Genomic DNA, 72,089 nt, shown 5'->3' with positions numbered 1-72,089 from the left:
GTGTAGATATATTTGTGAGTGAATATATGACATACAGTTATAACAGATCAGAAGTGTCGTACTCACGAAATTAGATCTTCCTAAGCCTTAAAGAGATTATATTGTGCAGTTTGCACTTACTGAATTAAATTTGGTAATTTAAAACGAACTGTCGTTTTGCTCTTTTACCCACTGCAATTGTATTGGATCGAAATATTGAAGTTACTATTTTCTGGAAATATTTTAGTTACTGTTTCGTTGGTTCTTTGAGTGATTTGCGAGGGCTGTTGTTTAAAGTGGAATTTGAACCATTACTAATGGTTGTAACGAGAAAGTATGTCTATTGGGAAGTGTGGACTTCCTTTTACACAGATGAGAAGTAGCCTGTGTTCAAGACAGCATTACGAAAACAAACGTTAGCACAACTAATTGAATCACTATTGCTCACACCAAGATTTATTTTAACTGTACCTGGGACTTTTTATTGATAAGTAAGTTAGTAAATTACATTTTAAAGCGGTGATGAGATTTATTTTGTATTAGGTTATCGACTACTGTTTGGATTATTTTTTAATTTTATGTTTTATATAACAACAAGGCTATAAAGAAATTTTCATAGTATATAGCATTTCTTTTATATTATCGTAACTGCAAGAGAACTGTATTCTAAGACTACCTAACACATACAATTAATAGCTAGAACTAAAATACTGAATTACTAGCAACTGAATTGTCAGTGAGAGTAATGTATTGTTTTCTTTTAAAAGAAATAAATTGATATTAGAAAAAATAATCTTAGGTGTTTTGCATGCTATATAAAGAAACTAGTGTTTAAGAAGTAGTGCATTAGAAGAAAATATAATTGTTTTCGAAGAATATGGTAAGAAACTGAAAATATTTAATACTTTATTTTAGGTTTCTACAGACATTACCAATGTAAGTGAATTATGAACTGTTGTCCGTTGAATGGGAGTCACTGAGGTTGATACATTGTGTTTAGTTCATGATATGAAGATTTAAAAATTCTTGTTTACACAGTTACTTTAAATGAAAAACAACATATAATCTTGTATGCAGAATGCATTGAATTAAGGGCACACCCAAACGAGGGATCCATCGGACGAGGACCGCATGTAAAAGTTCATAACCCAACAAACATTTCAACACTTTTAAAGAGAATTATGATTGCAGTACGAGCGAAATGCGTGAAATGCGTGATATACTTTAAAAAGTCGATGTTACAGTACCCTTGTACTCTTTCTTTTCTTGTAAAAAGATGTTAGTGTATTATGTTGCTGAGAATATAGATGAGAATATTGTAAAATTACGTGTCGTTTTATTGCAAGTAGAATAATGCTACTTCAATAATGCTTAAACTCAGTGACTGTTAGTGCTGGACCCACCCTTCAAAATATTTAAAGGTATGCAAACCCTTACTTAGTATATACTTAAAAGGAATAGGTCTTAGAGTTCAATACTTTGAGGTAAAAGGATAAAATGTCTATGAAATGCATAGGAGTATACAGTAAAACATTTTTTCTTATTAAGATGATAACGTGAAATACTAATTCCATTTTATATAGTAAAAGGACAAGATTGTATTGTTGTGAATAATTACCTTGGACTTGAAAATCAAACACAATCCTTTTGTTAGGCAACCACTAAAAAACCTACGTATAATGAATTGACTCACACTCCAGAGGCTTTACTTTTTTGATCCTGACAATAAACATTGTATGGTAACCTCTTGAAAACTTGTAGACGCACAGTGAGGTACAGTCGGATACAGGAAAAAAGATTCATGCTTATAGCAGATTGTTGTAATGTGTGGAAAAGCAGGAGAGCACAGTGACTCAGTGGCAGAACGACATCTTTGATGTTTGTGATTTAAAACCGACCAAGTGAACTTTGTGGTGAACAACATCCTTTTTCTCCTGGCACTTCCATTTCCTACAACATTCATTTATTGCCTTCGTTAGCCTTTTCCTTAACCTAAAGGACCTCGGGGAAGCTACCATGTTTCATATATTTAGTACAACAGGAATGATTATTGTTGTATATATTAAAATCTCTACTTCCTCGACATAATTTTAAAACGACAAAAGAATTGAATAATAATATTGTTTCTATGCTTTTTAGTTAAGATTTAATTTCTTCCTAAATATGATTTCGGTAGATTTATCGAAAGTATTATTTCATATGAAACGTATTCACTTTATCGAAAGTATTATTTGATATTTTAGAGCACTTTATATTGTAGCATTACGATTTGAAGAACTCTCACGTACTTATTAATAAACTCATGTCTCTGCAAGCGTTTTAATATGATGTGGCTGTCGAAAAAAATTAAATCCTTGGAACAGGTCTATTTATTCTTTTAAAAGATTGAATTGGTTTTACTTGTATATAAAGCATTTTAATTTGATCTTTCTTTCCCTCTTGTAGTAGAATCAATACAAGGCTATGATCATACCTTATAATTATTATTAAATAATGTTTATTGAAGGTTTAATTTACTTCGCGATTTCTTTGGAAACAATAAAAAAGTTTACTTGAGATGGATTGATATCTCAGGGAGGAAATGTCAGAATTCTGAGAAAACTAGCTTACATTCTGTGTACCAAACATAAGAACCCCTTGGCGGGCTAAGATCGAACCACGTACCCATCACGCGCCACAATGAACGATTTTGAAGGCGATGAAGAATATTTTATAATCCCACAGTAGCATCAATAACTCTTTGAAATTCTTATAATACTATGTGATACACAGGTTACATGAATTTTATTTTTTTTTTTGGACTAATATTTAAGAGGACCAGAAGGATAGATTTCAAGAACTCTATATTGTCCATGGATTACAGTTTTAATTTTACAGATTTATAAACTTGCTTTCGAAATTATAGGACCATAGGTAGTGCTCTCAAACGGGTCGGGTTACGGGTCGAGTCGGGTCAGGTCAGCTCGGGTCGGATTGTCGGGTCGGGTCAGTCGGGTCAGCTCGGGTCGGGTTATCGGGTCGGGTCACTCGGGTCAGGTTGTCGGGTCGGGTCAGTCGGGTCAGCTCGGGTCGGGTTATCGGGTCGGGTCACTCGGGTCGGGTTGTCGGGTCGGGTCAGTCGGGTCAGCTCGGGTCGGGTTGTCGGGTCGGGCTATTCGGGTCGGGTTGTCGGGTCGGGTCAATCGGGTCAGCTCGGGTCGGGTTGTCGGGTCGGGTTATTCGGGTCGGGTTGTCGGGTCGGGTCAATCGGGTCAGCTCGGGTCGGGTTATCGGGTCGGGTCAGTCGGGTCGGGTTATCGGGTCGGGTCAGTCGGGGTCGGGTTGTCGGGTCAGTCGGGTCGGGTTGTCGGGTCAGTCGGGTCGGGTTGTCGGGTCGGGTCAGTCGGGTCAGTTCACTTTGGTCAACTAAGTTTAGGTTGAGCTTAAACTCGGCTGGAGTCGAAAACTGCTGTTTTACACTAGCTGCCTAATTAAAAATAGCAATTTTCAATTGATTTTATAGAAGCCATAAATGTATTTTGAACACTTGCAGCTAGTGTTTTTATGGTAAATGCTTATTTTTGTACTTGTGTGTACTTTAATTTTTAAATGTGGAAGATTGATTTTACCAATCGACTGTAATATTAATATCTACGTCAATATGGAGTCTGGATTTAGAACAAAACTAGAAGTTGTTTAAGCAAGGCCAAAAGAAAGATTGGATATGGACAACCAAGCCCAAGCAGGGCCGCGGTAGCTCAGTGGTAGAGAATTCATCTCTGGTGCATGGTGTCCATGGTTCGATCCCAGCTTGTGTTAAGTAGGCTTTGTGGTGGAGAAACGCCATGTTGTGGGTTTTCTCTGGGTTCTCCTGTTTCCTCCCACTTTCTTCATTCCACCATTTCATTCATTTCTCATGGTCACCATATCCCTTAGCCTCGAAGCAGAATCGAGGAACCTTAAACTCAGGGGTGTAGCCAAGGGGGAACCATCGTGTCCAGGCCCCCCAAATGGTTTCCTGGCCCCCCCCCAAATGGCCAGCTTTAAAAACATCATAGTAAAATTATCTCGCTTCCTTCATTTAAAAGTAACAAAGTTATTGACAATTAATAATTTACGGTAAAATAATATGGAGAAATATTGTTTTTCCATACCGATCGAAAAATAGGATACATTTTTGTGACAGCAGATTACACAATTTACTGCGATTTATATTTGACAGTTTAAAGACAAACATTTTAACAAGGTATTATAAATACAGCCATAAAACAAAGGTACTAAACTGATTTGTAAGTACATTATATTTTTATATGCTTTAACAAGTATTTTAAAAGACAGAGAATGGAAAATTTGGTGAGAAACAATGTTTTTATTCAGTTTGGATTTCATTCGCTCTCTTTTATTTCTACTCAGTGTAATAAAATAATTGTTTTTTTTTTAGTCACGAATAATAAATAAATATTTTTGTCAGGAAACTATAAAGAAATTAAGTGAAATTTAAAGAAAATCAATCTCGTGTACATAGGTTCTGTATACAAGGTCTTAAATTTAAATAAAAAGGTAACCAAGAAAAGTTTTGTTGCTTTTTCACCCACCACATTCGAACATCGATACGTCACCTAACCTGGAAGATCAAAAATAGTCCCCATCAACTTCGACGACCTTCTGAAAACGTTCTGGAAGGCCATGGAATTCATCGCGGTAGAAGTTGGTGGGCCGTGAAACGAAGAAGGTATCAGGTGCATTTTGGACTTTTACTAGGGATTTGAATTGGCGGCCTCTAAGGTGATTGTCCAAAGAATGGAACAGGTAATAATCGGACGGTGCAATACCCGGGGAATATAGTGGTTGCAATATTGTTTCCCATCCAAGGCGGAGAATGGTGTCCTGAGTCATCCTAGCCACGTGGGATTTAGCGTTGTCCCGTAAACGAGGACCCATTTGCAATTCAGGAGTGATGGCTCCAGTTTTGAGTTTTTGTTGAGCACAGCTCAACTGCTGACACTACACAGTTGCATTGATACTCTGACCAGCTGGTAGCAGTTCCCGATGCACGATGCACCAAACACACAGAAGGACCTTCTTCTGGTACAGTGCTGGTTTCGGCTGTTTTGAAATCGTTTCATGGGATTGCTAACCAATGCTAACCAATGATGACGGCGCCGTGGAGCTTCGTATAGGACCCACTTTTTATCACATGTCAACGCCCTGTCCAGAAATGGCTCCGAAACAGTAAATAAACCCATGCGACTGCCGCGTTGCCTTCTGGCCCGGAGTCAAAACATGTGAGACCCAACTTGTAGTGCTTCCCAACTTGATGGATGTGCTGCCGAACGGTTTCTCCACACACTGAATTGTAGTCCCAGTTCCTCTTTGTACGTACATGTGTTGGTCTTCTGGCATGTGGTGTTTTCGGGTGTTTGGTCATCGTCCTTAAACTGGTTAAACCATCGCTGTACTGTCCGCGTCGTCACGACACCCTCAACAAAGGCTTTGCATATTTTCTGTCCCGCTACAGCGGCGTTTGACCTCCATTTGAACTCGTTCAGCATACATGCTCTTATGACGCTCTGTGGATGTCCCATGTTCCCTCTGTCTTTACGCAAGTTCACTGTGTATCTGAATTGCCACAACCAGGTAGTATGTTGGATATACCCACACCAACAACTGACGTTCGCCTTATCTCCACTCGCATTCAACTCACGGTGTGAGGTCCAATTGAACACAGACCTCCACGAAAAGGGACAGAACTTTCTGGTTATCTTTATAGTTATGCACAAAAGTATAGTGTTTGGTCCCGGGCAGTAGTTCTTGATTAAGCATAATAAAACTATCTTGAATATAATTTATGGATAATAATAATAATAATAATAATAATAATAATAATAATAATAATAATAATAATAATAATAATAATAATAATAATAATAATAATAATAATAAATAAGATAAAATAGTGTTTTTAGTTTTCCAGAAGGAAACCAAAATTTTCCTTTCTTTTAGGCCTGAAAAACACTAGCAGCAACACATTTTTTGCTTTGTACATTGTAGCCGCCCCCCCCCCCTCAAAAACGACGGGCCCTTCCTACACGAACCTGCTGGCTACACCCCTGCTTAAAGTGAATATTTCATTTTATTTCACCAAGCCCAAGGACATCGATACAAGAACAAGATAAAGATTGGATATGCAAGACGAATTACATAGTAATCTTGCTCTTGGCCTTGTTTTGATGATCACCAAATAGCGATGAGCGTATTTTCTAGCTTTCCGTATAGTATGAAATACCATAATCAAAATCACACTTGGTCTTCATTTGTACCGATGAGGTGAGCATTCTTGGCTCTTGTATAACATGAAAGATCACCAAGACTACGAAATGCAGGACCAAGACTTGACTGCAAGACAAAGAATAAGACGCAGTATTGATGACCAAGACCTAGGGAGCGAATTGTTTGAATTTCATTTGTTGGGCTGAAAGTGATGAAATAAAATTAGTACTTTATAATTAAATATCAACCTGTATTTTTAAATTCATATTATGTATCTTCTTACGTGCAACTATATATACTGTAAAATACGTTTTAATTACCGAGAAAGAAAAATCAAAGTGGTACGGGTCCAGGAATCATAAGAACCTATTTTGGAATGAAATTTGAAGAGTTGGAAAAAATCACAGGTGTTCTCCTGTTTCCTCAACCCTTATCATTGTAGTTAAACGATTTCCTTTTGTCTCCGCCAAGAGACTCTTGCTACTGCCTTCCGAGAAGACGCCCTGCCGTCCCAGCAGGTGAGAACACTGACCTTGAAGAAAAATTTCGTCACATAGAACTAAAGAAAAAAATAAAATAAAAATAAATAAATAAATAAATAAATAAAATAAAAATAAAAATAAAAATAAATTTCTCCCACGTCGGACATTGGTATCAGTTATAAAAAGAAATAACCAAACCTCAAAAGTGCCAAATATTCATTAAGATGCATATACAAATCCCCGCTTGATCTAGCTAGTGGTTAACGTGTAAGACTTCGGTACACATGGTCCGGGTTCATTTCCCAATGGGAGTGCATTTTGGTGTTCACTCAGTGTTGTGACCATAGTGCTCTCAAACGGATCGGGTTGACCCGACCCGGCCCGTGACCCGACCCGACCCGACTCGGATCGGGTCAGCTCGGGTCGGGTTACGGGTCGGGTCGGGTCAGGTCAACTCGGGTCGGGTTGTCGGGTCGGGTCAGTCGGGTCGGGTTATCGGGTCTGGTCACTCGGGTCGGGTTGTCGGGTCGGGTCAATCGGGTCAGCTCGGGTCGGGTTATTCGGGTCGGGTCAATCGGGTCAGCTCGGGTGGGTTGTCGGGTCGGGTTATTCGGGTCGGGTTGTCGGGTCGGGTCAATCGGGTCAGCTCGGGTCGGGTTATCGGGTCGGGTCAATCGGGTCGGGTTATCGGGTCGGGTCAGTCGGGTCAGCTCGGGTCGGGTTGTCGGGTCGGGTCAATCAGGTCGGATCACGGTTCGGGTCAGTCGGGTCGGGTCGGGTCATCGGGTCGGGTCAGTCAATTCGGGTCACGGGTCGGGTCGGGTCAGTCTTCAACCCGACCCGACCCGACCCGTTGAGAGCACTAACCATAGGTGTATAAGACTCTTGTTGGAATAAATGTTTTCGCTGGAACCTTTTTTAGAATTCAATGTAAGACTTTAAACATAATGAAGAAAATAAGAACATGATGAGTTGAAATAAACTTGAGAAAGCACACGGTTGAAAAGAATTAAGGAAAACAGCCTCTGTTTTCAAGCTGAGACTATCCGTGGTTGAGATTGACCACCAATATAACGATTATTTTTCTCAGATGATGAGTTCGTATGCTTATGCCAGTAGCTAAAACTGGAAAAGTGAACCAGGTAGTGTTTGTAAAATGGTATTACATGGTTCAATCTCAGAACATGTTCAATATTGATGGACAAAAATTCCGTGGGTAGTGGTGGGCGACAATAGCAATTTCATGAAACATAAGATCACATAACAAACGTTGCTGCCTAGAATTATCTGTAGGTATCAAAATTAGCGATACATCAAATTTCAAAAGACGAAATATTTCTTTATCTGGACTGCTAATACGTATTTGAAATTACATCGGAACAAGCATTCAAATTAAACTATAATGAACTAACGAATTATCTAGTTGCATTATAGGAGGGCGATACAGGTGTGGATGAAACGTTTATGTATTGATTCTTTGATCAGGATTTGTTTGAATTTTAATATTAGAGATCATCTTATATAACCATTCAATATTTATTATTTCTTATACATAATCACTTTCAACATTTGACCATTGAATGTTAGTAGAAAAAATGCTTTATTTAACAACATGAGCACGAAAACCCACGAGAAAAATATTAGACAACATTCTTACTTATCACTGTACGGAATATTTTTTTGATCGTGAAGAGTTTGGTCCATTGGTAGAGTGCATCCATCTGGCACGAGGATCCCTAGTTCAATCCCAGACCATGAACATTTATAATGAACAACACAATGTGGATTTTCTCGGGGTTCTCCATTTATTCCCACTTTCTTCATGTTCAACATTTTACTATCATTGACCATTCAACGTTGCTTACTTGTACAACGTCTCGAGTAGATGAGTATATAAGACTCATGCCAAAATAAATGTTTTCGCTTTGCCCTCATGCCAGAAAACAGAAGAAACTCGTATCCACGAAACTCGTGAAATTTGGCGAGTAGCGACTCGAGAAATATGTTTTATATGTATTTCATTTCTCCGATGTACTTTCCCATATAAAATGAAAAAGTAGAAAAAAATACTACAAAGTTAGCACCTACCAATAATTTTTTCTTCCAATGCCTTCTATGTGTCAATTTTCTTCTTCCAACAGTATACTTGCGTTTCTTATCTCTTATACGTTGTACGAATCATGCAAATAAATCTTTATTTATATAAGTTACCTTAAGAGCCAACTGGAAGCTTCGAGAGTATTCTTTCCCGCATTCCAACGATAATAAACTTTAAAAAACTGGAACCTTCTAGCTTTTTATTTCACTCATTCCGACGACCATCATTCTCTGCCGCGTTACATGTTACGCATATAAATGAATCAAATTTATATTAGCTTGTTAGACGTGTGTGCTCTGCATATTTTATTTCCTAAATGGTTTTAATATTCTGCTTATCACATTAGCATTTTTAACCATTCTAAGAACAGAAAACATTTATTATACGTCATGTTCTCTTTTCCATATACTGTACAAAGCTGAGTAATTCATAGCTGCATATATTATCGTATTTCTTCTGTGTCATTTACAAGATCATTAATATGCGGAATAAAAGGTGTATTAATTCTTCAAACTGTCAACTGCCAATGTATATAATTACAACATATTATTAAAAGACTGTCAAATGTTGAAAATCTCGTCACTCATGAATATTCATGATTGAGGAGAATTGCTAAAAAATTACTAAGCCTAAATCTGTAGCTTGTAGCTGTAGCTGAGCTTCATTATTTTATTGTGTGTAGCAAATTTTTCACTGAAGCTACAAATAAGTCTTCTCCAGGACGCAAAAATATTTTGTAACTTCAACATTTCCTCACAATTTTTAGTAAATTTTTGTATTATGATAATAAGAAAATATGATTATTTTCTGATTTCTGTCTCCAACAATATTACAAGAAAATTTTGTGAAATAAATTTCGTACCGATGATTGGTCAAAAGGATAGTAATGACTCTTAAAATATACCTACAGGCCATTCTAGCAGCGAGAACATATACACTTTTTTGGGGGAGGGGGTAATATATATATATATATATATATATATATATATATATATATATATATATATATATATATATATATATATATATATATATATATATATATATATATACTTTAAAAAGAGCAAACAAATGCATACTTTACTGTGAAATGCAAATTAACAGACAAAGCTTTTATGTAATATTTTACCAAACTTTTAAGTTTAGTTACGCATGTAGATGCCATGACATATATTATAATGCATGATGCTAAGCAAACTGTATTCGTGACAAGAGCTTAAGTAGAGAATACGTTTCTGGAAAACTAGCTAATAGTTGTAGCAAGCTACAATTTTTATCATGTAGGCTAGCTGTAGAGCAGCTACTTTTGAAAAGTAAACTTCCGATCACTGCTCATACTGAAATAATGTTGGCAAATGGTGAATATACTGTATACTTGCATTCTATGTGTGTCTTTCAGGTCTACTCTAGGCGATCTTGTTTACCTCTATTTCAACAAACAATATAAGGAAATGTATTACCTTTCTCAGTTAGTTCTCTGCTCAGAAAACTGTTAAAGTTAAGTGTATGATTTAGAATACTCGGCTCATAACCAAAAAAGGGGCATGAAAGCCATGGCCCAACTCACCTGAACCGATGCAAACTACTAAACACTGCTTAAATTGATTAATTCTTTACGATAGCTTTGCAAAATCTTTATCGAATTGGAAATAGTGGTGTAAACCGCATCGGCGCAACTTGAACCGGCTCGGCTCAGCTCGGGTGAGCCTTAGGCTAGAACCGAATCGGTTGAGATGATTTGCCTGCTCGGTTCGGCTCGGCTCAGCTAGGCTCAGGGGTGCCATCGGCTCGAGCCTGTTCGGTTGGGGTGAGCCATCAGCTCGGTTCGGCTCAGCTCAGGTATGCCATTGGCTCGAGCCGGCTCAGTTGGAATGAACCATCGGCTCGAGCCGGCAGGGTTCGATGAGCTGTTGGCTCGGCTCACTTCTCAGTTCGGCTCGGTGGTGACTGAGCCGGGAGACGATCTGCTCTAGCCTTTGACAACACTACTACTTGGAACCTAAATAATACCGATTTGAACGCAGTAGAGAAAACACCTCATCTCCATTTGCAAAATACTGATGAGAGATTGTTCAGGGTAAGATGATGAGTAATGTTTCATGAAACTGAGGGCATTCCTGTGAGATAGACTCTAACAAACGGTGATAGTATTGAGAGCTATTAAGACGTTTAAGTAAAAAATGTGAGATGGTCGTGAAAACTTATCTAAAATGGTTTTGATACAGCAAGATAACAACATACAGTCCATAGGTGTAACCAGCGCCGTATTTTAGATTTTTGAGGGGTGGGGGCAGCATTAAGGCGCGTATTAGCGCCCCATAGAAAAATTGTTTTTATAATTCTTGGGACCCCTCTTTCCATCTTTCTCTTACTCTTTATGAACCCCCGGAGCCTGTGGCCCTTCCCGCAGAGCAAGGTCTGCGGTTCCATCAGTGGCGCCTCTGAGCCCGTTTCATACATGTCAAATTAATTAAGATGACAATATTGACACATCTCAAAGAAAAACTAATACATATTATTTCTAGGGCACATAATAGTTGACAATTTTTACTGAAATGGGCCCCAGACTCATTTTTGTTTTATTTAGCTTTTGTGTGCTGTTTTGTTTATATAATATAGTGAATCTGTTTGATGCTTTATTTATCATTTCTTCTTCGTATTGTATATGGAGTTCGGCAGGGAGATTTTCTGGAAGGGGCAATTGCCCGATGACCCCCACAAGGTACGATTCTAGGTGTAACAACAAACTGGGAGGAAATAAAATGTTTTACCAAATTTAGTTCCCTAAAACCTTTTTTCAATTTCCTACTTATAATAAATAATGGGCCTAATAATAATAATAATAATAATAATAATAATAATAATAATAATAATAATAATAATAATAATAATAATAATAATAATATATTTGATTTTGAGTTTAGGGTCTCTTTCACCAGCGAGACTATATGAGAAGTAAACCTACAACTAAACTTAGGCCCCAAACCACATGAACTCCAGCCGAGAATGGAACTCGGGTCTCCCACACCAAAGACGCGTATCATAATAATGTATTGATTTTGAATTTAGCGTCGCTGCTGAAAGGCCCAAAACAGATGAGTTCCCGCCGGACATCGATACGGGTCTCTCATGCTAAAGAAAAGTATAATAATAATAATAATAATAATAATAATAATAATAATAATAATAATAATAATAATAATAATAATAATAATAATAATAATATGAAGTGCGTTTTGGTAGTGATGAAGGAGGTATTTCGGCTGACAGTGATCTTCTGGACACTAGAACTTTGGATTTATTTTGAGGTTTACGAAAGTCTTACGGATCGGTGCAAGAAGTAATTTGCACTAAGAAGGAATCACAATTGGATGTATAGAAAAGCTTTTACTCTTGTACACCTTATTTTTTTTGGACAACTTAGAAAGTTGTCCATCATCTCCGTGTAATAACTTACATATACTATAAATGTGTACGGCAAAAATAAATGAATAAATACAAAATGAAAGAAAGTACGAGCATCGAGTGGGACTCGAACCAGGTTCAAAAGTACGAAATCCGCACAGAAAGCAAGAACTTTGTTCGCATGGCTATCGAAATTACTATGAAGTTCCATTCCTGTTTAATGAATAGATAACGAATTTCTTAACAACTCCTCCTCCCTTTTCTTTAGCGAGTATTGTGGTCGAAAACCGTGTGTGTTTTACTTACAACCATTTACCAAATGCTATGATGTTACAATTGAGTATTTCAAACAGCAAACTGTGAGTTGTGTTGGGAAGTGTCGCTATTTTTTTCTTTTCACTTCCCCTATAACTGCGATGTTGCCAAACCTACAATTTTAAGGGGCTTAGAAAAATTCGTGTACGCAATTGGAACATGGAATATTAGAAGTCTTTATAAGGCCAAAAGGCGCGTAAAATCTCTAATGAGTGAGTTAGAAAAATACAGGATGGACCTAGTAGGAGTTTAGGAAGTTAAGTGGGAAGGAAATGGATCTGTGAATTCCGCAAATTTTACGTTCTTTTACGAAGAAGGAAATAAAAATTACCAGTTAGAAACAGGCTTTTTCGTTCACAAACGAATATTACAAGCAATTAAACGGGTTGAATTTGTTACTGACAGACTTTCTCTTATTACTCTTAAGGGACAGTGGTGTGATATTATTGTTCTAAATGTACATGCCCCAACTGAAGATAAGGATGACGAAATAAAAGACCGTTTTTACGAAGAAGTATAACGGACATTTGACCAACTCCCGCGATACCATATGAAAATTCTATTAGGGGATTTCAATGCGAAGGTAGGACGAGAGGATATTTTCAAACCGATTATAGGGAACGGAAGTCTGCATAACGAAAGTAATGACAACGGTGTTAGACTCGAGAACCTTGCAACATCCAAAAACCTAATCGTTAAGGGTACAAAATTCCCACATCGCGATGTTCATAAATGCACTTTTACATCACCAGACGGAAAACACATAAACAAATTGATCACGTTTTAGTATATAGAAGAAGGCAATCTAACAAAATTGATGTCCGTTCGTTTAGAGGGTCTGATTGTGACACTGATCATTACCTGTTAGCAGCGATAATACGAGAGAGATTATCGTTGAATAAAGGTAATATTCATTGTCCGAAAACGGAGAGATTTAATTTAAAGAAATTGGAAGAGAGCCAGGTAAGAGAGGAATACCAGATTGAAATTTCGAATAGATTCTCGGCTTCAGAAGATTCGGAGTGCACTAGTGTTCAGGATACTTGGATTGAAATTAGAGATAGCATTAAAAGTTCAGCAATAGAAAAATTGGGACACGCGGAAATACGTAGGAACAAACCATGGTTCGACCAAGAATGCATTAAACTAGCAGAGAAGAGAAAACAGGCAAAATTACTTTAGCTCCAAAATCCGAATGAAATAACTACACAAAATTTCGCAGATATCAGCCGGGAAACTCCCAGAACTTTTAGAACAAAGGAACGCGATTTTTTGGAAACTAAAATTAAGGAACTTGAAAATAATAGTAAAAATAAAAACATTCAGGATTTGCATAAGGGGATGAGCGAATTTAAGAAAGACTATCAATTTCGTGCTTATATATTAAACAAAACTCACGGTACAGCTCTCACTGATACGGATAGTATCTTAAAGAGATGGAAAGATTTCTCTAACGATTTGCTGAAAACGCAGCCAAAAACTAATGTACGTGGAGAAAAGGAGATACACACCGCAGAACCGTATATTCCATAACCCAACCGAATAGAAGTAGAAACCGCTATAAAGAAATTAAAGAAAAACAAATCTCTGGGTGTAGATGAAATACCGGCTGAGTTAATGTTTGCTGGTGGCGAAAAATTGTGGAGAAGTTACACAAACTCATTCTCATTATCTGGAACAAGGAAGAATTGCCACAAGAGTGGAAAAACTCAATCATTACTCCAATTCATATGAAAGGCGACAAATCAGACTGTAGTAATTTTCGAGGCATTTTTTCCTGCCAACATCCTATAAAATCCTTTCAATTATTCTATTAGCAAGATTGACCCCCTATGTAGATGAAATTATTGGAGATTATCAGTGCAGATTTAGACGAAATCGATCAACTATCGACCAAACATTTACCATTCGACAAATACTCGAAAAAAAAACATGGAATAGACTACCCCGGTACATCAAATATTTATTGATTTTAGAAAGGCGTACGACTCGGTTAGGAGAGAAACATTATTTATCGTTCTTACAGAACTTGGAATACCGAGAAAGCTAATTAGATTAATTAAGATTAATTATGTTTAAATGAATCCCAAAGTAAAGTCCGGGTAGGAAAATTCTTGTCCACGAGCTTTCACGTCGAAAATGGCCTGAAACAAGGTGATTCGTTGTCGCCATTATTATTTAACTTTGTTCTGTAATACGCTATAATAAAAATCAAAGATAGCAAACATTGCCTAGAGTTGAACGGTATTCACCAGGTTATGGCATATGCTGATAACGTAAATTTAATAGGGGATGACAGGAGAACAATAAAAGAAATGCAGAAATCTCATTAAACGCTTGCAGGGACGTGGTTTTAGAAGTAAATGCAGAGAAAACTAAATACATGGAAGTGCGTCGGGACCGTAATACGGCAAATTGTGGATGCGTTAAAAATTAAATAATACTTTTGATAAAGTGGGTACTTCCAAATATCTAGGATCAATATTAAAAGAGGAAAATCATATTCACGGAGAAATTAAATCTCGACTAAAAGCAGTGAATTCGTGTTACAATTCAGTTCAAAATTTCTTGTCGTCCCGAACTCTGTCGACAAATTTGAAACTTAAAATATAGAAAACGATAATCATGCCTGTGGCTCTGTATGGTTGTAAAACATGGTCGCTTACTTGAGTGAAGAACATAGACTGAAAGTATTTGAAACCAAGATCCTGAGACGAATATTCGGACCCAAGAGGAATGGGAATGGAGAATGGCCGAAACTTCATAACGAGGAACTACATAATTTATACGGTTTACCCAACGTTGTTAGGGTCATCAAGTCTAGGAGGCTTAGGTGGGCAAGTCATGTAGCTAGAATGGAACAAAGTAGAAACGCTTTCAAAGTCTTAACTGGAAGACCAATCGGAAAACGACTGTTAGGAAGACCTAGCCGCAGATGGGAGGACAATATTAAGATTGATCTCGCAGAGATAGGAATACGAAGTAGAAACTGGATCAAATTGGCTAAGGATAGAAGTCAGTGGAGAGCTTTTGTGAACGCGGCATTGAACCTCCGGATTCCATAGGCCACAGTGTTAGTTAGTTAATTATATTGTGAAGAAATGTACATTTGCAGAGAGAGGAAAAGTTTTTTCTGCGCATAGGCTATGAGTCCTATCTGGTGCTAAGCCATTTATAGCGTAGAGGATATTGCGTTCTGATTGAATGTTAGTGGCGTGGAAGTGAGGTACATTTGTTTCTTTAATTGCTTCATAATGAGTGATGAAAACCTAATATCTCTATCAACACCTTAATAACATAACAGAGCATAACATGAGATTATCGATCGCCACAGTCGGCCAAGAAATTCAAAGCAAATCCGATGAAACAAAAACGCTACTGTATTTTGGGGATGTCAGGTTGTTATTCAATTGAATTTCTACCCAAGGGAACGAGCATAATAGTAGACACACAGTGCAAAACAGTGGAATGATTGAATGCAGTCATACGCCATAAGCAAAAAGAGCACGAAGAGAGGGGATGTTCTTACTGTACGATTATGAATGAACACATGAAGCGAAAAGGACCTGTGAACACCATGAATTGTAACGGGGAAAATCTTTACCATTTTCAGTATAGCCCTGATTTAGTAAGTTCTGACTAAAATTTGTCTGGATTCCAAAAATGAACATGTTGTGAACGGCGTTTCGATACACTTAATGAAACACATCAAGCTAGACATAATTCGTTAGTAAACCTGGAAAAACATTCCTTAGCAAAGGACGTGGGCAAATTTGTGTCACATTGAAATACATCTTTTAACCAGAATGGTCCCTATGCCGAATGTTAATGTGATACCATGCATTAAACATGACACACTTTAAGCTACTTATCTGTGCACAATTTTCAGTAAATTGAAAATTCGCTTTTCTTTTTTGTTACGCCTTTATACATACGGAATTAAATAGAGGAACACAATATATATATATATATATATATATATATATATATATATATATATATATATATATATATATATATATATATATATATATATATATTTCTTTTTCTATCTCAATATTAAAGTAAAATAATTATGAAATTACATAACATATTTAAAACAAATATTTTTTCGCGTATATATTTATAGCAAATTGATACCAATATGACGTGTATCAGTAAAACATCAACAGAGGAGTTATTTGCAAAACGTGTTAGCATAGTATACTTGTTGTCAATACAAATTATTTTGATAAGTATTGGAATGCAGACTAATTCAGACACTCACTCTCTCTGTCTCTCTCTCTCTCTCTCACACACACACACACACACACACACATATATATATATATATATATATATATATATATATATATATATATATATATATGAAGAACAACAATATGAACGCACCTTTATATACATAATTAGGAACTATAAATCCAACCTCAAAATCAACATTTTCTCTCCCTCCAGACCCCAAAGAATATTTTTTTTCATTTTGTTACGAATAGAAATTAAACATTTCAGTTTAACTTCCCATGGTTATGTCCTTTTAGGCTAAGGAAGATGATGGTTAAGGAACGAATGGTGATGGACGGATATGCATGAATTATAAAGTAGGACTCAACACACCACAGATAATCGTTGTAACCCTGACCGACGTTTCTACTTCGAATACAGATTGTCACATTCCATGGAAATCTTGCAACAGTAGTCGATGTGCGATGGTATTCGGTGGTATGCCATACCGCCTCTGAGTTTTCAGTGATCAAGACATACCTTTACTGGAAATGGGATGCTAATATACCTTTAATAAATTCATTTTACAGAGTAATTGAGAATCGCTTTCCGCGCCAAAAAAAAAAAAAAAAAAAAATATTTCTTAGAAATAATTTCTCAGTTGGCAACCAACATTTGTGTTATATTTTCCCCAATTTTTGTTTTAAAATGGGGTGTCTAGAAAGATATTCACATCTTGCTTCTACGCTCGAACTCGTGTTGGCTGTGTTGGTTGCAAATAATGGTTACATGACTAAAACAAACCCTTAATGAGGCCAATCCAAACGAAAGCAGTGTATTGATGTGACTTGTCTTTTAAACTGCAGTGGTAAAGTACTAGTTATTAGCAGTGGCGTTTTTAAGGGTAGCATCCGGGCCTAAGCTTGTATTTACTATTTTAAAGTAAGTAAAACATCTTGCAGAATTTTTACATTTACAGGAATAAAGTTTGAAAAGCTGTTTCCGAGACAAAATCATAAATACGCTACTGATTATTGTTGTTGGGACTTCTTTTGTGTCTACAATGATAATGAAGTAACATGATTTGAATCCCGTATTTACTACAAAAATACTTTATGCAATCAAAAAATCTGCTATTTTGCTTAAGTGTTCGGTTATTGTGTGGTGCTTCAAGAGTATTAAATTGAAGGAGATTATATACTTTCATTAAAACGTATTTTTATGTTTTTCTAATAATTGCATAACAACTTTCCGGGGGGCTGGAAAACGTCAGTCGAGTAGAGAGTCCGGCAGTTTACTCACGAAAATATGTTCAAAAAATGTTAATATAAATATAATCGTTTTTAGAGTATTTTTGTATATAATTCATCATAATACGAATAAGGAAATACAGTATTTTTTATTCGCAGAAAATTGGGACGGGGCAAACACTCTCCAGTCCCGAATGTAACAGCGAAGCGTTCTCCCATGGTTTTGAGTCATTATGTAAATAGAAATGCAATCTCTTATGTAACATATCATTACAATGTTTTAACATTTAGATCCCGGTATGCTAAGCCAAAATCATAATAAAAAATACCATTTCTGCTTCTTTTCCACTTCGAACACTGTGTTGGCCTAAAGTACACACTATATATGTGTATCTTTTAGCGTCTTAAGAGCGATTACTCAGCTAAGGGGATTTTAATTATGCATAGAATTATGAATGTAACTCATACCTGCTGTATTATATGGCTACTTCCTATTACAGACTCAAAAGAGGCAAAAGTAGGTCGGTTTATATAACATTAAAACTAGAATATAAAACAAACATATAGTTCGTGACTCTCCTTCTTGCTTACATGTTATAATTAAATGGATTGATACTTCCCAGTAAGCCATATATTGAAATACAATTTATTATCACGCAACATATACAGTAGTTCCGTGTTGCATGTTTTATGGCGTTTTTTAGGGTAAAGAATATCCTGGGTTTATTATTTTATCTATTTTTTTTTCTTCCAACTAAAAACAATATTTGTACAACGTATCTAGCGTCGAAAGAAAATCGTTAACCAAAATATTCCTAATTTGAAACTATGTATATATATGCGCAAATCCAAGCGGTGGCTATAGGGACTATAGCCCCTCCTAGACGCTCAAGTATACACTGGATAAATTGGGTTTTTTCTTGCTTCAATCTGCTTTACACTGGATAAAGCGGCCAACTATGGTTTAGCCCCTCCCTTGATCTTATCCTCGATTCGCCATTGTATATATATATATATATATATATATATATATATACTGTATATCGTGTAACAAAGGTCACTTGCCACAGACCAACATTACTATGAATGCAAATACAAAAACAATGAAAAGAGACTAAAGTTGCTGGAAATTATTCATTTCTCATATTATTCATTTATTCATTATTTATTTTATTTTATTTATTCCTTACTCATATTCATGGTAATTGAAAAAAGTAACATGGCTAGTCCCAGTATTGCAATGTCTTGCTGTAGCTATTACCTCCCCTTGCTACGTGCTACTAATAATAGTATTATTTGGACTAATACCAACATTAAAAGACTCATGCCCTTACTACGGGTATTACTATTTTGTATTCCAATGCCACCAAGCAAGAATTAATATCCTGGCTACTCGCAAAGTACGTATTTCTGCAATTATCATAATTGAATCGTAAAACAATCCTCCGTAATAAATTCATGTTCCTTTTATTTATTGGCAGTCCTTAGAGGATGCCCTTGTTATTGTCATGTCGTCTTCTTTCGCTCCCCTGTCTGTCACATCTTCGCTGTAGATAGAAACATGCAGTTTTAAATGTCACTTACTTTGCGTCGAAGTGTATGATTATCAGATAAATTTTAGACTGCTGGTTTAATTGGTAACTTCCTCTCAAGAATGAAAAATGAAATTTACTAACAACTTCTATATGTACCACCTGAGTTTTTATTCGACAAGAACTCGAGCAATTAAATTGATTTGAGTTGATTTTGAGTTTAACATCTCTTTCGGCACCTACTATATATGAAATGGGACCTACTGATTAACTTGGAATCTGAACTATATGAGCTTCCGCCGGGAATTGAACGGGGTTTCCACGCCAAAGGTATGTACGCTAACCGCCTAGTCACACAAGCGCTCTAAAACTGTGAGCTTGTGATATCTTTAACATTATAAAACGGCCAAAAGAGCTTTGTCAGCCCCTCCCTCGATAACCAAAGTTCTATTTGGCTGCACTGCATTAGAACCGTTTACGACTATCAGGTTATCAACACTGGATAAATTGTCCGTCTTCTTATCACCTAGAGACTCTTGGACCCAGTCGGCTTTGAGATAATATTTGAGCCAGGAGGGAATTCTGGGGGAGAAAAAGAGTCTTTGGTGTCTTGTTGATCCCTCTCTAGATTCCTTTGTGAAATTGAGCTTTGCACAAGAATCGCTATCACCTTCACCATTGGTTACTTTTGTGTTTTAAAATTATTTAACGTTTTTTAAGACAATCCAAATAAAACCATTAGAGCAATAGGTTATTTTCAAACTCAAGAACAACAGGATGTAGGGAAAATCCATTAAATTACAAGCTTTGAAAAAACTAAATAAGTTTCGAATTGTCATAACTTATACGAGGGTTGAGTACCTAATTAAATTTGATCGTTAGCACTACAGTGCAGTGATAGACAAATTAGGTATTAATAGGAGTTTTATGTGTGTGCAACAAGATTGCCTGTCCGTGTCGTGTCTAGCGATTCATCTGTGAAACAATTTAATGTAGCTCTGTTCTATCTATTTCATTTGTGACATGTATACTTTCAGAAAATGAAATGTATTCAACTCAGGGAAAAGCTGAAATAGTGCTTCTTCATGAAGTTACAATGAGCCAAAGATAAGCAGAGTTCCACAGCCATCATCCAAATCAGGTAACACAGTTCCACAAACTCATTCGTTCCTAACTCGCACCAAGTGAACTTTGTGATGGACAAACACCATGAGCGTGGGTTTCCTCGCGGTTCTCCTGTTTCCTCCAACTTTCATCATTCCACCATTTCATACATTTCTCATTATCACTGTCTACTTTTACTTAGTCGGCATATCCGTGGAACGTAAAACTCAAAGATTTTATTTCAAGTTTCGTACTGGATAACCAAGAAGTAAAACTTGTTGCGCTAAGAGTATTGATGTAGCAGGACGAGTGACAGTTACTCCAGAAGGATCAACGCTGGCGTGAACCATATATGAATTAAACCGGGAACAATGAATTAAACCGGATGCCCCCTAAGGGAGGTAAAGGGGGCAACTTGAAAAGTTTAAGTGGAACCCCCAGTTTCTAGTGCAGATTCAAATGCTACACACAAAAATACGTAACTTTTACTGGAAACGTGTTAGTGTATTATTGATAGATGGCACTGTAATCGCGAAAAATCATTTTATTGAGTAACGCAGCAGAAAAAACTGGGCAGGAAAATATCTCGAGAAATACACGTCCGAGTACGTGACAAAACAAGTACGTGTCAAATATTTGTTCGATTTCTATTTAACTGTGTTAAATCACTGCTCCTAAGGGGGGCAACTTGAAAAGTTTAAACGGAACCCCCAGGTTTTAGTACATATTCAGATGCTACATACAAAAATGCATTTTCACTGGAAACATTTTTATGTATTCTTGACATATGGCACTGTAATCGCAAAATCCATGTTTTATCGAGCAACGCAACATAAATGTCGGCACAGTGGAATATCACGAGAAATACGCATCTGGGCATGAAATTAAACACAAATATATGTGTCTAATATCTTTGATTCCTAAAGTGTGTAGGTATGCAAATGAATGAACTTGTTCAACTCCTAGAAAAGATGGGTGTTGGGGGCACTTGGAAATGTGACATGGGAACCTCCAATTGTTACTGTAGATTCAGATGCTGTACACAAATCGACGTAATTTTTATCGGAAAAGTATTGTGTTTGACGGATGACAATGAAATATCAAAAAGCTGTAGTATCGAGTAACACATGAAATGCACTTTCGAGTCAGATATACAAATATTGTATACCTGCCGAACGTTTATTTGAATTGTTATATTGCAGTTACTGTTACAGCAAGCTGTAATTATGTAATCAAGAGCGTTGACAAATAGGGAATTATGGAGCATTTGCTCCTTCTGGAATTTAAATTGAAAGTGATTTTGCTAAATTATTCCCACATGTGAGGACTCGTTGTGCACAATTACCTTTACAATGGTAGTTTCGACCCCTTGCACTCGTCTTCTGAAACATCGTTTCCTTCCCTTTCGTCGGAAAAAAGGCTGCGGGCGCCAATGACTGTTATCGCAACAGCTGAATATTTCTTCAAAAGTGCACAGAAAAGTTGGAGTTTAACACCCACGCAATATTTCAAATTGAATGTTGTGCCCCCAAGAATGAAGACAGCATTAGGCTAAAATAATCCTCCGCGAAACGGATGCATTAAAATCAAATCAAACAAGCATGAAACTACCTTAATTGCCAAAAGAATTACTTTTAAATCGAAGCAAAGTTGGTCATCGACGTGTATGTCAGTAGAGAGCAAATGGCAGTTCTAGGCCACTGAGCTCATACACATTTCGTCAGTCCCGCCTGAAGCAGAGAACGACTTTCCCAGTGCCGCCTGATACGCGATGTCAGAAAATCCAGGTACGAGTCGAGAAATTGAGTACTCGTTCCGTACACCCGAGAAATAGGGGTGTATTCGTTCCTTTTATGACCCTAGGGGCCGCGGTGGCTCAGTGGTAGAGCGTTGTGCTTGTGTTCCCGGGTTCGAACCCAGCCCCGCCAAGTGAACTTTGTGGTGGACAAACACCATGTGCGTGGATTTTCTCGGGGTTTTCCCGTTTCCTCCCACTTTCTTCATTCCACCATTTCATTCACCACTCATCATCACCGTCTCCTTTAGCCTAACCGGCATAACCGTTGGACGTAAAACTCAAAGATTTAATTTCATTTCATTTCATTTTCTGACCTTTTTTAGGGGGTGTATTCGTTCCATTTTTTCAACCCCTATGTAAGATGTCACACGTGTCGCCCAGCTATGGAGAATCGAACACCCCCTATAGAACTCGTTGTCTTATATGACCACTTTTTGGTGGTGTATTCGTTTCCTTTATGAGCCCATTTTAGGGTGTATTCTTTCTCTTTTAAGAGAACTTCTCTCAACCTCTATTTTAACATAGCACATATTACATAAAATTACGAACATAGCAGATCGATAACACATTTTCCAACCGCCTATTTAACATAGCACATATTACATAAGGCTATGCAACATAGCAGAGATAATAAAAGAGTAGGGATGCGCACGAGTCGAGTCGAGTCGAGATTTAAGCCTGTCTCGACTCGTCTCGAGAAAATGTTGTCTCGACTCGAAAATATGTTGCTGTCTCGACTCGACTCGAATTCGAGTCGAGATGTCTCGAAATTCGAGTTGAGTTGATTTTAGTTTAGCGTCCCTTTCAGCAGCGATGGTATATGAGACGTGGACCTACTGATTAACGTGGAATCCGAACCACATGAGGTCCCGCCGGTAATCGAACCCGGGTCTCCAACGCCCAAGGCACGTACGCTAACCGCTTAGCCACGTAGGAGCTCCGTCTCGAAATTCGAGTCGAGACAAAATATACGAGTTAAAATATACACACACGTCAGCCAGACCATTATGACTAGCTACCTAATTGTTAGTATGTCCACCTTTTAGCACGAATAACAACGGCAACGCTTCTTGGCATGGTCGCAATGTTCCTCGGTAGGTTGCTGGAGAGAATTGGCAATACATATCCACACACAGGTCATCTAATTCACTTAAATTCCGAGGAGGGGGTGAAGCGCCGTCACGTCACGTTCAATCACATCGATTGGGTTCAGATCCGGAGAGTTTGGGTGCCAGCACATCACTTGGAACTCGCTAATGTGTTCCTCGAACCACTCCATCACACTCCTGGCCTTGTGACATTGTGCATTATATTGTCAAAAAATGCCACTACCGATGGGAAACATAACCGTCATGAAGGAATGTACGTAGTCTGCAAGCAGCGTGCAACGCGTTGGCCGTCATGGTGCCTTGCTCGAGCTCCACCAGACACATGGATGCTCACCTGATTGTTCCCAGATAATAATTAAGCCGCAGCCAGTTTGTCTCCCTCCCGCAGTACAGGTGTCAAGGAGCTGTTCCCTTGGAACACGACGGATTCGCACTCTCCCATCGTCATGATGAAGATTTCAGGATTCATCAGACAATGCAACGCTCTGCCATTGTGCCAAGGTCCAGTGGCGATGGTCACGTGTTCATTTCAGTTGTAGTTGCCGATATCGTGGTGTTAATATTCGCCATCGTTAGGAGTGTTCGGTGCACTGTGTGTTCAGACTAGTGTTGTGAAGGCTTGTAAAAAAAACCGAAATTTTGGGAGAAAAAACAGTTTTTAATGGTTTTCCCGAGCTGGGGAAAAAACGGAAAATTTTGGTATTATCAGAAACATCATTTTTGTTAATCACAGAATCATTTTAGTTAATATGTTAAATCAAACACATATTTCATAGAGATATCTTCATTGTTCTATGTAAAATTTAGGAAATTTTGAAACCATTAAAAAAATCATTTGTTCGGAAATATTGTCTAAAACAGGAAAATATAATTTGAAAACTATTTGTTGGCCTCATGCTAGTAATCTTACTTGCTGTAACATGTCTGCAACATATACAGTGGGAAGTCGAAAATTTGAACTAATTGGGACCACAGCTAGTTCGGATTTTCAAATTTTTCAGATTTTCGAAAATGACTAAGAAAATGCAATTTAGGCTTACATATACTGTACGGTATGTTCTTCTATCGATACATTGGTTATTCAGTACATACAGTAATTACAATACCATACGTAGGGCTACTTACATTTAATGTTTCTGAAGAACCTGCTTGTACTCTAAACAACACTGTTCTTGTAAGTCACACTTAAAATTTCTAGGCCTAAGAAAAAATAAAAATAAGAATACATGACATACAATTACATATAAATGAACTTTTGTAAAAACACTGACTTCACATAGCGTTGATAGACACGCCATTGTTTGTTTATCGGTAGCGTTAAGACAAAATGTAAAAAGCTTCTAGGGACCGCGTTTGAATTTTTGACGTTAGGATTATCGACGTCCTACTGTATATACAACGTATTTCGCTAACGGAAAAATACTTAAAGCAACATATTGTAATTGTACTTTACATACATATACCGCACAAGTGAGCAAATTTAAGCAGCGAGAAATATATTAAGTGAATCTTCCGTTAGTTATTATTACAGACTATCAGAATATCCGTTCTTCGCACGGGGATAATACATTTCATTCTGGACACAAAAGGCACAAAAACTGTCGCCAATGAACTTGTGGACCCCCAGAACTATGAATTTGACATTAATATCGATAATTTTCAATTTTCTTTACATGCCACCATCCCCCTTAAAGTACAAATGGGGCTGAATTTGTGGATTTAAACGGCATCTTCTGTTCATCTCAGCGAGTATGGATTCGAGGCCATTTTCGATTATGTATATATCTATATCTATATCTATATCTATCTATCTATCTATCTATCTATCTATCTATCTATCTATATATATATATATATATATATATATATATATATATATATATATATATATATATATATATATACAGAGGCTGATCCAAGGGGGCTATAGGCCCCCTCCTTCACACAAAAGTATACACTGCATAAAATGTGCTTCAATCCTGCTTTACACTAGATAAAACTGCAAACTATGGTTTAGCCCCTCCTTTGATCATATCCTGGATCCGCCACTATATATACGTATATATATATCTACTGTATATAATGCTCAAAAATATTAGGGGTTCAGCTGAAATATGACGGTGCCCAAAGCATGAATTTGGAATTTAATGCGATCGGAATTTCACCATTGATTTCAGCGACCGCGAAAACTATGAATTCAACACTATAATTTTCAACTACTTTTACATGTACCAGTAAATGACCCCTGAGACCCCCCTGGCTCGAATTTTCACAAAATCGTTTAACTCTGTACTGGAGCCTGGACCAAGGTATTGGTGATTAAAATTTGATAACTCTAGGTCAATTTGTCTGGCTCCCAAGGCGGTTCCGATAAACGTCCCCCTGAGACTTCCCTGGTTCGAAATTTGAAAACAACATTTCTTCTTGATCTGGGGCCTAGGCCAAGGTACCCCTGACAAAATTTTGGTAAGACAGACAAACACACAGACAGACAAACACACAAACAAAACTCTTTTATTTTATTTATATTAGAGAGCTGAATATAACCATTCTTCGCATGGGGGCAGTATTTGGAAGACAACGCTTATTGAACTATTACTATTCACTTCTGCGACAGCTAAAACTAGGAATCTGACACTAATATCGATCAGTTTGGATTACTTTTACATGTTTCGGAATCAAACCAGGGGGTCTCAGGGGGGTGTTTACAGGTACATGTAAAAGTGGTAGGAAATGGCCGATATTACTGTCGAATTCATAGTTTTCGCGGTCGCTGAAATCAATGGTGAAACTCTGATCGCATTAACTTCCAAATTCACCCTATTCGGGCCGGCGGTCGCCCCGCTAACTCCCGGCTTTCATACAATTGTAGATGAATTTGCAAGTCATCGCTAATGAAAGTGTCACCATTGATCTCAGCGACCTCGAAAACTATGGAATTGACACTAATATCGGTCATTGTGGATTACTTTTATATGTCTCGATATCGCAACTCCTCCCCCGCGGTGACCCACGGCCCGAATAGAGTGAATTTGGAAGTTAATGTGATCAGAGTTTCACCATTCATTTCAGCAACCGCGAATACTATGAATTCGACAGTAATGTCGGCCATTTTCTACCACTTTTACATGTCCCTGTGAGCACCCCCTGAGACCCCCTGGTTCGAATTAAAAAAAGATTCGTCTTGATCTGGGGCTTGGGTCAAGGTGCCCCTGACCAAAATTTGGTAACTCTTGGTCCACTCGTCTGCTCCCCAGGCCGCATACAGACAGACAAACACACAAACAAACTATTTATTTTATTTATATTAGACTAGATAGATTCTTGCAAATTATGCCAGATTTTCATATTATCTTTCCGAACTAATTTTAAAGACCTGCTCCTACTTATCGTTATATATATACAGTATATCTATATTTATATCTATCTATATTTATATCCATCTATATCTATATATGTATATAACAAATGCAGGAATTACCTCCTAAATAACGCTCCTGGAGGACCCCATTCTCAAAAAACTTACTGGGAAACACTTGTAGAAACTGCAGTTTTCCTGCCGGACGATTACCGAGACCTGGTGAACAAACAACACACACAGACACACACACACACAAACACACACACACACACAAACAAACACTTTAGCGATCGAATTTTGAAAAAAAGTTCTCCTCAGGTTAGTATTCACTGTGGATATTTTTATAAAATTTAAATTTGATGGGTAAATCTGTGGACTTTGAATACATCCACATCGTATCCACTGAGTTGCGAAATTGTGTACCTCCAGACATGGGCGGCCGAAGAAAATTTTCTAGGGGGGCATCTTCAATGTTTGCTACATTAGTCTGGCATTTAATGTGCATGGTTTGTGATATTACGTATACATTTTCGTGAGCCAGGGAGGTTCATTCTTATCAAACACGGAGATTATGAAGGAGCAGATCTACTGTACAAAATATAATAAAAACATCTTTCGAATTTCTATCATCCCGCAGTCCAACCCCGAGACGGAAACATAAGAGATAAATAAGCTTTTTGTTTTTAAACAAGATAACGTGCCTAGCGAATGCTTTACATTGTGAAGATTATATTAGTGAAAATTAAACGAATATAATTTTACATCTTAATATGCATATTACTAAATGTTAAGATTCCCGTTGCTATATTGTTAGCGTATGCGTCTTTCTCGAACAAGGTTTGATTCATGGTAGGAGCTCATGTGTTTCAAATCCGACGTTAAACGGTAGTTTCACGTCTTGTAGAGCTTTGCTTCTGAAAACGACACTAAACTATAATCTAATTTAATTTACTAAATATTAAAAAATAATGACTTACTAAGGTGTGGTCAATTTGTCAGTCATCAAATCCATTTTATACTTTCACTTAATCCAGTGGATATTAATATAACAATTACAAGACACACGCGCATATAAATATTCACGTACACATACACAAATATGAACACTTCAAATCTATTTGCTTGTAGTGGACTGCGCTGCATCAAGCACTGTTATCTTCGTCATCATCTTCTCATGTATCTGCATTATTTGATTCGTCCACAGATTTGTTATTTGACACATCATTCATTTTTGAATTTTCGGGAGGGTTCAGTGTTTTTTCTTCATTTAAAGAGTCGGTTCACTCTAGTGGAAAGAGAATCAGGGGAGGAAAGGGGAATTTATATTTTATGAATGGATACCATTTTAAGAAATATACACAAAACATGCCACTTCCGACGCAGCACTGAAGCATTTCTTTTACCAGTGGACTACTAGTGGTTGCGTAATGATCATACCCCATCCCCTCTCAAGTTGTAAAGTGAGAAGGGACAGAAACATCCCAGATAACCTCACAGGGTCCAGTTGACAATAATAAAACTGTGAATAAGTAAACCTCGTGCACAGTCACGTTTTGCTTATTTTTGAAAATTTCTGTGAATTCATCAATACAACAGCGGAAATACTAACTGGTTTTATTACTGCAACTATCGCTTCAACTAAGGGATAATTCCCAACAGTCAGTGAGCCATCTAAATTTTGGTTGTTTTTTTTCTCCAGAGGAAAGAATGAAATTTTGCCAAGATGCTAAAGTCGCGATGTTAGATGCTAAATGGGAGTGAATTATGCTAGATCCAGCACCAAGATCGGGCTTCGATATCTACAGAAGTTTGTGCCAAAGAATAAAAAGAAACATTAGCACAATAGTTTCGATGACATCTGTGTGATCCTTCGGTAGACTACACATCCGGTAAGAAGCTCAATCCTAATTGTAAAATTGGTAGGAGGAGTAGTTTGGACTGCACCCGTGGCCAAAACAAAAGACTCATAGCCGGCTTGTATAGATAATTGAATTCAAATTTTCAAGTATTCATTTACTAAATGCCCATATCATGTATGCATGCACTTGCATGCATTATTTAATAAGTAAATAAATTACACACACAATTAATTATATCAGTGATAAATGTTGTTTATTGAAAAAAACTCTCCAAACAATGAAGGTTAATGTTAGACTAGAGAAATGGTTATTCTTCGTTTTTATTATCATTTGGCCATGAAACAAACGCCTGACTGATATATAACCCCTATATACAGCTATGTGATGTTGGAATATATACCTCGTAGGGTATGATGCTTTACTTTTCAAAAATTTCAGTACTTCTAGTGAAATGAAATCTTTAGTTTTACGTTCCACGCTTATGCTTGTTAGGCTAAAGGAGACGGTGATGATGATAAATGAATGAAATGGTGTAATGAAGAAAGTGGGAGGAAACGGAAGAACCCCGAGAAAACCCACGAGCACGGCGTTTGTCCACCACAAAGTCTACACGGCGCGATCTGGGATCGAACCAGGGACCCCAAGTACCGGAAATGAACGCTTTACCACTGAGCCACCGCGCCCCCACAGTACTTCTAGTGTACCCGTAAAAATGTAACAAAGAACTAATGGCTATGTTTTTTTTTAATATTCAATTAGAAGTGGACAATTTACACAAAATTTGGAATCGACAAATGAGAATGGCACTTTTCTAGCACTTGTGGGTTCGAGATCTCATTGTTGAAAGGATTGGAGAGAAACATATACACTTTTCTGTTAGGAGAAACATATATGCGTAAATGTAGTATTTTAATATATAGAAAATAATTGGAATAGCTTTATTTTCGAGTGCTATTTTTCAATATTCGCAATATTGGAATTTTTGAAGTTACGTTTTTCGCGCGTTTGAACAAAAGAGATATCATTACTAGTAAATTTAACTTAATACTAACATATTTTTTCAATTTTTCCGGAAAATCGAAAAAGCGTTTTTTTAAAATAAAATCGTTCAAAATTTCCGGAAATTTGACAACATTAGTTCAGACACACTTCTACTTTCCCCAGCATAAACTCTGATCTTAGTTCCGACGCAATTAGCTGCCTGTTCTGTTTTACCAGTCTGCCCAGTACGACGTCCGACATCTGTAATGAGGTGGGGGGCGCCCAATACCTCGACATTTGGACGTCTTTTTCCCTTGGTTTCGCCACTTGTTGAATACAATTTCCACAGCACTCCTCGAACACCTGACAAGTCCTGCTGTTTCCGAAATTCTCGTGCCGAGTGTTTCTAAGCGAGTGCTTTCTTCAAAATAATATTAAAAACTATAGAAAGATTTTCGAGACATTCGAGTCGAGTCGAGATTTTTACCAGCTGTCTCGACTCTACTCGAGTCTCGACTCGTTTCGAATTTTACAAAATGTGTCTCGACTCGTGCGCATCCCTATAAAAGAGTATGGCTTATTTCTCAAACCCTATTTTAACATAGCCGACCTTACACAAAGACTTAGAACACTGCACTCCTATGTAACATACTAAAGACTACCAACATAATAAGGGGTGTAATCGTTCATTTTTACGATAACTTTTTGCAACCCCTATTTTAACATAGCAGAACATACATAAGACTACGAACATAACAGAGGTAATAAAAGATTATTGCATATTTTGCATCCCTATATAGCACAAATTACATAAGACTATTTAACATAGCAAAGGCTACTAAAATGACAGACAATAATGATGGTGTATTTGTTCTCTTTTATGAGCACTTTGTTCAACCCCTTTTTAACATAACAGAAATTACCTAATACAATGGGCACATAATCCAATCAGATATTACACAGGGAGTACAGACATAGCAGAGCTGATAAAAGAGTATGGGCTATTTTCTAACCACTATTTAACATATCACAGATTACACCCCCATTTAATACAGCAGAGAGTATGTACCAGTAGCAGGGAGGTATTCGTTCTATTTTCTGATCACTTTTTTCCACCCCTATTTTAACATAGGAAAAATTACATAAGACTATGAGCACAGACACTACAAAAGTATATTTTAGCAGCAATCCTATGTAACAAGCCAAGACTACTAACATAACAGAAAATAATGGAGGTATACTTGTCCCCTTTTATCAACCCCTATGTAATATATCATAAAATACTTAACATTGTGATCACTGAGACTACGAGCAGCACTCCTATGTAACATAGCAAAGACTACTATGGCATACCGCAACCCTTATATAACATAGTAGATAATATACAAGAAAGGCTACATAGCATTAGACTATGAGTGCATTTTCCAACTTTATGTAACACAGCATAGATTTGACCAGGTATATTAAGCTGATTTTATTACACTTTTTTAGGGGTGTACTCGTTCTCTTTTCTGACCACTTTTAACATAGCTGATATTACACAGATACTACAAACACCTATTTTTGCAACCCTCTATGTATAAAAAGTTTAAACTCGAATTACAGTGCCACATATCGACGTGTTGTGTCCACATTTAGTAATTGATCATCAACTACTACATGCCTAAAAGGCACTGACCATCGAGGTCAAAGGTAAAATATTTAAACCCTAATAACTCATAAACGGGGCAACTTATTGAGGTGCTGTTTCCAAATTTCGTAACAGGTCATCAACTACTAAATGTCTCAAATAGGTACTAAAATTATTTGATCGACCCCAATTTCGGCGGAAACCAGATTTAGTGATTTTTATGGTAACCAGATTTAAAAAGTTTTTTTCTCTCTTTACGATCTTGCAGTGAGTAGCTCAATTTTTACATTGATAGAAAATAAACAAATCCTGTATAGTACAATATACCATTAGCTTGGGAATACATTAAAGAGACACATAAAACAAAAGAAAGGAATTGCAACGTAATATTCTCTTTAGATAAGTATAGCCTAAGTAACTAATTTAAAAATATATACATTTTAAAGCATTATGGCAAAAAAATGTACGATAAAATACACAGATAAAATAATATATTAAACAACAGTAAATACAACTCTCTTCTTATGCTCATTTGGGAGAGGCTTTGGGGGACCAAGCTTTATCTTAACACTAGAAGCATGGGAATTTTGTACCCCCTAGAAGCACGAAGCAGTCAAATTGACTGCTTTCAGTTTCTGAGTAAAAAAGAAAATAATGGTGTCATATGATGACTGTATTTGGTGACTTTCTTATTGAGACACATCTACAAGTAACCCTATCTCGCAAATTATTTATTTTATAATGTTTATTTATAAACATTAAGCACATCAAATATGTAATATCAAAATGTTTATGAAAAAAAATAAGTTTAATACCATAGATTTTAAAATAATGAAAATAGCCAAAGATTACTGTCAACTCTTAGATAGTAAATGTTTACTGTAAAATAACATTTTCTATGGTATCTTTCGGAAATATCTTCTTAGGAGGAGGTCACTTTCACTTGGCGTACATAATTCGCTTTCGGATCTCTGCAGTACACTATGCACGAACGTACTTTCGACATTTGAAATATATGTCTGCTGTTTTGTACCTTTTTACAATTGTACTTGACATTGTATTCCCTTGCGTGTGGAAGGAACTTCCCTATCTTCAGATACACTGTCACTGCCATTAGGACATTGACTATTATCTCTTTGGCCAAATGTTGGGGATATTGTAGCCAACTGATTTTCTTTCCAGTAGCTTCTTCGTATACAATCCACGAAGTAAAGCATGTAATATCAACCAAGTTAAAAAGAACGTACAGTGGCCACCGTCTGTACTCAAATCGCACTGTGTATTTGTGTACCATTTGATCCACGATGTCTACACAAAACTTCATCTGACTGTAACATGTTATAGTTTTAGGTCATTTTCTTTGGTGTCGCGGAAATTGATACTTACTTATGCATGGAACTCAAGACACAAACACTTGATCTGCTTACATATGTAGACAGTAATATATTACCACTCTGATCATGGTAAACATCACAGTGATACAGGTCTTTGTCTTTTGAGGTTGCAAAACCTTTAGGAAGCTCTCTTCTGTTATATTTTATTGTCCTAACTAAACTAGTACAGTTAGCCCTAAAAGATTCAGCTAGTTTCCTTGTCGTGAAGAAGTTATCACATGTAACAGTTTTAGTGAATGGATTTATCAAACTAGACACTACAAATTCACTTAACTGTGTCTGAGTAGGGCATTCCAAATACTTGCCCAGATATGGAAAGTCTTTTAGGACATACTTTGATTGCACGTCGGCAAGTAATCAGAACTTGATGCCAAGTTTATCGGATTTATTTGACAGTTATTGTTGAATTCGACATCTGACTTTCGTGAGATAGAGTTGCTCGGCAAAGATCACATGTGGTTTCTAACATTTTGTGCACTTCTCAGTAAATGCATCCAAACGTTCTGACACGAGTGCGAAATTGTCCGTTTGAAGTCTTGCAGATTTTGTTCCCTTTTCTTCAAATTAGAAGTACTGTTTTGTTTCATAGAACCTATCCCTATTCATTGTTTACCTATAAATATAGTGGCCCATTTGTTCTTTTCCACAAGACCTTAATGGATATTGCAAAGCACTATTAGCACCTCAGTAAATAAGGCCCAAATAATATTGTAGTCATCAAAGACTTGAAGTCCATGTTTTCGAGTTTAGTTGCCTACGTATACGCTTCAGCTTTAGTGCACTACAGTATATGCCTCCTCATTGGCTCTTCAAATAGTACACGAAAAGCACTACTACATTCTTTCTCAGACACTCGCTTCTTACCAATATTCTGCTTACATAGACGGCAGACGTCACCTTGTCCCAAATCCAATTTTGTCCCCATTGTTCCATCTGGAGCAATAAAACTGTCACCACTATTGTCGTTGTCTTCTCCATCATTGTTTCTTTTTTTCATCACTTGAATATAAAATGTTCTCTTCAGGTTGAAAAAAACTAGTTTTCATCCTCTTCACTAGAATCCTGCAAATTTTCATTATTTTCTTCAGACTCAATTTCTAACAGGTCATGTATTTCTTGAGGTCTCATAGCAAAATGTTACATGTACGCGGTTCATCTCAACTAACTATACGTACTCACAATTGACCGCATGTACCTGAACTAATTTTGCTTGTCTACAACAACACACTACGTGATATCTTGTTAGACAGTGAAAAATCTACTATGAAGTTGCTAGAGAAAACAATAAGCTTTTTGTGTCTCAAATTACAATCAATAAAAGTTTAATGTTTCGTTTGTATAGAAATAAGAAGTGTGTAATGCTGCCATTTTCAAATTACAAACAGAAACACAAATTTTCCATACTCTTTATAAGGCAGTCAAAATGACTGCTTCGTGCTTCTAGGTATAACTGACACTAGCGCCCCTGTGAAAAGGAACATAAACTTATTGTAAATATTATCAACAACTGGACACAAAAATACTAAAAGTCAACGAGTTTCAGAGCCTTAGCGAAAATATTGCAGAAGTGATACGAAATTATATTTCTTGAACCAGTCAAAATGACTGCTTCGTGCTTCTAGTGTTAAACATAATATTTATATCTGGTTGCTTATTTTTAAACTCGTGTTCTAGCCAACAATTAGAAATATACAATTCGAAATACCTGCGAACTTTAAAACGTACCGAGCTTTACCTCTATATTCTAATAATTGAATAGACTTTATTAAAAATTCTTGTCCTTCTTGTCAATCCTCTAGTCTTTGACAAGACCTCACTTTAAAATTAGTTTGTATTTTTCCCATTAATAGAATATCGATCTCGTCCAAAGTATCCTCGTTGCAATTAAACTCCTCTTAATTCTTAAAAACTATATCGCCTACAGTAACACTACTAATACATGTAAAAGAATAACCATCAAAATAACTTACACCACCTGTTACTAAAGTAGCAAAGCTAATATGTTTTCAGAAATAAACAATTGTAAGGTCATTATGCTTTAAGAAACAAAATCCCTCTTTCTTTAGGTAATCTGTATTGGAATATAACTTTACAAACATACTCTTGTAACCTCCTTTTAAATAACAAACAAGATTATTTTCTGGATGGTTCTTCTTAGCCACTAATGCACCTACATATTTAAAAGATTTAATCCCTCTAAGAGTAAAAGCAAACATAAAATAAGTAGACTCAATATCGAGTTCGCACCAGAAATTACAAAACAATTTCTTTAGCTCTTCTTCTTGCTGTTCCCTCTCTTTAATAACGGCTAATAATTCTAGATATCTATTCTTTGTTTCTTCTACGGCTTTCCTATTTAAATCTCGATATTCTCCATGCATATGTTGTATTTTAAGCTCCTCCAATTATGTAGTTCTCTTCTTAATAGATTGTAAATAAACCTTATTAGGTGAAGGTATTTCTCGAACAGTAAATGGATACAAACGATGGGTAATATTAAATCGTTTTCGAAACACATCCGGTAGAACAATACTCGTGTCCACTAAACCAAGGGCTGCTAGATCAATGTCTTTATTAATGGTAGAGAAAAGAGACTTTGTCTTTGTAAAATATGCATTTCCCTCTTTTACATAACACTTGTGCTCTTTAGAAATTCGATTCTCCTCTCACTTTCTTAGAAGAATATAATTAATTTATAATTTATTGTATTTAAACTAAAAGCAGAAAGTACAAACATTATTAATTTCTCTCATCTTCCTTTTTATTCGGCAGCTTTACTTGGAAGCCAGTTAACGTTTTAGTATGTAAGTTATCCCAATAAGCATAACTTAAATGGTACTGTGTCTTTTAACTACTAAACAACTATTCTGCAAAGAATCCGTTAGCTTTATTCACATCCTAGAAATCGGAAGTTTATAAAATGGAGCTTCTGTAGAATATTCAGAATTGCAAAATTAGATCTAAGCTGTCTTGTATCGGATCCCACTTATTATAATTTGTCCACTCATCAATAGAATAGTTAAATATAGTAGATTCTAATCTCGTAATTCCATTTTGTTGTTCCAAGTTACCGTCGAAAGTACTCTTTAAATGCTTGTCTGGTCATTGAATAAAATCAATTAGATGGTTACCCAAAACTTTAGATACCCGTGGAGAAGTAATTTCGCAAAAACGTGTAAATTCTAGTAGAACAATTATCTGTATTCCATCTATAACAATCTAAGCCTACATTATCTTCGTTATTACATAGAAGACCCTTCCATTCAAAAATTAAAACTAGTAATAAGATACTCTTCCATTTGTCTCTTAAAAAAATATCTGCAAAAATCTTGTATAATATCGACATCTAGAGGAAAATAATATTAATCTAGGATCTCTGGTAAACGCTCTAGTAATCTTTTATAGGAACATCTGCTAATTCCACCTTATATGGTATAATGATCGGATCCTTGTATTTCTTAGTTATATCCCCCAAATACTTTTTCCACAATTTGCTGCACACCTTTTGATCTTTCTGTAGAAGAATTTAGAAAGAAATGTAATTTAGCCTTAACACCCTGTAAAGCTAAAGAAAACTCAGATAAATTAGGTCGTATAAAAGTGTTAAAAGAACTACAAACATTCTTCTTAATCGGAAATTTTCTGTTAACTCTTTGACCCTCGCAACATAGTTCCAAGGTACGTCCTTAAAAAGAAGTCAATTATCACAGAATGGTGGTGTAATGGGTTCTAAAGATCTAAGTCTTGGTTCTCCAGTTGCACAAATAATATCTTCAATGTTGTTAAGTAAATTGTTATTGTGTAAGTTTTCCAGTAGAAACCATTGGTTAAATCTATCTGCTGTTGTTTTGTCTTTATCCAGTAACTCTCAAAGAGAATAAAGTGTAGAAACCTCAGCGGCCATTTATTCTGCGGCTCGGAAATGTACACTATAGTAAACAGCTTAAAACCTTAGAAATAGACAATTTGAGAATCTTATGCAGTGGAATTTATTTTATTGGATTGTAAAACTCTCTACTAATTGGAAAATCTTGCGTAATATAACCTATTTAAAACAGCTGTTATTGTGCCTGTAAACCCACTATTAATCGGAAAATTAATTGTAGTACTATAGACTATTATTGTTATCGAAGTATAATGTAATACCGCCAGGGGTGTAGCCAGCAGGTTTCTGTAGGAGGGGCGAGTCGTTTCTGAAGGGGGGCCAGCCACAATCTTTAAAAAATGTGATGCAGCTAGTGTTTTTGAAGCCTGAAAAAACTGTAAAATTTTGGTTTCCATCCGGAAAATAAAAACACCGCTTTAGCTTATTATTATTATTATTATTATTATTATTATTATTATTATTATTATTATTATTATTATTATTATTATTATTATTAATAGTAGTAGTAATAATAATAATAATAATAATAATTCCATAAATTATACTACTGGTAGTTTGTATTACGTTTAACCAAGAACTACTGTCCCGGACCAAACATTATACCTTTGTGCATAACTATTTCAATACACAGAACCTATCTAAAAAAGGTGAACAAGAAAGTTCTATCGCTTTCTCACCCACCACCTCCGAACATTCATATGTCACCTAACACATATCTGGAAGATCAAGAATAGATCGATAACGTTCTGCAAACGTTCTGGAAGGCCATTTATTTCATCGCGGTAGAGGTTGGTGTTTCGTGAAGCGAAGATGGCATCAAGTGAATTTTGCACTTCTACTTGGGATTTGAGCTCGCATCCTTTAAGGTGATTGTGCAAGGAAGGGAACAGATGATAATCGGACGGTGCAATGTCCAGGTATTATGGTAGATGTAATAGTGTTTCCTATCCAAGGCGTAAAATGGTGTCCCGGGTCATCCTAGCCACGAGGGGCTTACCGTTGTCCTGTAACATAAGGACCCCTTTGGGATTCAAAATGCTCTCTCCAGAGTTTAGAGTTTCTCTTGAACACGACTCAACTGCTGACAGTGCACGGTTGGATTTATGCTTTGACCAGCTGGTAGCAGTTCCTGATGCACGATGCCGCGAGCAGTTCATCAACACACAGGGGGACTTTCTTCTGGAGCAGTGCTGGTTTCGGCTGTCTTTGATCTGTTCATGGCATGCTTATCAATTATGACGGCGCATTGGAACTTCGTACAGGACCCATTTCGTATCACGTCCCAACACCCTGTTCAGAAATGGCTCGTTCCTCAAACGAAACAGCAAAGAAACATAGGTGTCTGCTTGCGTTGCCTTTTGACCCGGAGTTAAGTTATGTGGGATCCATCGACCCAATTTCTAGTGTTTCCTCAGTTGATGAAGGTGCTGCCGAATGGTTTCGCCACTCACACTGAATTGTCCCCATGCCGTAAGCGTCGGTGGACCACAAATGGGCAATTAGCGACATCTCGCCAAACATAAGCGGCGCCACAGCGATGATCTCCGGTGGCCCCTCCAATGAACCACAAAATATGTTAAATCGGCTATATGTGTGATTTAGTTACATTCAGGTGAGTCAAAAAAAAAACACTAAAAAACGTATCAAAAAATTACCCTGAAGTGGACTCAAACCATCAATCTTATGATTACTAGGGAAGTGTTCTTCCTACTTCGATACTGATTCGATGAAGGAAACGTCGCTTTTAAACGGATAAATAGTTAAGACCTTTTTAATTTGGTTAATCAGAGTGCTGCTTCAACCGTGTATATTCGAAATATACGTTTGTAGTCTCTGTGCTCATAGTCTTATGTAATTTTTCCTATGCTAAATAGGGGTGGAAAAAAGTGCTCAAAAAAGAACGAATACACCATCATTATTGTCTGTTATTTTAGTAGCCTTTGCTATGTTACATAGTCTTATGTAATTTTTGCTATATTGAAATAGGATTCAAAATATGTTATACTCTTTTATTACCTCTGCTATGTTCGTAGTCTTATGTAATTTCTGCAGTGTTACAATAGCGTTGAAAAGAGTGATCGTAAAAGGGAACGATTACACTCCTTATTATGTTGGTAGTCCTTGCTACGTTACATAGGAGTGCTCTGTTCTTATTCTCTGTGTAAGTTATGCTATGTTAAAATAGGGGTAGAAAAATAAGCCATACGCTTTTATTAGCTCTGCTACGTTACATAGTCTTACTTAATATATGCTATGTTTAATAGTCGGTTAAAAAATGTGTTATCAACGTACTATGTTCGTAATCTTATGTAATATGTGCTTTTTAAAATAGGGGTTGGGAAAAGTGCTCTTAAAAGAGAACGAATACACCCCTAAAATGGGCTCATAAAAGGAAACGATAGTGGTCATATAAGAGAACGAGTTCTATGGGGATATTCGATTCTTCATAGCTGAGCGATACGTGTGACATCTTACATAGGGATTGAAAAAAGGAAACGAATACACGCCATAAAAATGGTCACAAATGGGAACGAATGCGCCCCTTTTTCGGATGACTCAATTTCTCGCCTCGTACCTGGGTCGTCTGACATCGCGTCGTTCTCTGCTCCAGGCAGGACTGACGAAATAGTTATGATCTCACAAACAAGGGGCGCGATATCGAGACTCCAATTGCGCAATAAGATTCACATATACTTAAAAAGCATCAGGTAGTTAGTAAGTTACCAAATTATTAGCTGCAGTCCGCCAGTAGGATGAAAGTTATGAAACTGTAAAGTTCAGAGCCTGGCGTACGAAAACCACACAAAACTTAGCATTCGAGACACTTCCTTATCACGAAGTCTTATTGTGAATCCAATTGGAGGTGTTCATTGTGAGTGAATGTCTTGAAAATTAAATGCACTTTAGTTGTGAAGGTAAAGACAAGTTGTGGTGATCTCGAAGTGCTGGATAGATAATAACTACTTGACGACGGGCTCTTTTCCTGAGCACGGCAGAACAACTATTTTGATGATCAAGAAATGTATGCTGATTTTAGGGCGCTATATAACCAAAAATTTCGCAGTCGAAACGATCTCATTTCAAAGTCGAGTGTCGAGCGCACCGTGCGGAGCTTCGAGGACACGGGAAATGTAAAGAATCGTCGAATTCCTGAGCGACCAAATTAATCGACTACAGCCGAAAACAGCTTGACGTTGAATTATCCTTCGTCAAAAATCCTCACCTGAGCACCCGTGAAGATGCTCAACAAAATGATATCAATCTAATGGCTGTGAACAGAATTTTGAAGGCAATCAAGTTCCATCCGTAAAAAAATCATCTGATACATGAGTTAAATGAAGATGACTTCGACCGTCGTACGTAATTTTGTGAAGAGATGATGAGGCGCATTGGTGACGATCCTAAATTTCTCACTAGAATTGTTTTTCTTTCCAGACGAAACCAGCTTCGATTTAACTGGTCACGTTAATAGACATAACTGTAGACTTTTCGCTGACAGCGTTCCTCATTGGTCAGTTGAAGCACATACCCAATACCCTCAAAAATTGACCGTCTGAGCAGGAGTGATGAACACCTTCATAGTTGGACCATTTTTCATTAACGGGAATTTTAATGTTGGGAAGTATCAAGATATGCTGAGGAACGACGTACTTCCAACAATTAGAGACATTGTAGCGGATAAAAGCCGAAAAGTGGTTCCAGCAAGATGTTGCGGGCCCGCACTATGGTGCAAATGTTAGGCAAGTTTTGAATTAGCAATTCCCCCCGAAGGTGGATTGGCAGAAGGTGTGAAATTGAGTGGCCAGCTCGTTCTTCTGACTTGCCGCAAGTGGACTATATTCTCTGTGGACACTTGAAGAATCGTGTGTACGAAAGGAAACCTAACAACTTAGATGAGCTTCCGAGAAGCATTATTGACGAAATTGCACTTATTTAACCTAATATCACTACGGGTGTTGTAGATGGATTCTATCATTGAATAGGGAATTGTCAAATCGAACAAGGCACGCAACTTGAGCACTTACTATAACACACTGGTAACCCTCGAATATCGTAGGCACCAACAAGCATCCCAACGGTGAGAGGCGAGGGAATGCAACGTCAGAATAGTCCCAGGTGGGAATATACAGCTACAAATATACGTCCACGTAGCTGTTCCTGTGTAGGACTTGAGGTAGTTAATTTACCGCATGTTGCTATGTCTGTTGCACACATTAAGCATTTCCACTTCATAGCCTATCAGCATGACGTAAAAACCTCCTTACGTCGTGCTATAAAGCATGAGGATAACTCAGTAGTGACGTAACGAAGGTATTACTACTCATTATCCAGAATGAGTAGGTAAATGTTCAAATGAGAGAATAATCACAAAAACTCTATAGTTCATTTAACTTATGTATTTGACTGCATAACACAGCTCCTATGGACTTTGTCGATGCATCCGTGTATACTCGTGCCTCTAAATTTTCTCGAAGTGGTGCATTTAATAATGCATCTTTTAATTTTTCGAAACACTGTTGGTGTTCATCAGTCCAAACGAACTTGTGATCGTTACGAAGCGATGGTTGAAAAACTGCTGCGATTTCTGCATAATCTTTGCAGAATTTTCTAACGTAGTTCGTTAATCCTAAGAATGATTTCAACTCTTAGCTGATTTTGGTGGTTTACTTGAATTAATAGCCTGAATTACTTTAGGACTGATTTCATACCCCGTTTCACTTACAATATGCCCTAGTGCCAAAACTTTATCTTCCATAAATTGACACTTCTCAACAGACAACTTCAATCCGTATTTCCGTAATCTTTGGAAGATGGACTTCAACACCAACATCTTATCTTGTTCATTAACGTATACAAAGACATCGTCCATGTAATATGACACCGCCTCCCGACTAACGTTAGCAAGTGTCATAGCCATGAGCTTTGTGTACACAGCTGGCGATTGAATGTACTCCATAGGGAGCACTTTGTATACGTATTTGCCTACTCCTTGTATGTTAAACGCAGTGTACTGTCTCGAATCCTTTGTTATGGCCACCTGATGGTACGCACTTTTGATGTCAACGACGCTGAAAAATTTATGGACCCCATACTTGTCAAAATTTGATGTATGGGTGGTAATGCCACGAAATGGAACTTGACCTTGGAATTAATATGACGACAGTCGAGACAAGCTCTGATCGCTCCAGAGGATTTGTTTAACAAATAGCATTGCGGAATTATATGAGCTATTACTTTCCACGAAAATATTTTGCTCTAACAAAATATTGATTTGTTCTTTGACTTTTTCTCGCAAAGGAATCGCTAGCGGATACTGATTTCTAAAAGGAACCACTAACTCTAATTCGATCTTATGTTCTACATCTTTCACTCGATCTAAATTATTTTCCTTTCAAGCGAATACGTTAGCGTAATCAAAACATAGTTTTTTCAATTTATTTTTAATTTCCGGTTGTCTTTACTCGAAATTTTAATCTAGATTTATCAAAGTGTTTTCTTGCCTGTAATACCTTCTCGATCTCTTCCTCTGTCAAACCTTCCTGCCTCAACTTTTTCTCACTCATGCATTCCTCAGCTTCACCAATTTTCATATTACGTGCTAACATTATAACTTTATTGGACTGATTTATAATCTCTAATTTCTTATTTATCTTTGACAATATTGCTCTAGGTATCAAAACATTACAGTGATTCTCTAATCGCCTATCCGGTTCCAATAAATTCTCGTTACCATTCCAAGAGTTCAGGAAATTTACTTCAACGGTCGTCCTAGTTCTTGGTAATAGTTTGACTTTGTGATTTAGCACCCATTTCGGTCTTAAACTAGTCCTAATACCAACCGCTGTATTCTCCGAAACTCATCTCGGTTCTTGGTCGTTCTCATATTTCTTTTTAGGTCTTCCGAATCTTTGTGCTAATATTTTACTGTAACCATAATCGATTTGGTAATTTTGAGTTTTCAGAAAACCATTTCCTATCAACACTTGATAAGGAAAATCTTTAATAACTCTAAATTCTTGGTGAAATGTCTGATTAGAGATTTTAAACTTCACAATTGCTAATTTCTTTATTACAAGGACGTTCTGGGTGATTCCGCGTTTTCTTGCTTGTTTTGGGATAACTTTATCACTTGGTGGTGGTAATTTCTAATTAATGATCGATATTTGCGATCTACTATCTAACAAAGCTTTAACTTGTCTATTTTCTATTTCTAACGGCAAGTACAACATATTATTTTCCTGTGATACAGAGACTATTACTTCACGTATTCTGCAATTCTTATTTCCTGTAAATGTGCCTTTCCCATTTACAGTCCTACATAGTTAAAATTTTCGTACCCATCGGCTGATAGTACGTTGTACCGTTCACTTGTGCCGGTACCACTTGCACAAATCATTGTGGGTTTTGCTCTTGCTGGGTTTGATTTTGGTGACAGCACGTGTGCTGACAATGGTTGTCTCTATGCCACTGGCCTTGCTGACCTCTACCTCTATTACTTCGCCAATATCCGTTCCGATTTCCTCTCCTATTTGACCATCCATTATTACTTCTATTTAATCTAAAGTTGTTTTGACCTCTGCCATTACCATTGTTATTCCAAGATCTATTATTACCATTTCCATTCTGGTTTCTACCATTTCCTCTATATTGTCTATTACCTCTATTGTTTGAAAAATTCTGACTTTTCATTGGCTTATTTTCTCTATTTTCGCGCTTATCTTTACCCTGGGTTTTCACCGATAATGCTAACTGAAGTTGATCAATTTTCTTTTTTAATTCTGCCAATTGCGTTAAACTTTGCGGTTCTTGCTTAATTTTACTTTCATCTTTATTCTTCCTAAACAATACAAGATCTAACTCTGTATCACCTTCATCGTCTTCGACCTGCTCTCTTATTTTCTTTACCAAATCGCTACTTTACCAGTTTCACGTTTTACTAGTTTTTCAATTTTACATTTATTACGTTCAATTTTCTGCAAATCTTTCACGAATTTTTTTAAATTTGAGTAGGCTATAGTCGCTACCTTTTTCTGTATAGTACGGCAGTAAACCTCTAACTATTATGCCAATTTTTCTTTTGTCGTTCACGTTCGAGTCTAGCCTCACGCACAATACCAGCATATCATAAACATAAATTGATAGCTTCAATTTTCTGTTGCAAGTGTTCGCGTATCCGGTCTTCTATATCAAGCGTTACATTAGTTCTCGTGAACTCATCTACTATTTCTGCTTGCAAATCCTTATATGAAATTTCATTTAATTTTTCCGTTTTAGAAACAATTTTATCCATTGTCTCCCGACTTCTTTGAATATACTAGGTAGCAATTCCTTTCTTTTATTTTCAGCGACGCCTGCCATCTGACATGCGTCATCAAATTCATCGAAAAAGGCTATGATGTCCCCGTCATTCTTTAAATCGAATTTCTGGAGCTTATTCACGTCCGCATAGAATGTGATATTTGACGCCATGTTTAAATTCTGTGTTCTTATTTTTACAAACGTTTACCAAATTCTCGTCTAGATGTAAAATTGAGGGATAATCTTCCGAAAATGATGTTACCACCGGGCTACTGGAAAAATTGAAAACAGGACCTTTTTCTACTGCTATATTTGGACTCGCGGGTTCGACGGCAGTATCCTGACTACTTATCTGTCCTCGTCTTTTAGGTGTCCTCACACTAATTAAATCATTAAATTCAATTCTAATACCTTTGCTTACACTTTGTGCCCTAGTCAACACTTTGTTTTCAGTCATCTAATAATAAACTTATAACTTTAAAATAACTTAGAATTAACTTAATTAGTCAGTTCGGGAAGGTGGTGAGGGTTAACTTATTTACTTAAACAGTATATGAGCCATTCGTGAGCCAGGCGGAACTCGAACCAAGAATTCGCACCATAACAACGGTGAACTTAATATTGTTAATAAACGAACGTAGAATCGAACATTTCTTTACCCTACTACTAACAGACTATTGTTGTAACCGCGCTGCGACTCAAACCAAAATCATCTGGGATGTTTACAAAACAGTATCTCCACCATAACAATAGTTGGTAATTCAACTTAAAATACTATGCACACACCGGAGATCGAACCCATAGCAATCTCCACCATAACAACCTCCTTACTTCGTGCCTATAAAGCATGGGGATAATTCAGTAGTGACGTAACGAAGCTCCTACTACTCATTATCCAGACTGAGTAGGTAAATGTTCAAATGAAAGGATAATCACAAAAACCCTATAGTTCATTTAACTTATGTATTTGACTGCTTAATGTCATTGTGTTAGTGTGTGTGTAATGAATGAATATGGCCTATGGTTCAGATCACAGATCGTCAAATGCCTGGAGTTTAGATCACGATCAACACACATAGCAGAGGCACACATAAATTGGTTATGCTGCATCTGTTTGGAACGATGACTCCTTACTGCTTGGCTCTGGATTTCTCCTGGACAAGGTTGGTGTCTGCGTTTGGTCTCCACTAATTGAAAACTAAAGACCAACCATTACTCGATTATATCTAGTCGTAATTGAAACGTAATGTAGATCACTCTTGATCTACTTGTGGTCTCTAACTAATCTCAGACCGATGTTAGGCTGTTATTGTCTGATGTTCCGCTCATCGACAACTGATCAACGACTTATCTCGGCTTCTGAACCACTGATCCAGATCTTCTCTAACTCGGTGTTTTTGTTCTCTATTCCAGACGGTGGAATTCGTCATGTTGTTGTTCAACTGTGTTTACCTCAGCTGTTGGTAAAACATTTGTTTTAAACCGTATTACATCGTGACCGAATTCCCAGACTGTCAATTTCTTCAAATCTGAATATTATGCCATATCCGAATTGTGTCCATGTTAACAAAAATGAGATTACACATTTACGACATTACGAAGCTGACATTACAGTTCTTGGTTTTCATTTTTACATATTCCTGCGAGTCTCGCCAGGATTTCGTTAAAGACATAACATAAACACAACCATTTGCAACGACTGACATCAGCAAACAAACGCACTTGCCAATATGACTTAATCTAACATCATCATAACATTTTAATCTTTTAACTTTAATTCTACCATATCTTTATTCCAATCACCAAAAAAAAAAATATTAAAATTGATATACCTCTACAATATGAATGTTTAATATTAAACTTTATTTGTTTCTCTGATTATCTCCTGCTAAGGTGAATAGAATAAAATATTATCGATAACAATTCTTTATGTCTTTTTGTATCTTTTCATCGGAAGCGCATTTCGTTCATTATAGCGATAAAACATTGTTTTTCCTTTACTGTGTCATCTTTTCAAGAACACAAAAGAACTTTTCAGATAAAAGTTGTCTATTTGTATGCTTTCCATCTAAATCTGCAATCATAACTGCGGGGCCTTATTTCAAATTTTCAAATTGCCCCCTCTGTCTCACTAAGATGTATCCATGTGTTTTCATTTGCACACATACACTTAAGGAATCATAGATATTATACCCATTAATTTGTGTTTAATTTCATGCCGAGATTCGTATTTCTCGAGATATTACACTATCCTGACATTGCTGTTGCGTTGCTCGATGAAACAGAGATTTTGCGATTACAGTGGCATCTGTAGTGAATTCACAAAAAATGTTTCCACTAAAAGTTACGTATTTTTGTATATAGCATGTGCATCTGCACTAAAATCTGGGGTGTCCAATTTAAACTCTTCCGATTCCCTCTCTGCCACTATTAGGGGGCGCCAAGGAGCATTGATTTGTATATAGTTAAATAGAAATCGAACAATATTTTACACGTATTTCGCTTGGTCATGCTCGGACATGTATTTCTTGAGTTATTTTCCTCATCCGATCTTTCTGCTGCGTTACTCAATAATATGTTTTTCACGATTACAGTGCTATCTATCGAGAATACACTAACACGATTCCAGTAAAAGTTACGTATTTTTCTGTGTAGCATTTGAATCTACACTAGAAACTGGGGGGTCTCATATAAACTTTTCAAGTTGCCCCCTTTACCCCCTTAGGGGCACCCATTTGAATTCATTGTGCCACCTTAAAAAAGTATCTAAAAACATATTTGCCACCTGTTTTTGTATTTCACGATACGACATGTATTTCTCGAGATATTCTACCGTCCCGATATTTCTGTGACACCTTATATATATATATATATATATATATATATATATATATATATATATACACAATATATATAATGTAGTTACGTAAACATACATTCGGCACAAGCGTTACGTGCGAATGGCGCTGGTAGAACAGACTTGTGTGAATGGTACAAGCAGATGCAAAAACAGCACCGTAACCTAACAAATGATATTCTACTCATCCATTCTAATATTTTCGGTCTTAACAGTACAATCAACAGACATAACGCGTGTACTCTTCTATTGATAACTCCAAATAGTTCTGAAAGGTTACCATGAAACTAATCCTCGAGTTGTATGTGATACACGACAGTGATTTATTAGGTACCGTTTTCTTGCCTGACCGGTTAACATCAGACTAAGAAGTATTATATCATTTGGAGGTCACACTGTAGCCGTATCTAAATGACAATTCCCTATCATCAAGGCGTTTAGTTTATTTCCAGCACGGTGTGACACCACCATATTACGCCATACATTACTACATTGAGTAAAATTAATTGTTTTTTTTGTCACTGAGTTAGCCGCAAGGGTTCCTTGGAATGAGAATCCAGGTAACCTGAATTAACACCACTTAAGTTAATTGCGCGGATACGTAACCTCAGCTGTATATTGAACGTGATCCTGAACTGCAGATCATCAAAAGAGGGATATAAGACAGGTATGTAGATAATTAACGCTTTAAACACTACGGTGTTTATGGTAGTGTACAACACCGTATTCGCATGTGATCATAACACTACGGAAAAAAAATTAAACACAAGTTTAAATAGTTTCCAAAAGTATTGCCAGTAAGCTTGTACCATGCATGTGTGAGAGGTCGTAAATTCATTCTTAATAGCATGTACAGTCTGCCCAATAAACATTGTAAGCAACAGTATCAGATGCATGTTAACAGCAAATTTGTATTTTGCATCTTCAGTGATTTTCACACCTAACTTTGAACTCCTTACGAATTTCATCCTTATACCTCCATTAATCCCTTCAATAATAAATGCAGATGATTGTAAAAGGGATTTCTAATGTATTTGTTTGTTCTCTACGAGATAACTATTGCGTGAATTAATGCTTCTATTATAACATTATGACTGGGAGTTTGCTTTTCAATTACCAAACTGCAGAGCCAAACTTGCTGCGGAGTTGAAAATTTCAGCATATGAGATTGAAAACCAACAACTTCCAGCAACTTTGTTGTTTTCATTTTTTTATCTGCACTCGTAGCAAAGTTGTACTATGGCAAGAACATTTGTTACATCCTATAGGCGCGAACACATACAAACATACATATATGCCTATGAAATTCATTTATCTGATAACTTTACAGTTAACTACGCGTCTTTGGTGCTGGATACAGGTTCGTTACATGAATGTAACTCATGTTGCTCGAATTCCACGTTAACATGTTGGTCGACTTCTCATATGTCCCACATATCCTCGCTGCTGAAGGTAACACTAACTTTAAATTAAATCCTAATCCAAAATATATTATTAAACCTTTTATGTAATTGAATGGTGATTGAAATTAAATTCAGAACATTCTTAATGAACTCCGATATTATCATTATCGTAACATTATGTATCCAGCACTTGTTACACTGAAATGTTATTTGTCTTTACTTGTGCAAGCCATAAAATACTTTTAACTGTTTCTAACGTATGCTTTCGACATAAACCACAGAACATCAAAGTGAAAGAAAACTAAACGTCTCATGTAAACTTCAGACTTAGATCATAAGTGTCAAAGGAAAATACACAAAACTGTTTGAAAAGAAAGGAAAGGCGGAAACATGTTCACTACTTCGTATCAGCTTTGTTCTCAGCATTCCGATTCAGAACGCCTTCTAGTAAGCAAGAAGGTGTGGAATATTTTCCATAAGTCTTTATCTTTCACCGGTGCAGAATATAAACCATCAGCTAACATTCAAACACTTCATGTGAATATAATACACATCTCTAACTGATGTGGACATTTTACTGGTAACTGAAATATATTTTCTTTAAATTCTTTTCAAATGAACCTCTATATAATTATATAGAGGTTTATTCTGAAAGTATTTTGCGAAAATATATTTAACTTTTCGAAAAATCGATAAAAAAGATAATATTAGAATTATCACTTTATAAGTAATGTGATGTATTGTGCGGAATCTGAAAATATAACCCAGAGACAAAAATATCGAGAAAATATTAATTTGTGTAGCAAATAGTATTTGAGGCGTCTAGTATCAAAATCCGGCACGTTCATTTCGCTTAGATTCGAGTAGTCTCGCAAAACGTACAGTGAAGTTCCGTATGCACGCATACAAAGTCCCATATTTGAACTAGTGTTTTTAGTATAAAATATTAAGCTTTTAAACAAAATTCTGTTTCCATGGAATTCCTTTAGATCAAACATATAACAAGCGATATAATTCACTTTCGGTAAAAAAAAAAATGATTTGGCGGCTTTTGATAGTAGGTGCCTCATTTGTGTTACTGAAGTTCGTGTAGTTAATTCAAAAGGAACGATGAGTCATAACTGTATAAACTTTGTTTAATGTCTTCCTAGTAATAAATAATTAGCCAAATGGGTTTCTCGCAAATATTTTTATATGTATCTATCAATCTATATCACTATATATGTTTTTGTTAGGAAATAGCAAGTTCAAAACAAAACATACCCATAGTAGGCAACTCTATTAATTAACCTTCATGACCCATTTTTTGTTTTATTTCCATGTCTTATGTAGATAAAGTTGGGGATGTTATTATAATCATTTAACGTTTGGTTTATTTATACCATGAGAGTTCATTCTTGATACCTTTACACATTATTTTTTATTATTTTACTTTCTATTATTATTTGAATAAGCATAAAATAACAGTTGAAAATATGATAGTACTTGAATTTCAAGCTAGCATACGCCATTACCCACACATATGAAATTAAAAATAAATTATTTTTTGATACTTCACAGTGGTACAGTGATACAGTATTATTTTTTATACTCAACTTTATGATTGCTTCTTTACACAATATATGAATTCAGCATGATTATTTACTATGCTGGAACCCAAATTTCAAAAGCGATCTACACTGGTTCAGTCATTTATGATGGAATCCAAAGAAACAGTATTTCTTTTCATTTACTAATAGAAAACCTTGAACATTGAACATCTCAAGTGTTCTCGATTCAATCTTCTTCAAAGTGTACATATAATCCTTTTCTCTACGGATTGCGGCAAACGTTTCCCTCTATTTTGGAGTCTGATATCATTGGTTACTGAAAGTGATTTTTTTTTCTCTTAATCGGTTTCCCACTTGTTGATGATGGCACCAGAAAGCGTGAAGACCTAAACGCCCGGCAATACACGAGACTTCTACATCATTTGCATAAACAGAATGAAACTATAGTTGCTAAAACTCTGCCATAGAGCCCTATTAATGTAGGTTCCCAATTGGTAGAATTACTATTCTAGAGGGCTATGCCTCGTATCTACACATACGTTCTAAATGAAAAATATAAATTAGTTAAGAATTCGGGATAATTTCTTCACATAGATATGACTACTAACAATCTATATTGAAAATATAACAAACAATGCATAGGGTCGAAGAGAAAATTCTAACGTCACCCTCTACTGCGTGCAAGCCTGATGAGACTTCATGGTCCCCCTATAATTTTACCACATAACGCACACAATAATATATACATATTTGAAATGACTATTTCCATTAATCATAATTTCCTGATGAAGTACGAACAAAATCCATATGTAGTTAGAGCTCCAAATAATACAAAATAGAATGTTCAAATATCAGCCAAAACGATCAGTAGTAAAAAAAAGCGTAATTGAAACGCAAAAAATTATGTTAGCCACACACCCACATAAACAATAAGAAGCACCTTCTTGCATCTAGTGGCTTTTCTTTGAACCATTAGCAGCAAGACTCTGTGGGTCCCGTTAGGTCACTTGCAAAGAAAGAGTGTCTAAGTAAAAGAGGATGACTAAAAAAACCTCACGGATTTCATTGGGTCTTGAATTTCTAACTGAAGGCCGATTTTCATATTGTTTATGACAAATGATCATGAAAGGATGGGAGATTCATGGGACTATGTTTACTGTTTAAATTCATCCGGGTAATATCGATCACGCCTCAAGAAAAACAGTAAATTTTCGCCAGTGTATGTTACAATTGGAATGAGGTTTTAGGTTTTTAAGACGAAATTGCGGAATGCAAATTAAATGTTAGTAGAATACAAATTAAGTGCTAGAAGCAACACTCATAAATCGCATTTTGAATAGCTATAGTCGGCTTCTTCCACAAACGACGGAGAGATTTATAAGGTGTCGATAACTGACATATTTTATTACAGCCGCCTGCACCACTTAGAAGCGACCCTGTCTCTTTCAATTTATTCACTCGCGACCACAGTATGTTCCTGTCAGGAGCAGAAAGTGAGACAAATTTATTTCTGAATGTCCTTTGCATAGCAACAACAGATTCCGTTCCCCAAAACTTTTAACGATAAATTCATGTTGTTCCGAAGAGTACACTTATCGCACTGTGATCAAACTCATAGAGTAGCACAGATCAGTACAACAAAATTCCCAATACAGCGGCCCAGTGTCGTGTTTCTTATTGACTTGAGCGAGGTTGCCATCCAACGAAAAGAACTGAAATTTCCAAACCATGCCACACCTTATTCCAATTACAATGTCTACTGGCCAAAATTTGCTATTTTTCTTGAGGCGTGATCGATATTACCTAGAATGAATTGAAAAAAGTTAACGTAACCAAAAAAATCTCCCATCTTTCCTTGATCATTTGCCACAAACCGCATGAAAATGAGACTTCAGTTAGAAGTTCTGAAACCAAATGAAATCCGTAAGTTTTAAAAAATCACCCTGTATAAAACGTAACCAAGAAAGGTCTCATCCCAAAAGTCCCGTCAGCCAATAAAGGGTTAAATGAGTTTATGATTTCAAGACTATGTTCACAAAAGAATAAGTTAAAGGAAATATACGTATAATAGAAAACAAAAGGAAAACGAAAATAATCAACACTGGCGAGACATGCCTTGTCCTCGGATGATAATTAATCATCAATGTTTGTTAATTAATCATTAAAATCAGCTTTGAAAATGAAGCTAAACTTTAGCTTAAAATATACTTTATGAGTACAAAACTTGTTGGATGTAAGATCTCAGTAAACTAGAAGTCTGTTATCTGATAATAAATCTTTCTCTTCATTATTGGCATAAACATCATTTTTGTAATTCAATAGCAGACTTCCTTTGTAAACGTTAGTTTATAAAATCACCATGGCACTCCGTTCTCTAGTCCAAGAGGCGAGGATAGTAACCATTATACAGGAAAACAATTCCTTTAAAATTTTCTTCTGCTGTGCAGTGTCGATAAAAATCTGAACCATGTTACAAGATTCTTGAAATTGTTTCCAATCTCCTTTTAATTCCATTAGTAGATCAAACTCACGTTACAAACGGAGTGACTCTCTCCTAGCGAATATATGATGTTCACAATTAAAGGTAAAAACGATAATAGACGTCGCCTGCTCCATGCTTACATCTTCTTCAAACTTCTCAGTGTCAATGCCTAATCTGTTTATATTTGCTTGAGCTGGCAGTGTCGACAAATTCTGTAAGAATGTTCGTTTCTCGATGTTCTCTCCTGTACCCTACCTGTATACGATTCAAACATTTATGGCTGCTAAATCAAGAGTATTTTGGAATGAAAGAACTGGCTATCTTTTTGTCCTAGTTCTTACGGAATATTTTCTTCCCATTTGGTGCACTACGTCGACAACGTACTTTGTATCATTGTAGCATCCAACAGTCGTGGGAGTTTTCTTCTTGTTCTTGGATATGGTGACTTGCTTTTGAATGCTACTTAGGATCTGAAAGCTACGTTAACTTGTTCCCCCAATTTAAAATTTTCTCAGAAAAGAATGTCAAAGTTTTGTACTAGTTTTGTACCGTTTTGTACCACCAATAAAATGTTTTGTACCACATCCATTAGCCAGTAATGGGCGATTTAATGTCTGGGCCTAGCGTTAACTTGTTCCCCCACGATAACAAATTTTCCTGAAAATAGTGTCAAAGTTTTGTACTAGTTTTGTACCGTTTTTTACCACCAATAAACAGATTTGAACCTGTCCCCAAATGGCTCATATTCCACATTCTAATGCGGAACACTAAGGTCAAGTAGGAGTTCCACATAGCCCGATTTCTTTCAAAATCGTCTCATTAGATAAAGAAAGCTTTGTACCGTTTTGTACCAACAATAGAAAGTTTTGTATTTGTCCCAAAATGCCCCAAATTTCATCTTCTAATGTGAAACGCTAACAGCCTGATTAATTTTCTAAATAAGAATTTACAAATAAAAGTTGTACCAGAATTTTGTACTAGTTCTGTAATGTTTTGTACCACCAGAAAAGTTTTTTACACCAGTCACAACATGTCCCAAATTTTAGATTTTAGTTTTGAACTCCATCTTGACCTCTGAGTTCTACATTTGCCTATTTTTATTAGAGTGGTCCCATTACGTTAGAAAGTTTTGTACTGTTTTGTACCAACAATAAACAGTTTTGTACCTTTCCCCAAACGTCCCAAATTCCATCTTCTAATGCGAAACACTAAGGTCAAGTTGGAGTTCCAGAAACCCCGACTTCTTTCGAAATAGTGTCATTATTTAAAGAAACCTGAATTTGAGACATTTTGGTACTGGTACAAAACTTTTATTGTTGATACAGAACAGTACAAAATTTTATCAATGACTTCACTTTAATGCAAATCGGCAAATGGGGAACTCAGAGGTCAAGTTGGAGTTCCGCACTAAAATCTAAAATTTTGGACTTTTTGGGATAGGTACAAAACTTGCTATTATTGATACAAAACAGTACAATTCTTTCTTCATCTAATGAGACGATTTTGAAAGAGATCGGGTTATGTGGAACTCCAACTTGACCTTAGTGTTCCGCACTAGAATGTGGAATTTGGGAAATTTGGGGACAGGTACAAAACTTATTATTGTTGGTACAAAACAGTACAAAACTCTGTTTATCTAATGAGATCATTATCATTGATATATGTGTTTATGAGACTGAGATTTGTTTACGTGTTTCAAATTAGAAGTTTTAATTTGGAACATTTTGGGACTGGTAAAAAACTTTTTTATTGTTGGTACAAACAGTACAAAACTTTCTTTAAGTAATGAAGCCACTTTGATGCAAATCGCCGAATGAAGAACTCAGAGGTCAAGTTGGATTTCCACACTACAATCTAAAATTTGGGACATTTTTGGGACTGGTACAAAACATTTTATTGTTGGTACAAACAGTGCAAAACTAGCACAAAACTCTGGTATAAATTATTTTTGTAAATGCCGATGTGGAACTCCATCTTGACCGACCTGAAACTAATACTGGTTCCAGACATTCAATCGTCCATTAATGGCTAATGATGCAGTACAACAATTTTGTTAATAGTACCATATAGAACAAAACTTTGACAAAATTCCTTAAGGTGCGGGAACAAGTTAACGCTGGGCCCAGACATTTAATCGTCCATTACTGGCTAATGAATGTGGTACAAAACTTTTTATTGGTGGTAGAAAACGGTACAAAACTTGTACAAAATTTTGACACTATTTTTGGGAAAATTCGTTATGGCGGGGTATCGGCGTTAACTTGTTCCCCCACTTTGAATCGTCCGTTACTGAATAATGGACGTGGTACAAAACTTTTTGTTGGTGGTACAAAACTGTACAAATCTAGTACAAAACTTCGACATTCTTTTCTGAGTAAATTTTCAAAGTGGGGAACAAGTTGACGTAGCTGGATGAGAACATTTTCCTTAGCCTTACCTTGGTAAACAGTGAGAGTCACTTCATCATGTTTGTATACCTTCGCAGAACATAGTTCTGATTTCACTATTTTGATAGCGTCTGGTACTTCACGTTTCAGTTTATTTACTGTTCCCAAAAGAGTATTGTTTTTGGCTCCGAATTTCCTAGCTAGATGGAGAGAAGTAAAATAATTATCTGTAGTTACATTCCTTCCTTGCCTACATACAGTTCCATCAGGCTCATCACTACATGGTCAGGCAATCGTTTATCCCTACGTGATTCATCCTTTCCTACGTATGGAAATACGTTGCAAATGTACTTACTTTCTTTGGCAACAGCAAGAAAATATTTTTGTCCGTACTTGTCCGGTTTTTCTAACATGTACTTTATAAATGGACATCTTGCTTTGCTCGGGAAAAGTTGTTCGTCAATCGTATTGAAATAACCAGGCCTAAAACACGAAATAAAATTTTCTATAAACTTATTACAAATTATTGAAAAAAAGCACAAACTTATCTGTTTTGAGTCGTTAAGAAAGGTTACACTTTTCGTCAAAGCGCGGAAGACGTAGTGTTTCACTAAAACGGTTTCTGGACATCACTTGTTGACATAACGGTACTCCCTAATCTTTGTTTCACAATGAGAGCACGGGTAAATTTCTAGCACCTGATGCTCCTCGTGCATACATTGTACCTATAAATGCCACACGTTCCTCAATAGATAGCTTGAATTCGGTTTTACCTGTTTGCCTGTAAGCTTCAGTGACCGTAAATTTTCTGATATGCTCAAGTATGAAATTGTCTATAAAACAAATGGCACGCACTGGCAGGACATCCTGGAGTTATGCTTCTTTCTGCGCACCCTGTTGGACCTGGTGCTTCTTTAACCCTGCAACAGGCGCACGGATTTTTGTGGCATGGATAGTCGCGCGGGCTACCACTGTAGCCCATTTGCTTTTATTTTATTATATTGGCTAATTTGTTAATATTTTTATCTTTCTTGTAGAGAAATGTATTTATATACTGTTTTGAGGGTCTTATACCCAAGTTGAGAAATATTTTATTTTGAAAGCTATGTATATACAAAGAAGATCAACGCCATTCACTTTTGAAAAGTAATACACGAATAGGACTGTAAAACTTATTTGTATTTAGCAATAAATGCAACAATCTGGCGCATTTCAAACTTTTCTTCATCGTAAACATATATGTCGAAATTGTTTTAAAAATACGAATTATTTTACAAAAAAATTTACAAACGAAGCTTACATATAAACGTATTATCGACAAAACCTATATATTTTCAGCGAAATATTGTTTTAAGATATCTTCCTCTCAAAAGTTGGATTACGAGTTTGCATAATTATACATATATTACTTACTTTCATATATTTTTATTTTTCTGTTTCCCTGTTCAAGTTCCTCGAAGCATGTTCTGCTCACAAGTGATTGAGTGTTCGATGCACGCTTTCCTTCAAGCATTGACTACTGATCAAAAGCATCAAAATGGCAAAAAGTGCACGTATTTCTGTCTCGTCTGTAAGCTTTGCATCATGGTCATGTACATATCTCTTTCTGACACTGTCAATGTAAATATTGCTACAATCAACTGTAAGTCTAAAAATGGTTGCATCTAAGAACAATTCTAGACGTTCAAGTTACGATAACGCAGACCTGGCTTGACCTTTAGGTCCAGGAAAACGAAGCGAAATATTATGACCACAAGTACAAATATTACGAGTAGGAGTTTTTATTTTTCATCTGAAATTGTCTTTTGCTACATAATAATTTACTTTACAACTGTCTTTATAATAATCTGCTACATAATAATTTACTTTATAACCACTATTATCAACATGTATCAGTGATTCCTGCCACCCGGAATTCTCAGTAACATCATCTGAATTTTCACTGTTTCTGTGTCCAAAAAATGCAGTTCTTCCGTCTCAAAATATTCTTCAGCACCACTATCACAATCAGGAAAACGTTGCTAATCAGAACTGGAATTTTGCAACACTCAAAGTATTATGAAAAAACTTTCAATGTTTTAGAACATTTATTACACCAATAGTCGCGCGGGCTACAGATGTAGCCCATGAAACTTTCAAGCAGAATAACAATGAGCTTGTTTCAATTTTACGTTCGACCACACATTAAAAACGCAGAATGATACTTGATAGAAAGTTCACAGACACCCTTTGTGTTAGCACCTGAAACAACTTTGCGGCAAGGAAAACAAAAGCATTGGGCTACAATAGTAGCCCGTGCGCGTATTGCAGGATTAAGAACGTTTTGCTGGCATCACCTACCGCATCCGTGATTACGTGTAGTAATTAGCTCCCATTGGCTTCCATCAGGAGAAATCAACTTGGTTTCACTACTGTTGACAGGAACGTCATCATGATCAGTTGTTTGTATGCCCCTTTTAGTATCTTTCTCCTGTCCTCTGCACACAATTGAACTCCTTTTCTCAGTACACTAAACTGCCAAGTTCTCACAAGTAGATTTAGAAAAGAATCTTTTCCGTTTAGCAATTGAAGTTGCCTTGACTTTTGAAAAGGAAGTCTCCGATTTGAAATCATTTTCACTTGACGAGTCCACTGAGAATTCTTTGATGGTCTATAATCCTGATCCGATTCTAGTTCTTCGTTATCACCTAAGTCCGATTGATCCTCCGGAATGTCTTATTAGTAACGCAAGAATTTGATGATTGCAATGGTTGTTACGTTGCGATATTGTGAACTGGCACAACTTTACCCACAAATAACAATCACTCGCACTAAATCACAAACTTGAATACTATGAACAGTCAACAAGAAGTTTAGCGTCTGTAAAGCACACTCTTGCCAGAAAGGAAAACAAAAAATCCACCATAAAACTTGAGTCACTCAATGATTCACAGATACTGATTATGGGCCAGTCCTACTACCTCCTGATATCTCGCTAATAACTAACGGTCACATAAAGTAACAAGATAGCTCTGAAAGTAATGCATGACTTTGTGTAAAACTCAGAACTATTTCCGTGAGCAGGGTACATTATCTCGGAATTTTATCTGACAGTTATCAGAGAGATATCAGGGGATGGTAGGACTGGCAATTTAAAAATTTTCGGGAGGTAAATCCTCTCATGGAAAGAAACAGAAAAAAATGTAGAAAACATGTGTCCGCAAACGCGTCGTTTTGCAATTATAAGCTGGCGAAAACGTGGTGGAATTTTTTGACATCCGATATATATATATATATCACAGAATGAAATTTAATATATGCCACGATTGATTTCTGAAGAATTTAGCCAATCTTTTTTCTCTACATATGATTTTTTTAAAATCATATCTGTCCATATACAACAAGGAGTCAAAATGTCTCCTTCGGGCATCCAAGGTAAATTATGAATTTTCCCACCCAAATATTAGTGTTAATTTATGTCTCTTGCTCTGCAAGTACTTACAACAAATTCATTAAAAGTTAAAAATGAAATGAAATCTTTGAGTTTTACGTCCCACGATTCTGCCGGTTAGGCTAAAGGAGACGGTGATAATGAGAGATGAGTGAAATGAAGAAAGTGGGAGGAAACGGGAGAACCCCGAGAAAACCCACAAGCACGCTGTTTGTCCACCACAAAGTTCACTTGGCGGGGGCTGGGATCGAACCCGGGACCCCAAGCACCAGAGGTGAACGCTCTACCACTGAGCCACCACGCCCCCTTCATTAAAAGAAACCGATTTGTCTTAAATACGTATACAAAAGAAATACGAACAAAATTAATTTGGAAAGGAGTCAGAAAGGAATCCGAGGTTAACCAACGTGGCCTTTATGGATTTTCATGCATGAAGAGTGCTGGTAGATATGCCCAAGACCCCTCCGTTAATGGTGTATTACTACGAGCCATTAACATTGCTGGAATTCATTCAAGACGCGAACATTCTGGCTCCTGTTGTTCAGATAGAAAGCGTTCCGATGGCATGACATTGGTTCCATGCATGAGACATAAATGTTTATTATGGAAGTTCGCATGCGCCGATACACGCTCATTTAAGCATCCCTCTATGTGTAGTGAACGTTGCAGCTATTACTAATCCCAGAAATCGGTATCAGAAATCGTAATATGTAAAATTGATTTAAAATGATGGATGCTAGTATCGAATCCATAGCTTTGGTTATCACTATCTTGATTGGTAGCAGATCAGATGACTTATAGACTTGAGTCCAGACACTAGTAGGTGCATCAGCCCTAGAACATTTACCCGGCATAATTCCATACCAGGACCAAGTACCTGGGGAAAGAATATACATCGTCTGAAACTCTTGCCTTGAGTAGTACACAACCCTTTTTAAATCACGGGGAATCCCACAACCTGTCCCTACAAGGGGTCAGTTTTTTGGTGTTTGTGACCCTATGTATGGCAATTAAACAAAGTAAAAATGAATGTTACTTATCACGCATAAGCACCTAAGCCCATTCCTAAGTTTTTTTTTTTTTTTGGCTCATTGCTAGAACGTGACTCTAGCAAGAATTTAATCATATTGTTTTGCGCCCAGATATACCATTTGGTCAGTGTTGCCAATGAATTGTAAATACAACATGACAGATTGTTTCTCTACGCTTGGATGTATATCTAGGAAACGTGACATAAACATCATTTGTTACTACAGAAAATATAATGTGGTTGCGTTCCTCCCCCGATGACCCGAGTATGTCAGTGTTGCCAATTAATTCGTCGCATGAGAACCTGAGGAACGTAACTCCAAAAATCCGGTTTTCGTTATCTTCATGTTTGAACATAATTGGTGTAAATGGAAAATAACACCATCTGTTATCCTTGTCTATCATCTGTTGTGATATAGTTCAATTACCATCTTATTAAAAACACATCTTTCTAAGAAAATAATATTTTTGTCCTCTCGCCTGTAAATGTACGAAAATGGAGTTATGTTCCTCTGGGTCTCATGCGACGAATTGTAAAAAGGAGAAGTTGTAAAACATGTTATGCACAATGAGATGTTTCTACACGAAGGTTAGCAGAAATACCACACGACACTACAGCAAAAAGACGTTGAGTGTGACCATCATTCAACCATTTTAGGTTGTCAGTGTTGCCAACCAAGTGTAAACCTCACAATGGAATCCTACAATCACCTATGTTGTCAGTGTTTTCAATCACTCTAAAGTACATTTTCTCAAAACGTTCCCTGACCACTGTATGCGAGATAAAATACTTGGAATAAACAGAATTCGACACAACAGCAAAGCTTCTATAGCTGTTATCATTCCTCAAGCAGCCCAATTTGTCGGTATTACTAACGTCTGTCAGTATTACAATTTACATAATATTTAATACAAATGATGCATGAAGCAGAAAAACTTATAAAGGGTCTTATTGGTAGATCCACAACACAGAAACGTGAAATCTTATGGCAGAAATGAGTATTTGAAGTAGTACGTAAAGTATTTAATTACTAATCTTCTGATCAACATTCGAATATTCACAAAATGCGCTTGTTTCTCTTTCGTCGCAGAAACAGCTAATTATTGTAGTATTAGGGTTTAAGATATGGTTTCATTCTTTAGATTTTCCTATTCTTTTAACATAAGATCAAAATATAATTTTAGATAAAAAATAAAACTATTCTAATTTTTTAATAAAACTTAATAGATTTCAATCGAACTTTACAATCACTTTTATTCAATTATTGAAAATAACCTTACTGTTTGATGGTTGAAGAAACTTTAAAAATAAGGTGGTAAGAGAAACAAAATCCTCGCCATGCTGCAAGTTTTTACATGCAGAAAATCATTTTATAGTCGGATACGTAAACATGATATAATTTCAATGAAACGTAGCGTACAATTTCTTTAGCATATCCGAATCATCCCCAATGTGTGGCCCCGCTTAGTGTAGTGGCTAATGTTCTCGCGTTCTGTGAAAGCTGTCCCGGGTTCGATTCTCGGTTTTGGTACTGGGTCGAAACATGTAAAACACTCCTTCAGGCCTGAATGAGATTTCCCTGGGTTTTCAACATTCGCACCAGGCAAATGACGGGGTGATACCTAACTTAAAGGGTCGTTTCCTTCCTTTCTCAATCTTTTCCTCAGATAGTGTACTCGCCGAGGGACGTCGTCCCTCATACGTGACGAGATAAATATTCATAGATGCCGCAAGGCCAAAAATTTAAATCCTAACGATTGCGATTGGAGCAGATGAAGAACAAATTACTAAAATATTAAAATTAACAAATGTTCGAAGTTTCATTATGGAAAGAATAAGACACAAGAAAAATAATTTTCTTGGAAAACATTCTCAAATGTGTTTTTATTATTATGTAATATAGCGTAAATATCTTTTGGGTTTCCAATAATCAAAATAAATGAAGAACTTAAGGGGAATCCCTATTAAAAGAAGCATCTGTATATATTAAATTTTGAAGCAACATGATCAATTATCAGCATGATCAATAGTATCATTTTCCACACGGGCAGTCAAATTTAACACTTACAACGAACCATCGGTCATTTTGACAGTTGATAAGTTTTGCTTTTTAATAGTGGCAACACTGTTTGATTTGGATAGCCGCCGCCATCAATAGCTGCTTTTCTTTTCCCTTTCTACTTTTTCCGCCCTGTGTTGTTTAGTTTGAGTGGAGAACTTGGCGGCAACGTACACAAAAATAAAAACCTCTCGATCATTTTGACCGTATCTTTCTCTTAATGTTATTTCTTTATCGGTCTAAATACCGTATGTTTCACTTAATAGTGCTGACTTAGCATTTTTCAGTATAGCTTAGTAGCGTGTCAATTAGATTTCATTAGGTTTTTGACTGAAATTGATCGTTGTAGTCGCAAAAGAAGTGTCAGTACACAAGACCCAGACTTCAGTGACCAGATCCGTAATTTATTGGATGAGATTGAAACAGATTCAGGAGAATCCTATTCGGAGGTGGATGATTCCGATGCAGATCCGGACTTCGTTATTTCGAGTGAAGAAGAATGCGTAATTGACATAATTATCATTTTCTATATTTTAAGCTTTAAATTCTTCAGAAATTTTCTAAGAATAAGTATTTCAACAGAATAATAAAACGAATTTCCTGCTTTTAGTAGAATTTTAATTTCTTACCTTATAGTGTTTTGGATAGTATCCACTCGGACGAAAGTATATTTTAACGTATATAAAGATGGAAGTACTGAATTTTACCTAATTTCCTCCTAAATCCATGTTCTTGCAGGCGCTCGATAAAACTTCTGCATTTCTCTCTGTCCTCATATCGTAATATCGTATTAGCATCATCGGCATAAATAAAAATCATAACGTAATGAATGTCATTCAGATCAAGCACCAGTTCTCTTCGCCAAGTTTTCTTATAGCACATTCAAGAACAAAATCGGATAGTAACACCGTATTTAGTTTTAACGCCGCTCTCGATCTGAAAACCCATATTTCCCGACCTAGACCTTAATTTGGGTTTCACATAAACACGACTCTTTTAATTAGAAATTTTTAAAAAGAAAATATTAAAATTATAATTAATAGTTTCCCTCATATCTTAGAAGTAAGTCATAGGTAACCGGAAATAATTGAATCGCTTGAATATCAAGTATCATGCGTACTAATATGAAAATTTTCATAAATGAAATTTGGTAATAAATATTTCATAAATAAAATCATATCTCTCTAGTAGGCAATCAAAACAACAAATGCATAGTGTAGAGTTTAATAATTTATTTAGAAAATACTTGGCAGATAATGAGTATCTTGTATAGTAGTAAATGATCCCATTAATTCACTTTCCCTTTTTCGGACTTTATTCCACTTTTAATCCAAGCGGATCAATTAATGTAAAACGTTCAAGAAAAATGAGGACATGGATTAAGGTTGGTTTGATCATACTCTTTCAAACACCAACTTTAGGTGTCTTCGGAATCAGTTCACAAAAGATTCTGGGTTCGAGCCTAAAACCAACCTTTGCAATCGGTATATCTTTCAAGTGTAAAAATATAGGTTCAAATATTATTATCTGAAAAGAACAAGTAACATTCATTGAAATATTTAATGATAAAATAATTAGGAAACTATGCATACATGTGAGTACTCTCTGGCTTTATACAATTGACTTTTTTAAAAAATAATCTTTCATCCATTCACGAATGTATCTCTAAATACTAATTCACTTGATCTAAAGGGGTATCGAACTCAGAATTGGAAGTCCGTGCTTTGCCAATAATCTAACCTAGAAACTTTCGCCGAAAGCGTTTTAAAAAAATGAAACTGAATTTTCAAGACAATCATATTCAAATCCATTCCATATGTTCACGGTTTAGTTCCTTTGTCTTTTCCACTCTACTATGGATGAGAGACGCATGCGCACTGAATTTCCTATTGTTTGCAAACATTATTTTATGTGTGCAAATGCAACTGACAAAACCAGCATATTCTTATTTGTTTCTATAGTTAAAAATACCACCTCGTTATAAATTTTCGTGTGAGTTTCCTCTCCTTACACTTAGTATTATTACTTTTAAATAAAAGAAAAACACAAATCGGCAATTTTTTACTGACTGCTTAGTTTGACTTGCGGGTGAGAGTCTGGAATCTTTTTTAATTCTATATATATATATATATATATATATATATATATATATATATATATATATATATATATATATATATATATGTTTCCAAAGATACCCAAAGTCAGATTTGGAAAATTTGAACACAAAACAGTTATAATCAACACAGTCACACTTTTTTCTTGAATAGGGGTATTTTTACACATAACGTTTCGAATGATAGATCTTATCATATATTACACAATTAAAAGATCAATTTTCAATTTCACAATATTTAATGCGACAAATACCTACTAAAAGTTTTATTTTTTTTTTAAGTCAACTGTTACAGCACTCTTATGTATTTGGATAATAATCAAGGTGTGATTACATGTAAATTTCTGTAATTTTGAGAATTACGATAGGCAACTATCTAGATATAATAATAATAATAATAATAATAATAATAATAATAATAATAATAATAATAATAATAATAATAATAATAATAATAATAATAATATGTGCATATGCTTATGTGTATAGTGAGTTATAAAGTTTTCCCATTCTAAAAGAAGTGCTTTCGTATGGTTTAGATGTAAAAAGCTAAGTATACCTTGAAAAACCATGACTCTCCTGCCTCTTGGACTACATGCTGTGTACACTGGTCGTTTGTGATCTCCCATTTTAAGATTGAATAAGAAACATTATAATGCATTCAAACCTCTCATATCGGGAATTTAACTCTGGACAATGTGCATGAAATCGTGTACTAGTCAGTGGACCAATGGGAAGAATACAGCGTGTTGTTTTTAGTGTTTCGAAATATAGATCGAAGAGAAGAACAATGATAAAATGAGACATTTGGAATATTATTTACGTATGAACCAACATGAGTAAACACACTCTCTCTTTCACACGCACACACATATATTCTGGATGTTTATAGAATGACAGAGAAAAAGAGAGGGTAAGATGTGTATATGTTAGGAAGCAGCGATAGAGATGCAATAGAAAGATAATGCGAGTGGAACATGACTCTGAAATAATAATACTAAAGTGTCAATAAGCTGTCTCTATTACAAAAATAAAAAAAAGAAAGAAATGTTAACGAGTTGGTGGAAACCATTCGCGATTGAATACCAATAAGTGCTGATAAATAAAACAAAACAAGTATATAAGGAAATAAAATCATTTATGTAATTATTTTTGTTCGCATTTCGGATTGGAATATAAGAAAATATGACAAGTGGGACCTTCATACTCACGTTTCTTCGTTTATGAACGGCTGGATTTTGGTTAGCTTCGTAGAAAATATGTTATTCATGCTTCGAAACATCCATGCCTACAAGATAAGAGTAAATTATTGATTTAGGGCTCCATATAATTTTTAAAAGTCTTATTTTAAATTAAAACGCAGAAAGAAATGTTCCTGCGTTTTATTTTGTGTGTGTGTCTCCCATAGCAGCAGACACATGTGGAGGCAGCAGAAGGAAAACCGAACATAAAATTAGGTCACCCAACATTAGTGCTTCTGGGGAGCGGACTGTTTCTTTGTCTTGTAGTACGAGTTCTGGGCGAAACCTGTTTCTAGCGTGGGTGCAACAGAACAGAAAAAGGCCTGTGTTTTCTTCTCTTTCTTTCTTTCTTTTCGGGATCTTTACATTTCTGGTGACAATGTTTTAGAAACCAAGTAAAAAATGGGTGATTTGGGAGGCTTCCCTCCAAATTTGGATTTTTTTTACAATTTTGGGCTTTTGCCCCCTGTCCTCACTGACTTCGTGCCACCAAAAATTATAGCAGGGTCATTGCCGAAGAATACAAAGGTGATTTCATAACTTGGTCTCATTTATCAACGTCATAATTATTTTTCTCGTGACATTACAATAACGTAAATTTCACACATTTTTTTTTTTCAATTTGTAAGATGACAGAATAAAAATATAGTAACAATACTATTTCATATTTCGTCCTAAAACTGATTTTGCCTTCGAAACGTTGTAGTTATATTTCTAGTGACAATTTTGTTACAAACCAAATCGAAAACGGGTTGGTTTAGGGGACTTTTCCATGAAATTTATGATTTATTTTACAGTGTTGAGCTTTTGCTCCTCCTGGCCGACTGAATTCGGACGAAACCACCAAAAATTATAATAGAGGCTCCTCACAACAAAATACTTTTTTACTTCTTGTCTCTGTGCACAATAGTAGTGATGTTATACGCTTTTGTTTCATATACTAGCGACTATTAAAAACCATTTAAATATCCTACCGTACCGTGAAACATTCTGGGCGTTCTGATGTTGTAAACTAAAGGTTAAACAAGTAGTTCAAATATTGAGTTCCATCCTACTAATTTGAAAAACTTCTAGTTTCGGCATAAACATGAAATCCCCTTCTACGGTTACGAGATGCAATTTAATCAAGGTAACATGAAGAAAAATGAGTAAATTTGTGTATACTAACTATGCTGGAAAACTTATATCAAATTGACATCTATTTGTGACAGAAAATAATACATTTTGCCTTATGTATGAAACTAGATTAATTGTCCTTTTTTTTTTTTTTTTTTTTTTTTTTTTTTGCAAGTTAGTGGAAAGTATTTGAACTGTCCTTTTTTCTTTCGATGAGTATTTGAAGGAATGCGCACTCATAAAATTCCGTAATGCCACCCTTTGCCACTCACATTTTTCCCCCTTTCTCACACGACTGTCAATATGGGCTAGAGTTAGACTTAAATGCTAACGCTTCATCTTAGCGATCATAAAAACTCTGGAAAATTTTTAATATCAGAATTTTTTATTATTTTCACCAGAATACGTCTACCCTCATACCGATGGATGACCACTGGAAGCTTAACCAGCAAAAAAATTGGAACTATTAATTTGAGTGACACTGAAAACTATAGCTAATACACTAATATTTGTATAAGGGAGCTTTTAATGTCATGCACTTCCCACTGCCAAACCTTACCCCTCCCTGATTTTGTGCTTCTCAGAACCAAGTCGATAGTGTGAAACAATAGAAACCCAACTGAAATCATGTTTTCCATCTATAGTGATATCTATCTAACATGTTTTTCTACCATAGTATATAACAGAAAGTATCAAATTCGTGAATTGGTCTTAGAGGAGTTACGCATCAACAATTTCTACATTTCACTTTCTTATGTATAATACTTCGTTCAACACTTAAAACGGAGGTTGTCAAAAACACTGGGTACTATGTCCCCTTACTTTTAGTGAGGAATTTATATATCGAGTTCTATCTTAATAATTTGATTGGCTCAAGAGAGATTCATGTGTTCGCATAAATTATGGTCGTTAGCTTTAAATATGAATCTTAGTTAAAGTAACACTTAAAAACAAAGTCCAAAGTAGTTGGAAGTTATGTAAAAAAATAATTTAAACGCCACGGGATGACCTTGATAAACTGGAATATTGGTGAAGAATTGGAACTTGGTGAAGATGAAAAATGTATTTCTTTCAGTGGCTTACAAATTCTCTCTAACATACGGATTTAAAATTAGCCGAAATTTAAAGAGTAAAATTATTCACAAATTTGGATTTCCAAATATGTGTTGCGATAGCATTTGAATATTTTCGCAACTCTCTTCTAAATGATAGGATTGCTTTTCGTGCTACATTTTTTGTAAGGGATGCTAATAATTATAACTAGTTCCACGATAATACGATTTGTATCGATCTGACTGATCACGAGTCAATTCGGTGATTAGATAGAGTGACCTTGTGCACATGACAATAATAATTGTAATAACAAAACAGTTAAGTTTGATTTACATTATGCATGAAAGGTAAATATTCATGGTATAAGGATATAAGTTTCTAAACGAAATTTATAGACTAATGAGTTTGGATGTAATTTTTTTGATGAAAGTGGAAAATTTGCACCTACTCAAATCATGCAGAGTTTTATCAAAATATAATTTATCATTAACTTTACAACATTTGCCACAATAAATGGAATACTAAAGCACAATAATTCTACTACTTCGGTTTGAGTAGATAAATTATAAGTTACTTGTAGACACTAAACTTACAGTAAATAAGTTTCTTAGAATCAATTAATATGTTTACCTCATTTTACGAGAGCTAGAAATGAATCCGGAATTGTTAGTAGATTTTCACTCTTTCTGGTCTGAATAAATAGATTAAAATCGATATTTAGACTATTCTTTGGTAAGAAAATTCAAACTAATTATATTTAACAGATATATAATTTATTCTGCAGTGAGCTATATTGAAAGTAGAGTTTCTAGTAAATGCTGCCAGTTTCTGTTCCAGTACAATATTTGCGGAGGAGACCTAACTTTTCTTTGATGTGTTAAATCTCTCTCATTTGAGTATAGACCAATGGGTCAAGGAATCAATGCTCTCTTGATTTCGGCTTAAGTACCTTTGCACACTCCAAAATTTTGGGGCAGGTATATGGAATAACTCCCATTAAGTTCAGAAAATTACAGAAATTAAAAAAAAAATGGTATTGAAGCTTGGAACAAAAATACGCACTTCTGCAAGTATGTCTGGGCATTTGTTTACATTTCATGGGTAAAGATTTACCATTCATTAACTTTTAGAGATTTTAAATCTATTTGATCTTCTTTGATAAGGTTTTATTACCCCGTCTGGTTAAATGGTTAAATAGAGAATTTCATTCTATTTCATAGAATATATATACATGAACGCATCCTTTTATTTCGAAACTTTGGAAGGATACATTATTCTATCCTTCGAATCGTAAATTTTCAAACGTATATATATATATATATATATATATATATATATATATATATATATATATATATATATATATATATATATATATATATATATGGTTCTTCGGTTATTTTTATGATTGAGTAAATGTCAAAATATTCTTAGGTAACAGTTAATATTTTTGTAGAAAATTTGAACTACAGGGTGCGGCACGTAAAAGCAGCCCGTTATAATATCATTTTGTATAGCGTTTTCGGCTATCATTAAATTATTTTCAGCTTCCTACTAAGAGATGGCGTGTCGAGCCGGGATTGAGATCCATAACCTGTAGATGCATGTATAAGGGGTCGTCCACATATTACGTAACGCGGCAAAGAGGGAGGAGGTTCGGACTCGCGTTACGAAGGGTGACAAGGGGATAAAGAAGGGTGTTTACGTCCTAGTTAAGTAACGCATGAATTTTGCAGTAAATTTTATTTTTATTCTCAGGTTTATATGCAAACTTTCAAACAAATATTCAATTCTTTGCTTTTTATATAAATAAATAAATACTTCTATTGTTCCGGCAAATTGCGAACATATAGCCTTTATAAATTAAATCATGCACAAGGGACTCGATGAAGCTACTAGACACTACCATGACTGATGACGAAGAACACTTCGTGTATTATAAAACAATAAAACTCCGTTTTTTTCTTTTTTCTTTTTTTTTCTTTTTTTTTTTTTTTGCTATCGCAGCATTACATTTACGGCACACGCTATTATGGAGTTAGTTGTTACTGATCGTAACCATCGCTTGAAAACGCATTTACGTTCCCACTCGTATAACTATTTCTGAGCACATTATTTAAAACTTTAGATTTGAATCATTACTCCATTCTATTCTTGTTAGGAGTTTCGCATCTGCAACAGAAAGTAACTCTTTTTTTTGTGAAATAATATATTTGCGACGGAATGATTCACGATTTCCAAAATAAGATATTGAAAATCTAATGCGTTGAATATTCAAATCATTCCGATTTATTTTACTTTTGGATTTGAATATTTCTAGTGAAATCAAGATTATTTGCATTCTGGTACTGATTTAAACAAGAATTTAAAAAGGGTAAACTGAAGTCCAAAGTCAAAAGAAGGTGCTCGAAAGCTTGTTCGCTAAGAAATTCCTACTCCTTCACGTGTGCGATCACTTCAAATCTGTGGTCCACGTGGAACATAATTTCTTTGCATCGTCGAAACTTGCGAACTTCAAATACACGAGGCATCCGGACCCCGGAAAATGAGGTCGACGTAAGTTATTCAAATCCTGTTTCTCCTGTATTTTTCGGCAGTATTTTCTCTTTCCCAGTGATCAGTGACCTAGAAGGATAAGAGCGGTCTACTTGGGGAAACGATAGAATGCAATTTCGAAGAACTAAAGCTCTTAATTAAACAACCTTATGTCGTTAAAATCTTATTACGGTACTACCATTTTCCAATATTTCGATTTGTTGGCGAAAAGCACTACAAATATATTCAGAATACAAGGAGTTTGTTATAAAGTGTTAGACTATTAAATAGTCTTTTGTTGTTGTTGTAATAACACGCAAAATAAGCAAAATTAGTTAAAAAAAATACGTAACAAGGGGGAGTGGTTGAACTTTGTTTTACGAATAGTGACAAGGGGAGGAAGGGGAAAAATTGGTAAAATAGCGTTACGTAATATGTGGACGGCCGCTAATGCGGCTGCAGCCGTAGCCACTGAAACGTATCCAAACCAGTTGACAAGTAGACCTTGTTGTTTGAGTCCAGATGAGTGTGTCATAATGTCGTACTCGATAACGGAGTAGGTAGCCATTGTTGAAGCGTTCTTTTGTACTAAATCTCTTGTAAAAAAAAAATAACGAGAAATCTCCAGAATTGTCTGTTTCATCATAAAGCGCCATACAGGACTTGATTAAAAATAGCGACGTACATTATATGTTCAGAATGTCGCCCATAAACAGACCATCATCTGTCTCCACCCCTGAATTAAAGAAGGTGTAGGAAATAATGGCAAGAAGTCCTTTAAGGTCAACCAGGAAATTTAGAGAAAAGGTTCCAGAGAATGAGGGAAGTTATAGACGTATTTTAAGGATGCTGTAGTTGAAAACGTACCGGACAAGTGTTGTACAACTGAAGGAGAAGAGGGTGCATTTCTGTTCATTATTTTTTAGAAATGTTGCCAGTTGTTTTCTTACGCACTAATGCTCATCATGGGTGACAAGGCAAGCTTACACTATTCTGGGTAGTAAATTTCCAAAATAACCGTTAGTAGGGTGGTGACACATCGCCCCGTTTTTTGACCTACTGCACATGCGCAAACTGTTCCGTTTCATGTTCCTGTTTCGATTCGGATTCCTGTTTTGATTCATGTTCCGACTTATTTTGCGACTCATGTTCCAGTACCTGTTCCGGTTCCGCCGGAGCAGTTTACGTGCAACGAGTAGCCGTTTACATCACATGGGAACACGCATGCGCTGAAACAATACACACAACAACACGACCATGACACTGCCGGTAGTGTTTTTGTCAAGCCTTATGTAACATCAGGGATATACTCGTTCTCTTTTAGGAGCAGTTTTTTGAATGGCAGAGATTAAAAATAACGACAGCATTTAACAACACACGCATTCACAAACACACTTGGTTGTTGTTGTGCATTTCCAATTTAGTACAAATCACACGCATGCGCAGAAAAATTACAGTTACAACTCCCACTTCCTTTTCCGGTTAATCACACCGCCACCCACCACCAGCAGACTACACCATAGAATGTTATGACAACACACTACAAAGCCTAAACCATAGGACTGTGAACACATATTCCAACTCGTATTGAAAATAGTAGAGCAGGGTTCACACACACACACACACACACTTTGTATAGGGACACTTGGTAGCGCATGAACAAACTGTTCTGGTTCCGGTTCCTGTTCCTTCTCATGTTTCAGTACAATAACCATCTCCCATGGAGCAGATTACGCAACGAGTAGGCTAATACGAACCTTTTTGAACCTTTTAATACTAAGGCCTACTTTTCATTCAAACACACGCACTTGGTCACGCATGCGGAGTTCTATTTTAGTAAGAAATACAGTTCCAACTAACACTCCCAGTTCCGATTGAACACAGCAGCAGCAGCAACAGACTACAAAGGCTACAACATAGAATTATGAACACATATTCCAACTCCTATTGAGCATTGTAAAGCAGTGGTTTCTTTTCCACATCTTACACACACACACATACACACACACACACACACCCCACACACACACCGGGTTTACAGAGCATTTTGTGGCGCATACGAACATACTCGCGTGCGGCTGAAGATAGTGTAATCTGAACGCGAAAACGTTGATTTATGTGTAATCTATCGTAAGTTTGTTGATAGATAAGATTTACTGAAGATGCTATTTTGATACACCTATTGAATAATATGTGTGAATAAGGAAATGAAACTTTGTTTCAGATGTGGAACTGAATAAGGATATGAAATGTAGTAGGGGTGAGGTGGGGATTATATTCACTTCGAAAATCTCATGTTTCTTGAGAACTTTCATCATAATAAGCTCTCTTTATCTTGGCTTCAGATATGCTGTACTTTTTTATATATATAAGTGATCTATTGCTTCGCGATTGGGTTTATCTTTAATGTGTATGTGGGATTTATGAATTTTTTATTCGTGTGTTTGCGAGATATCATATTTTTTGCTGAGCACCTTTCTGTATATTCCAATCGATACCCTTAAAAGGTTCATAAAGATTACTAACTAATAATGATCATTCATTCATTTCTCGTACAATTGAAGCGAATATAGCTTATTAATAACGACATTACAACGCTATTTAAGATGAACTCTTTCAGTTTAGCGCCCCACAAAAAGTGTACCTTTCCACTAAGAGGTCACATGATTTAAACTTCAGTGCTCTCCCTCCGGATATCGAACTCAGGACCACTTTCACCACATGTCCGTGTTAGCTATTAGACCAGCTGAGGATGCTAAAAGAACTTAGTAACGAAAAGGGGGCAAGATAGTACAGCGGTAGAGCGCTTATATTTGGTGTATGGGGTCCCTAGTTCGACTCCCGAATATATTAGCTGATGGTGCCCTTAGAGTAATGG

This window comes from Thermobia domestica, chromosome 7, assembly GCF_964235325.1.
Source record: "Thermobia domestica chromosome 7, izTheDome1.hap1.1, whole genome shotgun sequence".
NCBI classification, from domain to species: Eukaryota; Metazoa; Arthropoda; class Insecta; order Zygentoma; family Lepismatidae; genus Thermobia; species Thermobia domestica.
The sequence above is the reverse complement of the archived record's forward strand: the minus strand, read 5'-3'. Positions refer to the sequence as shown.